Source organism: Brachionichthys hirsutus, chromosome 4, assembly GCF_040956055.1.
Source record: "Brachionichthys hirsutus isolate HB-005 chromosome 4, CSIRO-AGI_Bhir_v1, whole genome shotgun sequence".
NCBI classification, from domain to species: domain Eukaryota; kingdom Metazoa; phylum Chordata; class Actinopteri; order Lophiiformes; family Brachionichthyidae; genus Brachionichthys; species Brachionichthys hirsutus.
In genome coordinates this window covers 11,168,017-11,239,220 of record NC_090900.1, presented here as the reverse complement: position 1 = coordinate 11,239,220, position 71,204 = coordinate 11,168,017, and the positions used below count along the sequence as shown (strand labels likewise).

General features: G+C 42.1%; 5 protein-coding genes and 2 pseudogenes across 5 annotated transcripts; 5 read left to right on the top strand and 2 right to left on the bottom strand.

The window, feature by feature from the left end:
* Positions 1-2,197: 2,197 nt before the first annotated feature.
* Positions 2,198-4,568, top strand: LOC137918131 (natterin-3-like). Its single transcript, XM_068760881.1, has 4 exons — positions 2,198-2,245; positions 2,523-2,546; positions 2,956-3,049; positions 3,420-4,568. The coding sequence occupies exons 1-4, from the start codon at positions 2,198-2,200 to the stop codon at positions 4,502-4,504; spliced, it is 1,251 nt and encodes a 416-aa protein (XP_068616982.1). The 3' UTR covers positions 4,505-4,568.
* Positions 4,569-7,477: 2,909 nt separating this feature from the next.
* LOC137893295 (natterin-3-like) lies at positions 7,478-8,807 on the top strand. Its single transcript, XM_068738750.1, has 2 exons — positions 7,478-7,589; positions 7,717-8,807. The coding sequence occupies exons 1-2, from the start codon at positions 7,478-7,480 to the stop codon at positions 8,805-8,807; spliced, it is 1,203 nt and encodes a 400-aa protein (XP_068594851.1).
* Positions 8,808-9,842: 1,035 nt separating this feature from the next.
* ptrh1 (peptidyl-tRNA hydrolase 1 homolog) lies at positions 9,843-12,474 on the top strand. The gene is made up of 5 exons (XM_068738650.1): positions 9,843-10,103; positions 10,755-10,974; positions 11,308-11,407; positions 11,689-11,734; positions 12,040-12,474. Exons 1-5 carry the CDS (start codon positions 9,942-9,944, stop codon positions 12,328-12,330), a joined length of 819 nt encoding a protein of 272 aa, XP_068594751.1. The 5' UTR covers positions 9,843-9,941; the 3' UTR covers positions 12,331-12,474.
* Positions 12,475-28,202: 15,728 nt separating this feature from the next.
* On the bottom strand, positions 28,203-31,192 carry tor2a (torsin family 2, member A). Its single transcript, XM_068738868.1, has 5 exons — positions 31,072-31,192; positions 30,367-30,632; positions 29,871-30,046; positions 29,136-29,263; positions 28,203-28,447 (listed from the first exon to the last, which is right to left on the bottom strand). Exons 1-5 carry the CDS (start codon positions 31,190-31,192, stop codon positions 28,203-28,205), a joined length of 936 nt encoding a protein of 311 aa, XP_068594969.1.
* A 3,681-nt stretch (positions 31,193-34,873) lies between these two features.
* Positions 34,874-36,457, top strand: LOC137918129 (UDP-glucuronosyltransferase 2A2 pseudogene; annotated as a pseudogene).
* A 1,722-nt stretch (positions 36,458-38,179) lies between these two features.
* Positions 38,180-56,187, bottom strand: sh2d3cb (SH2 domain containing 3Cb). Its single transcript, XM_068738865.1, has 12 exons — positions 56,169-56,187; positions 53,628-54,330; positions 49,579-49,618; positions 48,296-48,424; positions 47,290-47,684; positions 45,685-45,788; positions 41,601-42,067; positions 40,676-40,791; positions 39,987-40,158; positions 38,903-39,014; positions 38,606-38,812; positions 38,180-38,349 (listed from the first exon to the last, which is right to left on the bottom strand). Exons 1-12 carry the CDS (start codon positions 56,185-56,187, stop codon positions 38,180-38,182), a joined length of 2,634 nt encoding a protein of 877 aa, XP_068594966.1.
* LOC137893405 (UDP-glucuronosyltransferase 2A2 pseudogene) lies at positions 43,814-45,394 on the top strand (annotated as a pseudogene).
* Positions 56,188-71,204: the final 15,017 nt, after the last annotated feature.

Here is a 71,204-nt window from a genome sequence, read left to right as displayed (position 1 = left end):
TTGCTGCCCCCTGCTGTACGTACATGCATCTAGCAACATAACACTCCAGCGAGGTCACATTAAAGTGCACAGATGTTGAAGAACGAGCTGCCCTTTGATGACCTGCTTTCAAACAGACGAGGATGTTTTTATCCTCTATACCCGTCTCCCCGGTTTCAAACCAGTTCCTCTGGTCACCCATTAAACAACTTTGTGACTTTTGTGTAATCTTGGTCGCTTTCAGGTCACGAATATTAACCGTTCCTTGATTCAGAGCTGCTGAATTAGGGACTCACAGACCAACGATCAACTCTTGCTCTCTCAGAAGAGAACCAGAGGAACTGGTTTGAACCCGGGGAGATGGCCCTTAACATCTCGTAAACTTTTAAAGAGTGCCGTCTGGAAAATACAGATCCAACTTAAACATTAACACATACAAAGCTCATCGTATTGATTTGTTTCCTTTAACCCCAGTGTCATTTGGTCAAAGTCAGATTAGTAAATATGCTCTTTGTGCTATTCAGCAGCTTCACAATGGATCAGATTCACAGCAAACACACTGAATCCATTAGCTCAGCCAGGTCAAATGCTAAATAACCCATCACACTATTTTTCAAATTAACCTTTCCCGCTGGTCCTGCTTGAAGCTAATCACACAGTGCAAGATGACTGATCCTGCCTTCATTAGTCTCCTAACAATTCAATTATTTATTTTTTTCTTTAGCGCCAGATCATAACAGAAAGTTATCTCAAGGAACTTTACAGGTGTAGCAGGCAAAGACCGGACTCTACTCGTCCCACAAGAGCAAGCACTTTGGCGACTGAGGCAAGGAAAAACAGGCAGAAACCTTGAGCAGAACCCAAGACTAATCGTAGACGGCCATCTGTCTGGATCTGTTGGGTTGAGGAAGAGAGAGACAGAAGTAGAAAGTAGTCAAAAGAGAGGAATCCTCCCACAGAGGTCATTCTACTTTTCAAACGACAATCTTCATCTGAAATATCTAATTCATCCAAGAGGTGGCGCTAAACAATTACACAATTGATCGATATTGAGGATGGCATGACCGACTCTCCCGAACACGCAGTCTCATTGTCACAACACAAAATACAAAAGCTATAATGTATCTCCCTTTAGTCAATAATTACATATTATGTATGCTACACATTTAATTAACTTTATTATTATACCCCTATTTGGTCCATTCTGTCTGTTAGTACTTAGTAGTGTTTTAGGGGTTTTGTGATCAGCCATGTTTATTTGTTTGTTTGTTTGTTTGCAAGGCATCTAATAATATTGTCAAGTGGATTACATTCTGATCAGGGTACGGGCATGCTTTTTTTTTTTTTTTTTTTGGACATTTCAGCGGTTTAAATGATGATTTTCCCTGAGTCTTCCTTTCAGATTTGGGACAATGTCTAAATTTTTACTATTAAAGGTTTAATCAATGTAAAGCATGCTGGTGGAAAGCACTCTCAACTTGATGTGATTATAATTTCTATGTTTATTGGATGTTGGTTAAAGAGTTCAGATGAGACTTGACAAGCCCTGTAATGATGTGATATACCGAAGGTCACTGATATAGAGCAGATAGGCAAAGTAAACAGATAAGATACTCTCTTATCAGACTGTTTTTTTACTTGTAAATTAAATTATCTTGGATTCCACTGCAGTCATTTCATGAAGGGTCAGACGAGCAGCACAAAAACAACAGTGAAGCTGTTGTAAATACAGTAACATGTAAAAATATGTATTAAAATCTCATCCTTGTTTTCTTTTAAATTACCGGTACTCATAATCTTTCAGCATAAAAGGTCAAATTAATTTAGTTTCTATTGCATCAAAGTAAATCAATTGCATGCAATTTTCATTTCATTTGGGATCTTTAATTTGCTTAAAAAGCAAATTAAATATATTGTTATACTTTTGAGGATACGGCAACATAATATTTAACACTGCTCTAAATTACTGTAAGACTTAAGATACATCATCTTTTATTTAAAATTTTAATTTAAAACTAAATCTTAGCCGATGAAACATACTAATGTCTGGAGTCTCTGGAGCACTTATACTGACAATATGTAACAATATGGAATAATACTGATCAGGTCCTGTCATTGCCCAATCTAGAGGATGCTAGATGAGACCTGTCTGTCACCATGCTGTGTTTCATTTTAATTTAACTCTCGCTTTTTCCTTCTTTTCCTGTGACAACCCATCATGACTGCCCACTCAAAGCTTTTCCCGGCCACTGGGGTCTTGTTCATGGTAGGGGGATCTTAAAGAACAGTCTGGACTGCCTCTTTAGCTTTAACCATCAGTTCAGATCTGTCTCATGTGCAACTATTGGCTGATGTTCCTTACTTGCACCAAACTTCAATGGAATACTGTAAGAAGAGCATGAAACAGGTGCAACACTTCTTAAAGAAAATGAACCCCTGCATCACTTTTTGTTTTCTGATTCGTGTCCGAGTGAAAGCACACAGTCTGATTTATGGCCCAGTCGTAAACCGCCACATATAATCCTCGAGGCCTCTGGCTGCAGACTCAGTGGGGAGCGACTGCAAGGGTGAGTGCTGCTTAGTCTCCTTTCACTGTCAGTCAGGCTCCTGTGAAAATCACTGGTGATCACGATCAGGCTGGAGCGTTAATCTCATATCATTTTAATATTTGTAATTTGTTTTGTGATTTTATCTAAGTAAGATTGGTAAGACTGCATTTAATGAGTAAAAAAATCTGAGGTGAAAAAATAATGGAATAAAATAAATAATATACTGTACACATTATTACTACGGTACTGTTGAATCTACAAATATATATGTTACAAAGTAAGGTAGAGCTATTCAGAAGCAAAGTTTTAAATACACAATAGCTCCTTTAAACTGTGTAAACAAAATGATCATTACGTAGTGACGTCTGAAATAAATGCCTTTTACATGTTGGGTTTAATGGTCTGAAGCGTTTTGTTTCATTTCCAGATGAAGCTGTCGGCGTTGCTGCTGCTGGCCCTGCTGGCTCTGTCCTCAGCCAGTCTGCAGGACACGTTGAAGAGGAGCGCTCAGCTCAGAAAGGGTAAACACAAAAAACAAAATGCATAACCTGTAACTTTGCCTTGCGCTTACAGTAGGAGTGGACGATGTTAAATCAACGCTACAATGATTTCGATCGTGTCTGGTCTTTCTGCTTGTGTCGTCTATAGTGAAGGACAGTTCGTGAGTGAAAAGTATTAATAAAATGAAATCGTATTAACAACATTAATTTGGTGATAATTTCTAAATGGTTTTCATTTAATTGCCCTAACCTGTTGACATCTTTGTTAAAAGTCTCGTAACTGGTGTCAGCTGAGCCTCACAATTCAGTTTGTTTTCTTGTTCCATCTAGAATATTGAAAACTGGTGGTGCTATTTATGAAGTAATTGTTCTAACCATTACTTTTATATAGTTTCCACACTGAATCCAGCGCTAGAAGACACGGTGCCTGAACCGACCGGTAACAACGTGGTGTCGGCCCCTCTGACCCCGCCTGACTTGGAACAGCTGGAGGAGCTACCAGCAAATATTTTCGGCGATAACGTTAACCTGGAGTGGTTGACCTGGAATGGCTCTCTGCCCAATGGCGCCACCGCAATCTACAATGGTTACACTGAGCGCACTGATTATGTGTGCAAGTTCAAGTGTGAGTCCGGCTTCTTCAACCCCAGTTTGGGCCCATACTGCCGCTACCCCTATGGAGACCGTGAGTACTACGCTCCTGAGTTTGAGATCCTGGCTAACAAAGACAACTTTGAGTTCCTGGAGTGGAAGGAGGGTTCTTATGGTTCTGTGCCCCAGTATTCAGTCAGGACCTGTCTGGGTGTCGGCATCTATGTTGGGAAGAATAAGTACGGTCTTGGAAAAGTTGTTCCTCAGTTTGAAGCTTTCTTCCTGCCTTGGGAAGGCGATGAGTATTGGTACAAAAAGTACCAAGTCCTGACCATCAACAGGGACGCCTACACCCAGCACATCAGTGATGTCAAGTATGCAATCGATGATGTCGCCATCTTCCAGTATCCGCCTGAGACCATGCAAATCTCTGGGCTCACCAACAACGAGTGTCAGACAGTGGTGAAGACCGTCACCATCTCAAAGTCCACAGAGGTGGAGACCACCTGGAACATTGGCCGAGCCACCATGTTGGGCATCACAGGCAGCATTACGGCTAAGATCCCTTTTATCGGCTCGGGGGGCATTGAGATGAGCGGCGAGAAAACGCTGCAGTTCTCCAGAGGAACCACGCTGGTGGAGGAACTCAGTCACAGCGTGTCCGTTGAGCTCACCGTTGCACCAAACTACTCCTGTAGAGTTCGTATGGAGGGACGCAAGATAAAAGCTGACATCCCCTACACAGCTCGCCTCAGCCGCACCTACCGCAACGGGGAGACCCAGTGGACATCCATCTCTGGGACGTACGACGGAGTCCAGATCGGAGAAGTGCGGGCTGTGGTGGACCGCTGCGAACCCGTAGCCGAAGCCAAGCCTTGCCCCTGAAAGACTGATGGAGGGCACGCCAAAATAAGTTTATGAACATCTGAGGCTTGTCAAAAGTAAATTGTTGCACAATAAAAATAAATAAAAATCATACCGTGAACATTTTTTGTGTGACAAAGAAAATATATTAAATAATATAATAAACTTTTAAACACTAACCAGTATGTGAAGCTCAGTGATGAGTGCACAGATGATTTTACATTTTCAACAAGGCACAATTCAGAGTAATTCAGTACATTTCATCTGGGCTGTTTCTGCTCATTAATTTTACATTTATTTTTTGTGGATAAAATTGAACTCCAAAAAATAATCCATGCTTCAGTTTAATAGTAACCTTGACCTCTTGAATGAGCTTAGTTTGACCTTGTCTTGACCTGCTTTCATAAATAGAGCTTTTAATGCAGGACTTTTACTTTTATTTAAATCCTTTTAGTTTAGTGCTTATTGATAACAAAATAAAAGTAAAAGTAAAATCATGTGCGCTCAGACCCTTATGCAAGAAAGTGAATTTTTTGCTGGTTTTCATCAAAAAGTAGGAGAGAAGAGTAAATATGAAATTCATAATGAAGACAAAGGTAACAAACCTCCAGTAGAAGGTAAAAATATTGACTAATTTGAAGCCTTTTTTAATTGCATATTTGAGATAATATTATTAAACATACCATAGTATCCACAAACTTTAACATCTCAGTCTGTATAGTGCTCAGTGTGAACAGTACAACCTCAAGAACCAATCAGATTTCATCTGGGTCATACATCCCCCTCATCCCACCTTTGGATCCAGCCACACAAAACCTGAAAACTAAATTTGGACAAGACATTGAAAAGTTCTCTTCAGGATAAAGTAGGATTTCTTCTCACATCAAATATTAGTTAGACCACTATGTATTACAAATACTTTAAAATCGCATTGAATTCCCATCAGCCATAGGCATAGCTGACAACATTCTGTGAGGCTTTACTTCATGCTTTTAGCTTTATCCTTACACCAAAATGCGAATTTGATCGCACTATAAATGCCACCAGACATTTATGCATTTAAAGATCTGCTTTGACATTGAATACTGATATTATAATTATTATTATTTTTTTGTTTAAGGAAAATCATACAGTAGACTTTATAATTTGGAACCCTGTCAAAAAAGACATCAACTGTGAATCTGACTGAATCACTTCTTGTTGCAGTCTACGCATCTAAATGATGCACTCAAGCAGAATGACAATACTGCATAAAGTTCATGAACTGTATGAATGAGAAGTATTCATGCTGAGTACTGAAGTGGATGGAGACACAGAGCAGTCCAGTAAATTGACCTTAGCAAAGATTTGCACAGAGTCCTGATTCAGACTGAAGTAACTTAATAATACCTTCCTGTCTCAAGGACGCACAGGGATGACCAAGACATCAATGATTAGCCATGATACGGCTTTGCGTGCAGAGCAATGTCCGGCTTCAGTTTTATCTTGGCAGCCAGTGACATTATGCAACAAGGACCTTCTTGATCAATGAGCCAGTATTGCATTTGGATCTAATCATTGTGTGGCACCCTGACCTTATCTGAACATACAGTATCTTAGCATCTATGAGGAAAGAGCACCACAGCCCTTTGGACATCTATCACTCGTTAAATATGGGACAAATTTATTTATGAAGCCCCATCAACGTGTAAATTTACAGAAAGTGGGGTAAAGGTTTGGAGGCAACGATCAATAAGAATCTTGTTATCACATTAGAAGCATGGATTGTCCATCTTTATACTCCTGCAGAGCTGTAGGAAGATCTTTTTATCACATGGAAAAAAGTGGGTCAAACCCTAACCCAGCCGTCAGTCGGGTCTGATTTAACAAGAAGACAAATACAAACACAATCATTCATTCATTTAAACACTTCTTTATTTTGAAAGGTTGCAAGAGGGTTGGAGCCTGTCCCAGCCGAATTTGGGAAGGAGACGGGGTTCACCCTAAAAAGCTCCTCGGTTCACCACAGGGGCGTGCATGGAAATACAAATACCCAATCACATTCACAACCGTGGCTATTGACAATTCAGAGTCATTAATTTACATTAATTGAACATTTTTGGTTGAGTGCTATTTGGTTTTTGATATGGAACTTTGATTGGAAAAGTTTGAAGAAGATTGGCACGTTTGTTAACTTACAAAGGCACAAATAATGCAAGGGGGGGGGGGGGGGGGGTATGCAAGTCATCTTGCATATCGGACCACTCACTTAATCCGAAGCATTTTAGAGGACTTCTTCAAATAAATCTTTGAGTCAATCTGCTGGCCCAACTCAAGGCGTTAACATGCAAAAATCAATGATGGAAAATACTGCAAAGTTCAGGCATTCAGGTGTCTAATGAAAATAAACACTTACAGAAAATAGGTGCAATTTCAATCCAGTTTTTTTAAGTGTTAATCATGAAGGCCGTGCTCAGTCGCCACCCTACGTCTCCTGTAGTTGTTATTTCATGTGTCATATTTTCTGCATTGAGTCTTTCCATTATCAGGAACACGTTGGATTCAAGCTAAAGAGAAGACGACCGTAAACACTGGGCCAATAGGCGGGAAGCTGCTGTTTATTGCCGTCATAATGTGCTGCGAGCTTTTAAAGATCAGCACATTGTGCAGGCGGTGTCACTGCAGGAGGAACCCGTCGAGGTAAAAACTGCTTCTCTATATATAAATGAGGTGTGAGTTCGTATTCCTCAATACCAACAATCAACACCATTAAACTGTTTGACTTGTTTCCTACAGTGTAAGAAAATTATTGCATGGACATTTTAGAATAGAAGTACAGCAGCTTCAAAATTATGATAAAATGTTTTTCTTCTCATGTGAGTATGTGAAACATGTATAGACAATCGTATGATGTTAATGATCACTTGCAGATATTTGGCGTGCATGTGTGTGTGTGTGTGTGTGTGCAAACATCATCTTCCTTCTTTAAAGTTTGAGTTTACACCCTTCGTCCAGATGAGGTGGAGTGTTGCCGTTGTCTTTGTGACGCTGCAGCTCTGCAGCCCAGCGCTGCAGGCTGACCAGCTGCTCGACATCCCACAGCTGCAGTACGGACAAGAAAAGCCCAGTGAGTTCCATCATGTTGCAACAGACTTCCTCAGGCAGGCCCTCTAAAAAGTAGTATCAGTAAAGGTATCAGTATTTAATACTAAAAGTTCCATTCCTGCCTGTTTCCTTTCTGACTTCTATTGTAGTGCCATGGCTTAACCCCTCAATGGAGAATGTCGTCCCTTCCCGGGAAGTCAAAAAACATCCCCAAATTAGAGAGCTCCCAGAAACTGAGACGACCTTCCACTCCTTCCCCATGTTTAGCGAGCATGTCAACCTCAAGTGGATCACGTGGAACGGTTCCCTCCCCAATGGTTCTGTCGCCATCTTCAATGGCTACACCGAACGCACCGACTACGTATGCAAGGTCAACTGCGAGGCAGGCTTCTACACTCCCAGCAAAGGGAACTTCTGCCAGTATCCATACGCCGACAAAGAGTATGCATCGTCCAAGTTTGAAGTGCTGGTCAACGTGGACCACTTTGAGTTCCTGGAGTGGGTTGAAGACTCGTATGGGTCAGTCCCTCCTTATGCTGTCAGAACTTGCCCCAACACAGACATCTACGTGGGCAAAAACAAGTACGGCCTTGGCAAAGTAGTGACCCAACACGAGGCCTTCTTCCTTCCATGGGAGGGTGATGAGTACTGGTACAAGAGCTACCAGGTTCTCTCTATAAACAGAGACACCTACAGCCAGCACATCTCCCACGTGGAATATAATGTCGACCAGATGGAGCTGTTCCACCATCCTCCAGAGGCTCTGAAGCTCGCCAAAGTCACCAATCTGGAGTGCAAAAATGTAGAGAAGACGGTTAATCTAGAGAAGATCAGCACGGTGGAGAAAACTTGGGACATTGGTAGAGACACCCGGAACGGCTCCGTCTCCACCGTGACGGCCAAAGTGCCCATCCTCGGGCCAGGGACTGTGGACTTCACCAAAGAACAGAAGATGAGTTTGTCTGAGGGAACTAAGCTGGTGGAATCTGTCAGTCACTCTGTCTCTGTGGAACTGGTGGTGCCACCCAACCACTCCTGTGCTGTGAGGATGGAAGGGAGGAAGATGTCCGCCGACATTCCTTTCACCGGGAGGCTGAGCAGGACCAATCACAGAGGAGACACCCACTGGACGTTCATCACTGGCACCTACGACGGTGTGAGTGTTGGAGAGATCAATGCTGTGGTGGAGCGATGTCAACCGGTGGCTGACGCTGTTCCCTGCTCCCAAGCTGAGAACTGATCATAGGTCTATCGATCTTACTGCTGAAGAGACAAACAATAATTACAATTAAACCTTTACAAATAAACTACAAGCACATTTCCAGTGAGTTTATTTGTTGTCTTCTTCTGACTGAAATACTCTATTGCTGTCACTGACTCAACACTTGAAAGTTAGTTTCAGATTAGATACTCAGTTAGTTCACTTAGTTCATCAGATTTATAGCATGCTGTTTGTTAAGTCTACATATAAAATGCATTAAATGCATTAGCTTTAAATAAGCAGCATCAGTATTTGATAAATACATTAAATGTAGCATTAACTTTGCTGCATGTCATCCCCTGTCCCTCCCCACTTCCTTTTAATAATAGCAATTAAGTAATAATTGATGAATCACTCTGCATGATGCATCACTTTACTTGAAAGGACACACAAATGTGAATTTGTTTTGATTAGTTGTGTTGTGGAATTGTCCACCATTCCATCATTTGAATTAAATTGATCCATATTTGATGATGTTCTGAGTCAAAACATGTGGTTGAGAACAACAGGGATCAATAAACGGTGTAGTGTGTGATCTGGAGCCTCCATGTGGTTTAATCCAGCACATGACCACATCATTAAAGTCTATCTTCTTATTTCGCTGACTGTACTTGTACTCTAACATTCTATCTAATAAATATATTCATCATCATCATTTTAAGTTTTATTGTTCCTAAAAATGTAACAACACCAATGTAGAGGTTGGTGAGATCCATCATCATGACCAGCTAAGGATATGTAAAGCATATAAAAATACTTATGAAAACTTCGACATGCAAAGCGCTTTTTAAACAAATTGATAATACAGTGAAATTAATTGAAATCATTCAATTGAATATTTCTAAAAAGAATCTTCAAATCTAAAGTACAAAAATCTGTTTCTCTGTCCTGACGCTAGATGGCGATATTTTCCAAGCGAGTCGGACAATACCAGTCTTGCAGATTGTCTTCTCTGCACTCGTTGACCAGTGCTAGCTTCTGTAACCCTGACGTAACCTCTGACGTCACGTCAGCCTCAGTTAGCCACATTAGCGTCTGGACCCTTTACTCGGGTGGCTCTGAGAGCGCCTCCACTGGCCTTGCGGGGTCCAGTAAGCTAAAGTTGTAGTTTTAATGAAACCGTATCGTTATTTTTCACTGTTTCTTAAGCAGCTGTTTAACTTGGTCACGATGCGACGCTTTTTAGCCAGAGCTGTGAACCGAGTTCTGCTGGGCGAGTTGTTGTTTACAACACGGATGGGAGCAGAAATAAACACACAAGCCTCCCGAAGGCTGGTGAGTGCCTAACACACCAAACATGTGTTTACTGCGCCTCACCAATCACTAGTCAAACTCCATTAAGAAAAAATCTGGCAACGTGATCAGAATACTAAATAATCCGCTCCATGATTTAAGTCTGTGCGCATTCCGGATCAGCCGAAGCCTCTCATCAGTCCATTCCACTTTGTGCTAAATTCCCAGAAGTTTGTAATTCCTTTCCCGTTATAGTCAGAGCTGAGCTCCACTTGTCTGTGGTCGATCATTCGGTCATAATCAGGAAGATAAAGCCTCTTTGTGGAGTAGAGTACAATGCGTTCCACATCGTTTCTATCAGAGCTGCTGCTGCTGCTTTGGATCGGTACCATCAGTACAAGGCACTGGTTCTGTCTGCGTTCTCTGAGCCGATGTGCTCTTTAAGATGAAGACAGCGTTGTATGAATAATGACGCATTTGTTATTCTCCTTTAGCGGTTTGCAACATGCATTCCATAGAACTGTATAGTACAGATAAAACCAGAATAAAACACAGACCAGGATATTCATGGGGACTAAAAAAATAAAGAAACTGATAATAAATGCAACAACCGGAGGACAGAGAAACTATCTTGATTTCACGCTGAAGAGTTTTTCCCTTCTTGCATCTTATTTTGTGTGTTTGTGTTTTCAGGTTGTTGGGCTGGGAAACCCGGGCATGGAGAATAGCAGGCACAGCGTCGGCATGGCGGTGCTTGGCGCGCTCGCCACCCGGCTCGGCGTGGCCGAGCGTTGGCGCGGGGACAAGTATGTGTCTGGTGAGGTCATAGTGTCGGCGGTGCAGGACACACAAGTGGTGCTGCTCCGTCCCAGGCTGCTGATGAACATCAATGGAGTGTCGGTGGCCAAGGCAGGCGAGTTCTCACCGTCGGTGTCAACTCACTGGTTTCTTTACTTTGTCTATTTTATACATTATATTTGTGGGACAGAAAAACAGCAACAGGGTTCCTCTGACATCATACGGCATCAGAGTGTATATATGAATATGTGTTTATGTTTACACCCAAACAATGAACTACAAATTAAATGTGTTCAAAATCACGCACTTTTATGTTCAGCTAAAGAAAGTATTTAGTTCTGGTCCAAGTTCTTGAACATGTGGTTTAGACCATTTTTGAAACCTGGTGATTCCACGTCTGATTTCACGTTGAACGTTTGGTCTAAAGTTCCCGCTTGTCCTCTTCTAGCTGGTAAATACGGCATCGAGCCTGAAGACATCCTGCTGGTGCACGATGAACTGGACAAACCTCTGGGGAAAATCGCCATCAAACATGGAGGAAGTGCCAGGTTGGTTCGGTCAACCCCTGTCAATGCTGTCTGGTGTATGGACAGGTGTCGTCTTACATCAGACAGAGAATGTTTTATACCGTCGTCATGTTGGAAGAAAGGATAACACTCCATTTTAGGTGACCATAAATTATTTGGTGACGTAATTCAAATGTTGGATTACAGATATCAGAACGACTGCGGAATGATTCACGTCATACTTTGTAGAAAGGAGTTTGATGCTTTCACCTCCCAAAGAACTCAGAATCGCTTCTTCTTCTTCTCCTCCTTCTTCTTCGCAGAGGTCATAATGGAGTCCGTTCTTGTGTCGACTGTCTTCAGACTGATGTGAGTTAACGGTGACATAGCACTTGTCAAGTTTTTGTCTCTTGGATGTGTTTTATAAGAATTATTTAATTTAAGAAACTACCCTGGACGAATAAGAAGCTAGGCAAAATGAAACAGCATGCATGCATGAAGCAAAAAAGGCATTGCAGAATAGCTATTAGCAAATGTTTTCTGAAGAAATTTTTTGTCGCTGCTCCAAACTCCAAATTCCAACACCAAAAATAAAAATCCTAGTTTCATAATTCAAGCACAAAACAACGCGACAGAACGTAAATCAGCAGAGTTGTCTCGTGTTTGTCCCGCAGGTGATGAAGAGACTTCGGGTTGGAATCGGTCGTCCGTCTGGTAAAGCGTCAGTGGAGCGTCACGTCTTGCAGCGGTTCTCCGCGGAGGAGCAGAAGGTTTTGGATGCTGTTCTGGTCCACAGTGTCGACCTCCTCCTTTCCCAGCTGTCCCGGCGAGAGTCCAGTCCAGTCTGCCAATCCCCCTCCTCTCCAGCAGGGGGCAGACACAAATCACAGAATATGAAGGCGACCTCTGACTCCCCTGCTGTCAGAGCCGAGGCTTCTGAACTCAAACAGAAAGAGAAATCCTGACCCGTACGGGAGCGCTGGTCCTTAGTGAGTTTATTTATCAAAGGCGATGCACAATCATGAAACACAATATATAACCACCAAAATAAGACGTGCATTCGTAACAAATGGATTCCAAATGTCTCTGAGAATGTATTAAAGAATTGTAAAAGATGCTTGTTGAAAGAGATTTAATTTGAAAGATGCATCAGTGTGAAGTTCTAGTAATACAGATTTAAAGTCATTCAAATGGATTTGTGTATCTGCAAGGGTAGGTGTTGCATCGAGATGAAAGATGTGGAAAGGAAGTGAAGAATCATGTGAGCGGGCGGGATGGAAAGGGTGGAGGAAAGTATCAGGTGTGCTCTGTGACAGGAGAGTGTCGGCGAGGATGAAGGGAAGGGAGGTCTAGAAGACAGTGGTGAGGACAGCCATGATGGACGGCTTAGAGACAGTGGCTCTGAGTAAAAGACAGGAGGCGGAGCTAGAAGTGGAGGAGATGAAGATGCTGAGGTTCTCCTTGGGAGTGACCAGGTTGGATAGGATTAGAAATGAGGCAATAAGAGGGACAGTGAAGGTTAGACGTTTAGGAGACAAGGTCAGAGAGACCAGACTCTGGTGGTGTGGACATGTCCAGAGGAGAGACGGGGACTATATCAGTAGAAGGATGCTGTGGATGGAACTGCCAGGGAACAGGACTAGAGGACGACCCAGGAGAAGATACAAACACCCATAATGCTAGTAACGCTGACTGCTAGGATGTGCTTGTGTTGAGCTGCTGCAGGAAACTACAGCCACAACATTGGACTGTAGAACAGCTGGTGATGAGTAGCCATGTCACAGGGAGCATCTGAACACCATATTTAATAGGTTTTTATTTAAAACAACCAATCCACATCGAGAGGAGTCAGCTGAGGCGTCCAGGGGGCATCTATTTCAGATGCCCCCTGGACGCCAAACATCTGAAGTTAAATGTTCTAATCAGCCTGGAGTCCAGAAGCGAGCGAGAACCTCTTTTGCTGAAGCTCGCTTTCTCTTTTTTTATCTGACAGTAAAGCAAACCTCCCGCTTTCGTCCTCCAAACATACGGTTCTCCTCACACGCTGCCCTCTTTCATCTTGGCCTTCCTGATGTGGCTCTTTTCTGCTAAAACATATTGATTTCCCCTTCCGATTGTCACCCTAATTACACTCTTCATCAATTAGGTGTCTTCAATGAGTTGCATCCAGTCTAAGAGGCGTACTGCATTCTCACACTATATAGAGAATGCCACACGAGGGAGGGGTTGTGTGGGTGATGGGGGGGGGGGGTGGACAAAAAAGCCAAAAAGAGCACATAAAACAGCGGAAAGAGGCTGACTAGTCGCTGAATGAGGGAAATCATTACAAAGGGGGCCAGTAGATTGCGATGGAGGGCTGAAGAAGAAAGGCAGGGGAGAAACAAAAGGGGCCGAACATTGTTTAGACCCGGCGTGTTTGAGGCCTTCTGTCCTGCTGTAGCTCAGTGTCACAATAGCTGCAGGGACACACTTGTGGACATGGGATGGGGGGGCGGGGGGGGACACCACACACACACACACACACACCCTCTTAAATCCCCCCCGTATTTCTTAGCTCTGACCCCATTGAGCCACCTTTTGCCCCCATCAGGCCACTTTCCCAGCCCCTCCTCACTGGTCAGCTTTAGGAGGCTTCACCACCGGCCTCTATAACGTCTCCTACAGGGGTCAGAGGGCAGCGGTGGGTCCGGACACCTGGGTCTTTAGAGGACAGTCTTAATATATTCAGGAATGGATATACCACCCCCCCCCCCCCCCCCCCCCATCCCATGCGCTACGGCCAGGGTAGCCAGGCTAACAGGGTCCTGGTGGGGGGTCTTCCCACAGAGGTGCTAACTTTGCAGAGACCCAGAACAAGCTCGAGTTGTAGCCGTGGTGCTAATGTCCACCTCTTCTTACTGCGTATCGACTGGGCGCTCGTGGACACTCCTCTCCTAAACTTCGTCAAGCGCCTTCATCCGGTCAAAATTATTATTATATTGTCTTATTAAATAGGATTCCCATCATCTCTGTGCTTCTTCATGGATGTTACAGCCTCCCAAAAGCTGAATCGAGCCAGCCAGGAGTCGAACCTAGAATCTTCTGATCCGTAGTCAGACACGTTATCCATTGCTCCACCGGCCCCTCGATGTTCTGCAGCTTTAAGAACAATATTACTGCATCAAAATATAAGCTACTGCTACTACTTTTGAGTGGCTGTTTGAATATTCCTTTTTATTTGTTAATTTTTTTAATAGATATATTTTATTCACCCTGTACTGAATAAAACAGTTCCACTGTCCCTTGAGTTTGTTTTTTTTAATTCATACAGTGAGATTATATTTTAAACTTCCTACAGTATAACTATAGGATTGGATCATAGTGTCCCAGAATTTGTCATTATTATTTCAGTCACATAGGTCTTAAGGTGAGCCTCACAATGTGCCTTTGATATTTCTGTCGGGACCGAACAGTAATTTATAGTGACCTTAACACATTTTACCTCTTATTATGCTCCAGTAATGTTCCAGCAGAGACCTGTAGAGCATGTTTCATTATCATTACTGTCTCCTTTTTTATGAGGCTTTTATTTCCTCCACCGTCACAGAATAAGCCGAAGCCATCCTAGTTTCCCATGGCAGAGCTGTGTGTTCCAGGGAATCCTTTTCCTATTCATCTCTTTCCGATGAGCGAGCATTAATAACGCGTCCTTTTCCCTTTTCATAGCCATAATCTCCAGTGATCCCGGGCCTCCTGCACTAAATTATTCTAACAGGGCCATGAAAAGGTAGTAGTGGGGCCCTTTAAGAGGCAAATAAGCATCCAGCATGCAAAGATGTTCCCAGTAACGGAAGTGTTAACTCATAGTACTGAACAGAGCTGAAGAGAAGGGAAGGATGGGTCGGCTGTAGCCCTGCATGGAGGCAAAGGCTGCTGGGTAATTTACCAGGCCGTCCACAGTACAGGAAATAGGTGTCCCTTCAGAAAGAAAGTAAAACCTGTGATCACATATACGTCTTTCCAAACCATAAACATTCTGCAGTGACCATCTTAATTTGTGTGTAAAAAAAAAAAGAAATTTGGCTTGGAATGAAAAATAATTCATTCAGGCTGTGCGGGATTTAGCTTAGCACAAACAATGGAAACAGGTGGAAGCTACTAGCCTAACAAAAAGCGCATTATGACTGATGAAGCATATATTTGGAATTTTTCACTGCTGTAATTTTTGAATTTGCACATTGGTGTGAGGCTTTAAACAGAGGAATCATTATTTAACATCAGTTTATACTTTCTGTCATTTTAATAAAAAGTGTAATGCAATGTAATTAATTTATTTATAAGAGATGCATTGAACAAAGTGAGGCAGGGGATAGAGGAACAGATTCATTCAGCCAATTCCTCATGTTTCATTTCCAGAGCAGAGCAAAAACTGTTTAGAGAATTTTTCTGAGTAAATGTGTACAAATATCAGTCAACTGGCTTTATTTGTGTATTTAGTGGGATTAGTCTCAGATAATAACAACATTTACAGGTGCTTTCTGAGGTTTGTGGGAATTAAATAGTCTATCTTTTTTTCTTGCAAATTTTAGCAGTTCTCAGAGTAGCAATTGAATTGGAATAATAAACATTTTATTTGAAACCACTTATTTTAAATATTGTACTTATTTAAAAAGTTAAATAACTTAATTTACACGTTGTTTTTATTTGTTTGTTTTGTTTTTTAGATTGCACAAATTAGATAAGCGTGGCTAAATAGGCTGTAACAATGTGTTAGCTTTTCACAAATGAAATAATTGCAATCAGTCTTCTTTTTTTATTTTTTGGTCGGCTGAACTGTGCATATATTATTATTATTATTTTGTTATTGTCATTATTGTTTTCCTACCTTCACATTATCACCCTCTGTGATCTCTGCCTGTTGCCCGAGGCAGTCAAAAGTGAAACGTCATAGTGCGTGTGTGCGGTGTGTGTGCGTGTGTGTGCGTGTGTGGTGTTTATATATTGTAGAACTAGAACAAATTAAAAAACGAGAGAGGGGGGAAAATCAGACCTTTGTATCTTTAAGAGGTTTGATGGTGGTTCATTTGCAGTTGCTCTCTCTCTCTCTCGCTCTCTCTCTCTCTCTCTCTCGCTCAGTGCAGATCCACTACTTCTTATTTTTTTTCCTTCTTCTTCTTCTCCACCTCCTCCTCGGGGTACAATGGGTATTTATCATCACCCCCGCGGTGTGTGTGAATGTGTGTGTGTGTTTTTTTTTTTTTTTTTCAAATCTCAGTACCAAGCGCGAACCGGCCCCACTCCCGAGCGCTCTCCCAGTGACACGGACGCACCGGGGCTTATTGTCGTAGGAGCACCAGAAAAAAAAACCTCCAATCGCCCAGTGGATGAGGAAGAGGAGGAGGAGGAGGAGGAGGAGGAGGAGGAGGAGGAGGAGAAGGAGGAGAGATCAGGAGCGACAGAATAAACCAGAGCCGGCGGCTGTGTCTGTGGATGTGGCGTCCTCCCTCTGTCCATCCTTGGGGAGCATCCAGCCTCCCTGTCCGCCTCCCTCCTTCCACCATCAGCCTCCTTCTGCCGCCTGCACAGCCTCCACTTCCTCCGTTGGAGCAATACGCGCGGAGGAGCAGGTGCGTCGTGCAAGCGGCATCACGCATCCCGACTTCTCCATGTTTCGTTGCAGGTTTTTGCGAGGAAAGGTGAAATGGTCTGTAAATGGAAAACAGCCGGCAGTTGTGTGTGCGTGTGTGCGTGTGCGTGTTTTTTTTTTTTTTTTTTTTTTTCATTTATGGAGATTTTGATGAAGGAATGAGGGATGAAGAGGAGAGATGCGTCTTAACAGGTGCAGATATGGCGGAGAGGAGTTTTGGGGGGAAACGTGACGCGGGATTCCCGCTCTTCTTCTTCTTCTTCCTCTTCTGCGGATGAAGTCCAATTTATCCTCTGCTTAATTAGAGAAGGGGAGTTGACGCGGTCTTTGCTGCTGGAGGTAAAGCGGGCCTCTAATTGGTGCCTGTAATGCGGCTGATGGGGCCTCTGGCGTGGAGTCAGCGTTTCCGATGCTCAGCCTAAACGCGGATCGTGATGAAGGAGATTCTCTAATTGTGGCCTTTCGGAATCCTTAATCCGACTACCGGTACTGTCAAATCGGATTCATTGAGCTCCAGCTGCTGATTGTCCAAACGCAATTCTTGTCAAAATTCAAATCCTACCCGAGAATTGTGCCTGGACATCTGTTGCTCGACGCTCGTGCACTTCTTCCGGAAAATAAATGTTATTGTTGTTTTTTGGTTGGTTTGTTTGTTTTTCTTGATATGTTGCCCATCTGATCCATTATTTTTAACACGTGATCATGTTTTCCATGTTTATTTTGGATTTGAGCGTTTTCTTTTTCTGATGACGCGGTTTGACTCCAATTTCCTTTAAAATGAACATCGACTCTTCTAAAACTGTTTTAACCGATTAACTCGAGTCCAAATACTCACTTTACACATTTTGGATTTAATTGCTATAATTATATATATTTTTTATGCTGGGATAATTTATTTTTAGGTTGCTGGATTGAAACTTTTATGCACAGGCCCAGATCCACAGCTTCCTTTTTTCATTTTTTGTTATTCCCATTTCCCACTTTTCCTGTTGAAACGCTCGCAGGGAAGGTTTATTGTCGCTCCACCAGTGAGCTTTTGTTGCCGCCTTTTGTTGGCGTTTTGGGGATTATAATTTGCATAATTCTTCAGGAATGTATCATTTTAATTTTGTTTAACAATCCGTGACCTTTTCCAAGCCCTTTATCCTTTTGATAAAGGATGCCATTACAAGCCAATAAAGACGGAATTCGTTTGTACTGATTCTATTGTTTATGAATAATAAAGAATTCATGATCTTTGGAAGCAGCGGATTTGATTTACAATGTCTTTATTTGTTTCCTTATTTATTTCATTCCATTTGCATCCATATGAATTCGACGATGGTTTATCCCTTTTCATTATAGTTTATTAATTAGTGCAAAAGTCGAGGATAAGTAGTTTCAAAGTGTGAAGAATAGTCTAATGCATTTTGTGTTATATAGAGCAGATCGGATATGTAAATTGGAAATGTTTTTTTTGTGTGATTTAACAGGCCTCATTTTTAGTTCCTTGGACGAAATGTCAGACCTGTGAGCCCTATCATCCTGACATTATTCATCAAAAATGAACACAAGATTAAACATGATATTTATGTTTTATTTTTTATTAATCGGGAGAATTTGGTTGGATAATAAAAATACAGAATTTCACTCAAAAATCTGCTTAGATACAATATATATATAGAGATATAAAAAATATCTTAGCAACTGTTCACCTTGTGAAAAACAAAAATCTTTTCCCTGAATGAGATTCAGATTTTTATAAGATTTTTTTACGTGAAACTTCCTGCTGAAAATATTTCTTTCTTTCCTTTTACTTATATTTTTGTTTCTTGCAGAAGTCTCACTGTACGTTACAGAAATCAGAGAAGCTGTCAGCATCAGAGTAAACCAACCATCAGTTTGACTTTGGCCTCCTCAGGGTTTTGTGACAGGGGTCTGTTTGATTTTCACACCATGGCATCACCTTGGCTAAAATGATCCGGCTCTCCCCAGACTAATTTGCGACTGTAATCCGCTCTCAGCATGTTGCCTGGGGAGCAGAGTGGTTCTGGCAAGAATCTCAGCCTCTGAACAGCGGATTAAAAGTTAGGGAGGTGTGTGTGCCGAGTCCAAACACCACCCAAGTTGGGGAGGAAAGCACACAGGTCGTCACAAATTGTCAATACTGACGGATCAGAGGGTTCAATTTGAGAGGAGATCAAAAAGTTTGCTTTGAGATGTATGATTTTCAATACCAAATTTTTGATACCTCACTTTGACATATTGGAACTTCAAAATCAAAGATGCTCACATTTTCTACAAAAACACAAATATAAACTTATCTTTGTTTCTGAATTTAGTATCAGCTCATCAAAAATGAGCCTCCTCGGCTCTGGTATGAAACTCCAATGACACGAATTGCCTGAAAGTAAAATGAATATTTAAACAAAATATTAATAGAAAGTCTTTGTTTTAGGATACTGACTATTTCAATATTGCATATAATATTACAACAGAGTTCTTGAAGTTTTTGTGCTATACTTGCCATTCCTCATCACATTTGCAACCAATTTGAAAAAGAAAAAAGTGGTTTCTAATGTAATCTGTGATTCCAAAATGGACGTGTGGAGGAAATCTGTGGTAGCCTCTCGGCCAACACTTTATTTCATGTTGAAAAGCAAGAGAGAGAAAACGAAATCTTCCAGTAGCTTGCTGCACAGGGATTCAAACATCATAATGATGTTTATTTCCCAATGGTTTGTAAAATAAATTAATAAACAAAACGTAAAAATTACACAACCTCCATAGCAGTAAAATACGTGAATATACTCAGGCGAAGAGGTTTACTTTCGACACCTCGATGAGCAACTGATCAGTATTGATGGTGATATTGATGTCCTGAGGAAACAATTAGCAGAGCAGGGTAATGATCAGCAGAATCATTACAGCCAATTAGCCTCTCTGACATCTGCTCATGAGGTCTGGACTGATCACCGGGACGTTTCACTCACTTTAGAGACTTACAAATCGAGAATATGCAACTTCTTGCTTTTGTGTTCAATTTAATTCAACTGACATTGTCTTTCACTTTGCCTTGTTCCATAATGTCGGCATTTTCTTTGAAATTCTTTATTCTCATGACATCACCTCCTGTCTGGGTCGGTCATTTCCTTCTTCGTTTCCCCTTCCTCCTTCTCACACTGGCAACTCCACGGTCATATGACCTGGGCTATGTCATCACCGTGACACACACCTACACCGCCACCAAGTAAAAGGCAGGGAGGAGGAAGAAGAAGGAGATGAAGGAAGGGGACCGGATGTGGGCGGAGGAGGAGGTGTGGGAGCATCGCAGGGGTGACGTCACATCACGTCCTCCTTCCCGGCATCCATCCCTCCCTCCTTCCCATCACACACACACACACACTGTTCTGCAGCACCGTCTCATAGACGTCTGACTCTGAGGAACACACGAGAATGTTGAAAGACCTGGAAATGACCTCCTGGGATGCCGGAAAGACTGAAAGACGCAAAGAGGTCTCCATGTTTGCGTACATCCCTCACCTGCAGTGCTGCCAAGGCTGCAATGAGTTCATTTTTAAGAGGCGGGGGTGTAAGAGGGAGTGTAAATGTCCATGTGATGTAGCACGCCCCCCATTCTACTGCCCATCCCCTCTCTCACCTATCCCGACACAACGTCGCCACCACTAGGGCGGCTCTCTCTGGGATTGGACAGGCAGCCATGTTTGATGCTCAGAACCCCAAGAACCGCTCCTTCATGATTTTCATTTTTTATAGATGACACGTGAGTTAGTCGGGGTCTGCTATTGCTCTACCCTTTTGACACCGTCTTGAGACGCCTCTGCTCAAGTCACCATCACCACCCCATCAAGTTCTTCAATTCCTGAAAGGTTGTTGTTGAGCAGCATAAATGCATCATTTGTGTGCGAGTTATTGGTTTTGATATACGACGAGAAGACATGAACAACGAGTGAAATCAACTACTGTGTATTCAGTGCTGCTGTAGCTGATTCTTATCCTTGTATTTTGTGAGTCCGTTTTTGTCCCCAGTAGTCGCTACTCGAGAATATGCAACTTCTGGAAACTGATTTTATTTTTTGTTTTTTTACGAGAGCTACAATCCCAATTGGAAGCGTTAGTGTGGAAGGAACAGTCTTTTTTTTCCTCCTTTTTACATTCAACTAAATCTAACGCTCCACTTGTTCTGTGAAATCACAGAGTTGTGCAGAGCAGCTGCAGAGTCGTGCTCCGCAGCTCTTTCAGCATTACCATAATTTGCGGTGGGAAAAGAATCGCTCATCAATCAGAGGCGTTGGGAAAGTGACCAAGCAGAAGACCCAGAGGGCCGCTGTTTTAGCAGCCGGCTCACAGGGGTCAGCCGGCGTGCTCTCTCTGTGTGTGTGATTGTGTGTGTGTCTTTTCATCAATCACTCCAGGTTTGAAGAGAGCGAGAGGCGTCAGAGCCTTTATCCTTCCCTACTCTTCATCTTCTTCCTTCAAGACCGGTGGCCCACGCACCCCATCTGACCACTGCACAGAGGCCAAGGTCAACCTGACCCCCCCCCCCCCCACCCCCTCATGTCCCATCAGCCCTCTCCAGGAGTCACCCTTCACTCCCACCTCCCCGCAGCCTCGCCTCACATTCCCCCCACCGTGTTCCCTTTATTCAACTGTTGTCCTGGAAACTCGATTGCCGCTGAGACCACCCTTCCACTGTGTGCTGTGGGCTGTGTGTGGGTATGTTGGGTGACTGGATGGCAGAGGTCACAGCAGGAGCTAAAATAATAGCTAATCCTGCAGAACACTGGTCAGGACAGTCACAATATCATTTTCTATACAAATCTACAAGTGCCTTTTAAAGTTAAAGTTAAAGTTTAAATAGTCAGTTTCAGCATCTTGATACCAAGATGCATGCACAGATGCTGAGAGGACAGGTTGGACAACCCTGCATTAACCTAAATGCTTGTTTCAGCTCACTAGTAACCATGGTGACTTGATGACGATATCAGAACTGCTTCTTCCAAACAGAAAATACTTAGATGTATGCAAATTATGTTTGGCGATCAAGTGGCATAAGAAATGCTATTAATTCAGGAAGTTAGCAAGCAAGATATGTGGTACCAAAAATAAAAAAATAAGGATGTTGGGTATATTAAATTAATGCTTCGCACGTTATGCAAGGGCGGCTCGGTGGCGCAGTGGTAAGCACTGTTGCCTCGCAGCGAGATGGTCGCAGGTTCGTCTCCGATTGCGTGTGTGTGTGAATGATTGTCTGTCTGTGTGTGGCCTTGTGATGAACTGGCAGCTTGTCCGGGGTGTACCTCGCCTCTCACCCGTGGACTGCTGGGATAGGCTCCAGCACGGCCCTTGACCCGGTAAAGGATAAAGTGGTTAAGAAGATGAGATTCAGGGATCGTACTGAAAGAAAACGTCCTTGTCCTGCCTTAGTTACTAGTTACTTTTCAAATTGCAGTTTTCCACACCTATACTCTTTCAATCCGAAAATGGGTTTTCAGTGGTGATGCTACAGCTGGATGTCTGAAGAGAGCAGTCTGCTCACATGTGTCATTTATATGACATCACACATTCAGCGTACATAAAGTACGACGGAGAATAAGTACCCATTCAGATGCGGGGAGAGCGTAGGGTGAGGGCGCCGCCATGATCGTCTGGTCTGTTGGTTCACTCTGTTGGTTCACTCCTTGTTAGTTAGTCAACTATGGGATGGATTGCCATCATTTATTCTTCGGTTCTTCCGGTACTCATTCGTACTGACTTTAATGGCTGTTCATTTAGGAGGAGGAGCAGCGGGAACCTTAACTGGATGCCCACTGCGCCTCCCGAGCTACAGTCGCCCTGCAGATTCATTCTGCTGAGGCGTAGTACAGAAGAAGCAGGAGGCCGCATTTCATATGAAACTCGAACACGTTGGTAGCACCTGCCATGCTGGGGCCTCGCTGGCGCCTGCTATGGATTACCATGTGCTTGGTCATGCTAAGCTCAGGGCCTCGGCACACACTGATTTGTTTAGAATATGACTCATCCTCATCCTGGGGTGTGTTCGTTACTCCTGACTGCTGAGCTCTGTCTCCGGCCGTCCCTCCATCTCAGTCCCGGGCTGTTCCCTCTATCCTGCTGGGGGACCGGGGGGCTGCAGGAATGCGAGGTGGGAGCTGGGCCCGTTCCAACCGTCCCGAGTGACTGCACCCACAAGAAAGGATTTCACTCATTGTCTCCTCACACTCTGGCCTGCAAGAAGAAGAAGAAGAAAAAAAAAACAGCACAAGAGTCCCTAAACCAACTGCACCCCTCCCCGTGCTACCCTCTGCCCCAACCCACCCTCCCCTCCTGCCCCTACCTTTCTCCTGACCCGGGCCGCGTGCATAAAAGACCCATCAGAAGTATCGCTGGCCACATTTACAAGTGAAAGAGGCCAAATAATGGAGCGGTTAGGGAGAAGAATGAAGAGACAGAGGGGCACTCACAGATGTGGCGGTGGGTGGGGAGGGAGGGGGAGAAGGAGCAGCGTCCCATTGTTGCCCTCCACCCCCCCACCTGCTCCCGATGGAGGGGAGGGAAGGGGTGAGGAGGTAAAGTAGGAGCTGAAAGTGCGATTTGTGATGGGGGAGGCGAGTAAGAAAGAGAGATGAGAGGGGGAGCAGTGAAAGTAAAGGTGTAGTGGATGAAAACAAATAAATTTAATAAAGCCGTTATGGTAGGCAGATGGACCTCCTTCTCTCTCCGCTGGCTTCGCTAAACTTTCCCCCTACTTTGAGATGTGCTCGCTCCGGCACTGCCCAGGAAGGGCGACTGGTCCAGCTGTTCCACCAGGGGGGGCCGTGTGAAAACCGGCTCAGAGGTCACCGGAGGTGTGTGTTGGTCAACATGCCATTGAATATGCATGCACGTCTCATTGTCCAGAAGCACGGAGATGTTGATGCAGCAGCTGGGCCGATGAAGCCGCTAAAATGACCTTCAAACTCTCCTCTTCCTCATCACCACCGCATGTGTGATGGTGGGTGGGTTGGTGTGTGTGTGTGTGTGTGTGTGTGTGTGTGGTGTTAATGGAGTCATCACGGCAGGATCACGGAGAGATGTGGCATAAATAGGAGGCGACCGGGTGCCTTCGGAGGATAAGGGGATGTTTTCCAAAATGTTGGTGGGTTGGCCGCATCCAGCAAGCGTGTTGGCGGAGAAGAAGACGTTGCCTACGTTGGAGACGGCTGTTTGCATGGCGACACCAGCGTGCCACTAGCACAGCGCTAGGCATTAACATATTGGCTCTGGAACACGTCATGTGACTGTGGCTGTTGAAGTCAAGTTCAGTTGTATATCTAGAAACCTTTGGAACTCTGTCACCAGATCAGACACTTCCTGCTCAGAGTCGAAACTCAAGGTCTGTCAGCAACAGGTGGAGAAAAGAAATCCTGCTACTGCACAAGTATCCACGTATAAAATATACAATTTGAGAACTGTTAAAGTACGAAGAAGCATTTTCTTAGTTGTACTGTAGACAGGAGTTTCCCAAACCCGGGTGCATGGACAAGTAAGGGGCCTCAGAACATTTTCTCTTTGGGGTATAAAGACTATACAAGCATGCAGAAATTAAACACTACCATTTCATCATTATTATTTAAATATTGTTTTGCTTCAGCACCTAAATTAACTTGAAATCAAACACCAGGTTTCTGAGTCTGGGCGCATTTGTATTTAATTTATTGCCATGAGTAATCACAATACAACTCTAATGCTGCATTGAGCCTCTAACTGGGGCTGAATCACCAAAGACGGCTTCCTGGGCTGCTGCAACAAATACTCCAACTAGTACCGGTACTTCTATGAGTTTGAGGGGATATGGCTCGTGATTAATTTTTATTACAGTCACCATTAACTGATGGATCATTGAATTTAAACTGAATTCCATGAGGAGTAATCACATCATTTAAGTGAGAGACAAGACAACCAATGTATGTAACCAATGACATTCTGGTTGAATTCGTTAAAAAATGACAACTTTAGTTGCTTAAAAAAAAAAAAGAAAAAAAAGAAACATTTACAAATAAATACACATGTGATTATATATAACTTGCTTAGCACATTATAGAAGTTGAATCTGGTTGCATAATTACTTTTAATCATCCCGCTACGAGTTCAGTATAGTATAGATGCCTAAAATTATAACATCCAGGCATTTCACAGGCCTAACCTGGAAGTTTTGGTTTTCTATGTCATTGTAATAATTATAATTACAACAGATAATAAAGTCAAAGCCTCTGAATACGGGAATGTTGTGGACAAAAGAAAAGACAGGAGGTATCAGGTGTAAACATTAAGTCTTTTATCATGTCACTCAGTCTGTGTTCCAGTGGGAAACAGCACCTCAATGTACTGAACAAGTGATGTCATCAAGCGTGATTTTTATGACATTTTAATTGTCTCAATGTCCTTGTTCTTTGAACATCCATCATTCAATACAACAAACAATTAACAGTTTAGAAATCATTGATTTAGTTGTAAACAATTCAAACTTGTGCCACGTAATTCATTTTGGCACATTCATAATAACTTCTCATCAAACTTTGCCTTCACAAAGAATAAGATGAACTTCTCTTCCCTCGTAAATACATTGTGTCCGTTTATTAGTCGTAAGAGTAAAGTGCACTTAAGAGTGTGTAAAAAGACACACAAGCAAACCAATTCATAGAAATGAACTAAAATAGCCTTTTTTTTTTTTTTTTTTTAACAAACCCAGTAAAGCTGCACCAAACTGGTGATAATTTGGCTTTGAGTGGAAGACGCGAAGCAGAGTTAAGTCTTTACTGCCCCCTGATGGCCGAACTGATAAAGCGCTCCGAAAAGCACATCAGCTCCGCTGAACAGTAAAGTGATTTTGTTCAGCTACACCCAACTTCTTCACAATTCTCGCACCAATTGTCCAAAGATTGTATTCAAGAAGAAAATGCTGAAAGGCATTCTGAATATTCAACAAATACTATTAGGAGTACTACAAGCAGTTTACTGGCAGATATAATTAAAAGAGGTCCGATGGGGTGAAGGCAATGAGGAGACAGAGCTTGATCATAATGTTTGTATTGAATATTTGGAGAGCCACAGGGTGAACAGATTAAGATGAGTTGAATTTGGGTGCAGAAGGGGTGTATGTGTCGATGTCTGATTGTGTGTGTCTGCGGTTTCTGAAATAAACATAAATAAATAACAATGACTACAATGTCCTATTTTACCACTAACAACTGAATAACATGAAATGTACAGACACTCGGATGTACTTATATACACTCATCACAATACTCAGTCATAATCAGGATTTGACATCAAGGCACATACACAATAACTACCAACTGCAAAGAAAGGAAAGTTAGCTTAGTGCTAAATAGACAGATAGAAGGCTAATAATATGAACATGTTATTAAACCACTAGAAACATATCTCCACACAGATGATATAGTTTCACATATAATAAGTGATAACACATAACACATAATAACTGAGAACACAACCCTGGGGCAGGTTCTGGACCTGATGCTGTGGTGCTCGAGGAACAGCCTTGTTCTGAACACCAGCAAGACCAAGGAGGTCATAGTGGACTACAGGAGGTCCAGGAAGACTGAACACGCCCCCCTGTGCATACGAGGGGAAGCAGTGGAACGTGTGGAGAACATTAAATTCCTGGGCATCCACATCTACTCTGACCTCTCCTGGACACTCAACTCCAGACACCTGGTGAAGAAGGCCCAGCAACGGCTCTTCTTCCTTAGGAAGCTGAAGCGGGCTGGACTCTCCTCTGTGCTGCTTGCTAACTTTTACCGGGCCACGATAGAGAGCATCCTGTGTCTCAGTGCGACCGTGTGGTACGGCAGCTGCACGGCGCAGGACAGGAAGGACCTATCCCGGGTGGTGAGGACAGCTCAGGGGATTGTGGGTCACGGTCTGCCTGATTTGGACTCTGCTTACAACTCCAGAGTCCAGAGGAGGGCCAGACGCGTCGGCACAGACCCCACCCACCCGGGGCCACAAACTGTTTGTACCGCTTCCATCAGGGAGGCGGTTCAGGATACTAAGAAGCAGCACTGCGAGGCTCAGGAACAGCTTTTTCCCCCGAGCTGTGAAAGCAGTCGTTCCCTCGTAGTGAGCTGGGACTCGGAATGGACGCTCTGTGCCTGTCTCACTGTGCTGCTGTTGCTGATTGGCACTATTGCTTGCTGATTCTCATTCTCTGTGTGTGTATATATCATTGCTTTAAAATAGATTTTGGTTTTTGTTAATGTTCCGATGAGTGCCTTAAGCCGTGGGCCTTCACACGATTTTATTATGTTCGCATCATGACAAATAAAGTATCTTGAATCTTGAATAATAAGATACACACACTTACTTTGTCATAAACGCACACGTCTTGGCAACAACACACAATCAGCCGGTAGCGTTAACTGGACACTAATGCTGCTTGTTTGTCCCTCATCGCTTGCCTAGCAACGGCAGCGCCCTCAAGTGGCAGGGAATTATAACAAACGGCCGGAGTCAACATCAACTGAACACAGGAACTGAGGGCGTTTTGTACAGATAGTTCTGCATGATTGCACTGACCAAAGATTTATTAACACAAAAAAATTCAGATAATATAAAATAAATTATAAATAAAACAATAAAAATGTAAACCAGACTTTAAATCCCTTTTAAGAAAAACTCCCAAATCTCAGGAAGTCACACTAAAAATGCGCACAAGTAAGAAAAGAGGCTGAACTCCATCCTTTTCCGGCCTAACTGTGAAGCATTCGGCAATCAACAGTATGATATGAATGACAGCCATGATGGTAAATAAATACTGGATAAATAGACTAAAATAAACAGAGACGATTTCAACAACCGTAACTGAAATCTAAAACCGCATTGCATCCTTTAAATTCATAAATTAAAGTCAGATTTGAGCTACAGGTAGGGGAGTGGCTCGACTCCTGGATTTTCATCGACCGCTCCAACAGCAATGATCTCTGAGGAACGCAAACACTGACAGCACAGAACTGCTTTGAATTTGGAGAGCTGCGAGTTCAGTTCCCCTTTGATTTGAGCAGGATGTGTCCTCACCTCCGAAACGCTGCTTTCTCCCGTGATGCTGTTCTGAATTCCGACGATGGAGATGAGTCTTTTCATCGACTCATCTCAGAGTCAAAAAGATTCCCTCCTGTTCTTTAATAGCAACAAACGGCTGCCCTCACCTCACAGGAAGAGGTTGATTTTAGCAGGGACGGCCTTACAGCCAGTCGACGAAAAGTACTGTCCCGGCTCCGGATTGTAGATCATATCGTCCACTACCGCCTCCACCACGTCGCTACGGTTGCAGCTGCCTCGCAGGCAGAGCTGTGATTGGACACAGCGTTCCACGTGGCGACGGCTCAGCGGCAGGAAAGGAACGTACCGAGTGATGAGCTCCTGTTGGATGATTCTGGAGTGGAAGAAGCCACCTGGAGACAGAAAGACCCTTCAGCCTCCTTCAAATGAGGGGAAAAGTAACAGCGGCTGTGCCCGCACAGAAATATCCTGAGAACTAAACCTGTTGAACTATTAAAACAAGCAGCTGCTTCTTACAGATGTTTGATTTGGTAATTTTTACGCCGGATGCCATTCCTGACGCAACTCTCTGCATTTGTGGCACAAGGGAGAAAATGGCAATGCTACATTAGCTCCAGCTAACCGGACTACCGGCACGACCATGACGCTTTATTAGGAGGAGGTGGTGGAGGCGGAGCTAGAAGTGGTTCTAGAAGATGCTGAGGTTCCTGCCAGAGAACGGGGCTAGAGGTCGACCCAGGAGAAGATACATGGACGTAGCGAGAGAGGACATGAGAGTGGCTGGTGTTGGGGAGGACGATGCAAAGGACAGGGTGAAGTGGAGAACATTGATTTGCTGTGAACACAGAGCAGCTCTTATCCTCACAGGGAGTCCTGAACTCCTTTGAAACTCATGAACATTTGAAAAAGGGCTTTGTTTGGTTTGAGATTCATTGCTACATTCTCAGTGTAACTGCATTGTTGTGCCTACGCTCTCCTTTTCGATTCTTCACGCAGCGGCTGAGTCCTACATGAAATAGACCTTTCATGGTTCCTGCAACAAGCGGAATAGAAAGCCTGTTGTCCTTTCACAACTCTTACTTGTGTTGCTGTTGTACGTGGTTTGAGCGATCGCTTCCTGTAAGTCAACCATCTTGATCTCCTCTCTGTCCCGTCCCGCCCGCCGGTTGTCCAGTGCTAGTTTGTTAATCACCTCCTCTCCTGTGGTGCTGCAGGAAAAGGACAAACACAAACATACAGTAATAACACCAATAAAAACATGGACTCGAACATCAAATCTATGTAGTAGTATCAGTAATTCCTTAAAAACACTGATACCATACGGCATGATGGCGGTAAGGCACATTGTGTGCTTGGCGTAGGGCATCCCGACGCTCACTGAACACTCACTGGACTCCCATTCTGAGGTCAAAGAGACACCTTGAAAGGGACTTAACTGAAAAAAGTGACTTAAAAGTATGTAGATAAAAAGATTTCCTTTCAGATCAACGCATTTCGCATGTAGCCGAGATGACTCGTAAAGTCTGGCTTCTGCAGACCAACATGTTATTAGATCAGCTGATTCACATATATTCTGTCTGACAGAAAATAAAATTACTGGCCTTTATAACATCTAGTGAGAGTTGGTGCTGCAGCACCTTTAAAACACTGCAAGGAAATGACTTAATTTTGTAATGTTGTATCACACATTTAATTCCATGAATATTTGTTACCAAAACATTTATTAGACTCCAAATTGAGTTTAGAATCATTTTGTATAATATAGTTAGTCTAGCACTGAATGCATCTGTTTTGTGCATGTGTGTGTTTATGTACCTAATAAAAATGTAGATGGCCTTCCGATAGTTGGTACGAAACACCACATGGGAGGAACCCAGGAAGGGCTCCAAAATATCCACGAGCCCCGGAGCCATCTTCTCCATCTCGTCAAACAAGAAAACAGAGCGAGCACATTGGGTCAGGTTACTCTGGATCCAGTTCTTCAGCTCTTCCTGTGAACCACCAAGGGAAATGAGTCCTGATAGCAGTGCCGGGGAGTAAACTGAATAAATAACACACTATTATTCTGTTAGCTTTTAGTGACAGCGAAATAACAATCTAGCATCGCATTTTAATCTCCAGATTTCTTTTTTTTTTTTAAACAAAGAAAGAAACAATTCAGTGTATAAAACATACACAAATGAGTGTTTATTATAAAATAAATAAAAACCTGGGACCTGCGACTTGATCCCTAACCAAACGCAGAATGTTTTTTCATTGAAATGATTGTGAATTTTTGATTTGACAACTGAAAATGCTGACAGTTTTATACCCTGTACTCCTCTACCCGGTCTGGCGAGGGGAAGTGCAACGTAGGAACAAACTGGTGGATGTATGGGCTGCTCATCCCGGAGCCGTACAGATGACTTCCCAGCATGGAGCTGACCAGCGTCTTTCCTGTTCCAGAGGAGCCGTGGAAGGACAGGACAAGGGGTCGCTCAGGACTTTTATTCTGAAGGAACTTTGCCACTTCCTCTGAAATGATGTCCTGGGCCAGATGCTGTCCATAAAGATTTTTATAGAGGTCCCACTCCAGGTCTTGTCAGGAAGATAAAGATAACTGATATTAATTTTTGATCAAACATCATTAACCCTACTTGGAAAATACGTCTTTAATCAATTGATTTCAGGAGCTATAAATATTGACTAATTGCCCCATTTCCTTTAACATCAAATGTATTTTCTCAAATATCAACACAACCCTCAAGAGCCTTAGTTTAGAGGATATAATTCGCAAACAATTACTTTTTCCAACCGCTTAAATACTTCCTCCCGTTTCCATCAGCAGGGAGGACTTCCTGTTTTGCTAGCTAGCATAACAGACACCCAATAATGCAGTCATTAATAGTAACATTAACTAGTCTTCACGTTAACCAGCTAAAACACTAACAAACGTATGTTAAAATGAACCTACTTTATGGTCTTGATAGCTTGTCGAGAAGCCAGTAAATGTCAGCTCGCTACATCATCATCTTACCTCGGAGATCCGGCTCAAAATCGCAGTCACAGCTATCAGAAATCGTGCAGTAAAGTTTCTGAAAAACGCCATAAACCGGGTTATAACAGTGTAGAAGCAGCACAAACAGCACTGCCAACATTTTGGACAGATACTTCTAACCCGAACAGTTTCTAGTTTCTCTAAATCAAGGAAGGGACAACATTTCCCAGAAAATAAGTCTTCTGTGGAGCATCTTTGTCAGAGACACGCTGCAGGATCACAGTCCACACAACGCCATACATCTGCTTCCTCTTCTTCTGTGCAGTAACAACAGCTCCTACGTGTCCATAGCGCCATCTGCCGTATGTGTGTACGTGGTACAACAAGATTACATTTTCTTATTGTACCACAAGAGTTCACTTTTAGCGACTGTGTTCAAATTGATGCAATTTATTGAATAAATGAAGGGCAAAATAATAATTTTCCTCCAAGAGTTGCACCTTGATTAAAAAAAAATGTATGTACTGTATTTACAAACTGCAGATTGATTTAAGAGTATAGGCAGCAGGCTCATTGAAAAGTATTTATAATGTGTTATATTAAACAACTATATACGAACTTAATCCAGTTTCAAAATTGTTATCAAAAAGATGATTGTAGAAGAGGTTGCTACCAGGTGGGAAGCTGTAACATGCTACCAAAATCTGAAATCGGTCTATACCCGCAACACTTACACTTAGATGTTGTGGTTCCGAGCATCCAGAGCAGTGAGAGAGCCGTGATTGGAGCAGACCTCAATGGGCATGTTGGTGAAGGAAATAGAGGAGATGAAGAACTGATGGGCAAGTTTGGTATTCAGGACAGGAACCTAGAAGGACAGATGGTGGTGGACTTTACCAAAAGGATGGAAATGGCAGTAGTTAACACTTATTTTCAGAAGAGACTAGATTAGAACATAGGGTGACTTAAAAGAGTGGAGGGAGGAGCTCACAGGTGGGCTACATCTAGTGTAGCCAAGTGCATCTAGCCAAGTGCTTGCTTGGAAAAGAGGTTAGCTAAGAAGAAGTAGTACATTGAGAGGACAGAAGAGAGTAAACAGTATACACGGAGATGAGACTCAAGGCAAAGGTTGAGGTGGCAAAGGCCAAACAGCGGGCATATGATGACCTGTATGTCAGGTCAGATCAGGCATGGGCAAACTACAGCCCAGGGGCCATATACGGCCGGAAGTACAGGAGTAGTAGTAGGAAATAGAAAATCAGGAACCGTTAACCTAGAGTTATAAAGATAAGGTCCCGTCATGACCCAGGGACATGGAGCTCTTTGCAGTTTCATACCACCCAATAAAGATGGGCCATGCTGAATGTTTATTAAATTATAACAGAACAAATTGTTTTATGTTCAGAGAGACAGGGGTTAGCGTGTTGGTTTTACTGCAGATTCATTCTGACTAATAATAATTAGCTCGATATCGCCCTCTGCTCTGTGATAGGAGAGTGTCAGTGAGGATGAAGGGAAAGATCTACAAGACAGTGGTGAGGCCAGCTATGATGTAGGGCTTAGAGACAGTGGCTCTGAGTAAAAGACAGGAGGCGGAGCTTGACGTGGAGGAGATGATTCTTAGGTTCTACTTGGGAGTGAACAGGTTGGACAGGATTAGAAACGAGGCAATAAGTCGAGGCCCGGGCCACGGGACGGTGCTGGAAATTTAATTACTGTGGGTCGAAGACAGAGACAAAGAGGAGGAAGATGGGTGTATCAGCAGCGAGAGAAGAGGGAATGGAAGAGGGACTTTGACTGTTGGGACAATGATGGCAAAAGTTAGAGAGCTGGTGGACATGATGATGAGGAGAAAGGTTGATGTGTTGTGTGTAGGAGAGAGTGTAGCCAGCCAGCATAGGCTGGTGGTGTGTAAGATGTCTCTAGTGGTGAAGATGAAGAGAGGACTAAGACAGATTAGATGACAAAGTGGTGGAGGCTAAAGAATGAAGAGTGTTTTGTGCCTTTCATGGAAGAAGTGAGACAGGCTCTGGGTGGTCTTCCTGAAGACTGGAATACAACAGCTAGGGCGATCAGGGAGACAGGTAGGAGAGTACTTGGTGTGTCTTCTGGAGGGAAAAGAGATAAGGAGACCTGGTGGTGGAACCAGGAAGTTAAGCTAAGAAGAAGTGGGACATTGAGAGGACAGAAGAGAGGAAACAGGAGTACAGGGAGATGAGACTCAAGGCAAAGGTTGAGGCGGTAAAGGCCAAACAGAGGTCAAATGATGACCTGTATGCAGGTTAGATAGTAAAGAGGGAGATAAGGATCTGTACAGGCTGGCCAGACAGAGAGACAGATGGGAAGGATGTTCAGTATCTTAGAGTGATTAAGGATAGAGATGGCAATGTGTTAACAGAGGCAAGTAGTGTGCTAGGAAGATGGAAGACGTTTTTAAGGAATTAATGAATGAGGAAAATGAGAGAGAACAAAGGGTAGGAGAGGCACTTGTTGGTAAGGTCAAAAAATCTATGAATGCTTTGAATACTTGCTCGGTTTGAAGCAAGAGACCGTTTCCAACACCGGTTTGTTTTAATAAGTAATGAATTTATCTCTTGAGGGGCATATTGATTGTATGAAAGTCTGTGGACCAGGTCATGTGGTCCATACACAGCTGGTATGAGCACTTTGCATGGATTTGCATTGTGATAACTTTCAAATAACACCCCACTTTGTGCAATTCCATTTTTGCATTAGTGTTATAGTGCTCTAGTATTCTCTTCTATTTAAAACAAATCATAATCAGGACATACTTACATACACATGAATAAACACCTGCTGATAAGCTTTATCTTATACTATAGTATACTTATACTTCTACTTGCAAATTCAAAGGTTCTACAGAGAGACTCTACGTTACATAAACAAACTGTTGCATGCAACGCCCACTCTGAACTTTCCTCCTGTTACTTCATTGCCAGTGTCCGCCCAGTGGCTTTGACCACTAGAACTGGATGAAGCTCAGTCACTCTGCTGTGAGGAAGGCTTGACGTACAAAACAACAACCTCGAGTTGACACGTGAAATCAGCTCACCAGAACGCTACCTGTGAGTATTTGGATGGCAGCTCATACTGGTGAAGAAGATTTAGACACTTAAGTTGAGTTAAGGTTCAAAGCTAAAAATCTTATTGCTGATGTTTTAGTGCTGTGATGCTGTGTTAATTGACCCTGCAGCATTTGCTTTCACAAAGTTCTCAATCTCTAACGGGACCAGATAGTGACTTCCAGATGTTTCCTGCTGACAGGCTCAACAGCAGGATTATGTGACTGAACTGAGCAAGGCAAATTCAAACCTATGCACATTCAAAGCCATGGTTTTCCTTAAGTTACTGTCACAATCGGTCAGAGTTTATAAATGTAAATATAAGATCGCAGCATCAGTAAACACAATGATGCACAGACCAAAAAAAAAAACCTAATCAGTGTAATTTAAGTAAGAATTGTATTAATTATCTTGGAAACATTTGCTTAAAAGCAACATATTAGCCTCATTCCTGAAATGTTAGAACTCTTTTATTCCACAGAGAAAGAATATGCACTTGCATTTATGACAGTTTGTCTCTTATATTGCCTTCAGTTCTCTGTTATAGAGTTATGTAAGACTCTGACGAAAGAAGCAGCAGCTGTAACGGTTTTTATAAATCTTATAGTTTTACTAACAGTTTTATTTTTTATCATAGCTGCTATAAAGTGCCATAAATGTAATGTATTGTAACTGGGATGCTCTTGAAGTGAAAAGCTGTAAACTTTTCCTTGAGAGATCTAAAACCATCTTGTCTCCCGTCAGAATCTCTTTCAGAGATGTACTGGCCAGCTTTGGTGGCGCTTGCATTGCTGCTCCTTCATTCATCCTTGGTAAATGGAGGGAACGTCTTGGTGTATCCTTTGGATGGAAGCCACTGGATCAACATGAAAGTCATCATCGAGGAGCTTTACTCCAGGGGCCATGAAATCACAGTTTTGCGACCAGCAGACAGCTGGTACATCAAGCCAGAGTCACCACACTACAAGTCCATTGCTCTCAATTCCTCTGCTGGTTTTGATGAGGAAAACTTTGAATTATTTGCAACTACAATGATAGAAATGCGGCGAAGCGATGCTTCAATTTGGTCCAAAATTGCTCTGGAGTATGAGATTGTTAAAACATTCTATGAGATGAATAAGCAAATTGTTAAATTGTTGGAAGAGATATTTGAGGATGCCAAATTTATGCAGGGCCTCCGTGACGCCAAATATGATTTGTTTCTGACGGACCCTGGGTTTGGGGCAGGAGTACTTCTGGCTCACCGTCTGGGTCTTCCACTTGTCCTAAATGTGAGATGGACTATTCAGGGGGAGGGCCATTATGCAATTGCGCCATCACCTTTCTCCTATGTCCCATTACCAGGGGCAGAAATGACTGATAAAATGACATTTTTGCAAAGGGTGAAGAATATTTTATGGTATTTCTTCACTCGTTTGCAAATTTGGTATGTAACAGATCCAGTCTACATACCTTTTGTCCATCGTTATTTTGGAAATGACGTACATTATATGGAGCTGTTTCAGGCGGCGGACATCTGGCTGATGAGGAATGATTTTATTTTTGAATTCCCACGACCCACAATGCCAAATATTGTCTACATGTCAGGATTTCAGTGCAAACCCTCCAAGCCCCTGTCTAAAGAACTAGAATATTTTGTCCAGAGCTCTGGTGAACATGGCGTCATTGTTATGACATTGGGAACCCTAGTGTCAAAACTCCCAGAGGAACTGACTGAGGACATTGCTGCCGCTTTTGCCGAACTTCCTCAGAAGGTGATCTGGAGGTACAAAGGCAAAAAACCATCCACCCTTGGCAACAACACACTACTCTTGGACTGGTTGCCTCAAAACGACCTTTTGGGTCACCCTAAGACCAAACTGTTTGTGGCCCATGGAGGCACCAATGGACTCCAGGAGGCTATTTACCATGGTGTCCCTCTTGTTGGCCTGCCTCTCATGTTTGACCAGGAGGACAACTTCTTTAGAATGAGCGTAAAAGGTGTGGCCAAAGTCCTGAACATTGCAACTGTGAACAAGGATAACTTCCTGAAGGCTGTGAAGGAGGTCCTCCATGAACCGACCTACAGGGAGAAGATGACTACACTTTCCAACCTGCACAGAGATCAGCCCATGAAACCACTGGACCGCGCCATGTTCTGGATTGAGTTTGTCATGAGGCACAAAGGAGCGAAGCATCTGAGGACGGAGTCTTACAAAATGTCAAGGATACAGTACCACTCGATCGATGTAGTTGCTTTTCTGATGGCAGTTATTTTGCTAGCCTTCATCATTTTTATTTGTACTGTAAGGTTTTTGTGGTGTAGAGTGTTTTCTCAAAACAAACACAAAAAGGAATCATAAAAGTGCTGCAAGAAATTCAAGTTCTGCATCTGGATTTTATGTAATGAACATTTGTATATAGCGTATAATATAGTGTCATAGTTGAGCTTCACAGCCATCGACAATCTACACATCATCCCATTGAATACGTTAGATTGTAGGGTGGATTTAAATTTAGGATCAGGTTTTCATGTTAAAATTCAAACAAAATATTATGCCAAGATAAACTTAGAAAGCACATACAATATTTTTTAGTCATCTATGTACATATTTTCTACTTACAACTTCAATCAGGCCCATTACTAGATTACTTGTCCCACTGCATTTTGTTAATTTTTCCGCAGGTCCGCTGGGCTGATATGTACATGTAGATACTGCTAGTAGTTGTGTATAAATGGGTGTGTACTGTGTTCCTGCTTAGGGTTTGTTCAAGCTGTAATATGTAATATTGTGCAAATCCTTATTGAAGAAAGGCTTATTGTTAAGTATGAGCGCTCCATCACCTGACTGCACACCAGGTAATTAAGGCTTGTGTGGATGTGTAGGTCAGGTTTTGGTAAAGGGTGGCTTGAATCCAACGCTGGAGTTTGTATTGTGACTGCCAGAGCCGAATATTGTGTAATTAATGCTTTCAGTTCAATTATTTCAATTCAAGTCACTGGAACACCCACAAGATGTCACCAAAATCACTTTGTCCCTTTAAAATCTTTCAGAAAATGATATAAGTGTATCGAATCGTATCACAAGATTATTGGATCGCTACAGCCCTACTCTTTACTTAACAGGTTGAAATATGACACCGACACTAAAACTGATTACATCACCTGTAATCTCATTAAATGCTGACTTTTAATGAGAAAAGTTCTAATAACGCATGAACAAGACAAAAAAAATAGGCATTTGGATAGACAGAGTTATTCTGTTATTGAGTTGTACAATATGACATACAGTTCATTGGGCTGCAGATTCATGGAAGGTCCAGCCTTTGCACAGACAAATATATTTCTGTTCATGAACAGATTTGACTGAAGCACCGCCTCATCTCAGGAACATAAACTGGCACAGTACTACATATTTACACTGACATATTCTCATTCTAGCAAATTAAAGGACTGATGAATTCATCTGATAAGATAATTCAACATGTTGCAGGAACTTTTCAGGCTAAATATTGTTTATTTGGACTGGCGTTGACACATTACAGTGGAGAAGTCCTCCGATAGAAATATATAAATGAGGCAGTGTTGGGGGAGGTAAACAAGAACACAGAAATGCAACTCCATTGGATGGTAAATTCTGCAGTTTCATGATCTATTACTTTCACCGTGTTTCTGCTTTAGCACCTCCAGAGCCTCTGCTATCCACCAGCCTTGAGTTCAATCAGTATTAGCATTAAAGGTAACCAACATTTTGGTGTGAGCAATAAACAACTTCACATGAGAACATACCCCAAGGTAACATCTAATTCATCTAACATCTCTTCAAAAAGAATTTGAATTCCCGAGACCACTTGAGAACCATGTGAGGAGTTCTTTATCTTTCCTGTCTCTTAGATATGGGCGGGTTTACATGTCTGAGTCTGGAATGCTCAGGACCTGCTTGGAGCTGCGGCATTCCTGCTTCAACATTGTGGTTTTCCTTTTGCTTATGGAACCCAATGCCTGGGGAACTTGCTCACCATCCGGCAGGCTGTGTTTCAGGTTTGAGAACATAAAAGCGAACTGTCAAATACAGGTCCTTGGGTCAGCGAAGTCTGACAGGCAACTCTAGCTTATTGGACAAGGCGGTCAGCACTTGGTCAAACTTGGCGTATCGCAGAGCCTGGCTTTCCTCGGCTCCCCTGCTCCCCCACAGCAGCCGCATTTGGAAGTCAGTCAGGAAAATCTCCAGGACCGCCGGCTGCTCCTGGAAACCTGCAGGATCAACATTACAACACCTTATCACAGAATTCACAGCGGCAATTTGGATTTGATTTCAACATGTCAGCCTCCACTGATTTATTTTCAGAGCTTTTCTTTCCTTACAATATTGCGCATTGCTTTAGACCACTTAACAACTTCCATCGCCTCATCTATCCATGATAAGTTGGGTACTACTTGAAGTTGTTATTAACTTCTTGCAAGCATTTTTAAAAGATATGAAACGACAGTTTTCTATCCACTGTCTTACTTTGGAGTTTGCTCTCAGTGTTGGAGCGGTAGATGCCCCCCAGCTGGGCAATGGTCCTTGCCGCCCCCAGGTGGAACATGACCATGTCTACCCCTGCTTCCACTGTCTCCCATGGTTCTGTCCCCTCACCCACTGCCACACTCTTCTCCAGCAGAGACAGGAGGGGTAGAACATGGGGGAATGTGGTGTTGGACAATGGGCAGCTTTCTGTAGGACAAGCCAGTGGTTTTATTGGACAATCAGGAATCTATGTTTTAACTTTAAAACATGTGCTGTACAGTGTGGCAGGATCTCTACCTCTACCGCCATTCAGAGCCTTCAGAAATGGCCTCAGAGTTTTCTCATAGAGAATGGCACCCTCAGTGTGTCGCTGCCGTAAAGCCGTCCAGGTCTGTTCTAGACGGGATACCTGAAAGGCGGAAAAAGCTTCCCGATTAAAACACATCTATAATGGTTTCCAGATGTAGGGTTGTTCTCTCAAAAACACATGTGTCTTTTAGTCTAGACAAATAGCATCTATGTGTAAATATTCTCTCACATTAGAATATTTCAACTAAAAATAAATGCAAGTAATAAACATGTACATTTATTTCTGCCAGGAAAGAAGAAGATATCGGTCTGTTACCTGTCCTTTCCCACTCGCTCTCATTATTTCGTGTCTGTCTGCAGTTTCAATAAAGCAAAGAATTACTGGAAAATCTTTAAAAGTATTTATCCAGTCAGATATCCAGTCTGTGATGCATGCTCCCCCTTGAACTGTCACCTTATATGGTGGGGGAGTTCTAGTACCCGGATGATCCTAGGCCTACACCCTGGCGTACTCCTACTGTGGAGCTGTCCGTGGTGCTGAAACGTGCCGCTTTTGTTTTGTTGTGTGGGGGGAAGCGTTGTTTCAGGCGGCCCTCCAAAACAAAGCGGCGCGTTTCAGCACCACGGACAGCTCCACAGTAGTAGTACGCCAGGGTACCTATGGGCTATGTTGTCGGAACCTTTAGGCTTCTAGTAGGATCTACCATGGCAAACAAGTCCTGGGTGACAGGTCAAAAGCCCCTATGAGGAAAAAAATAAATCAAGGACCGTGACGTCACCCAATATGGCACAACCAGGGACCCCACCCGTGAAGCCAGCCCTGGTGTCTGTGCTCGTATGCAAGCGCCTGGTGGCCGGGCCTCTCCCCACAGGGCTCAGCCAGGCTCAGCCGCCTACGGGCCGAACAGCAGTTCAGAGTACCAGACCTTCTTGGAGTCCCTGGGAGAGGTAATGGATAGTGTTCCGACTGGAGACTCCATTGCTCTTCTGGGGGGATTCCAACGTTCATGTGGGTAATGACAGCGAGACTTGGAGGGGGGGTGATCGGGATGAACGGCTTCGCCGATCTTACCTGAGGGAGCTCCAAGGCTCTCATGACAGCAGCAAAGCCAAACATGTTGCCCATTGTGCTCTTGAGCTCGGCAGCAATTTGAATGATTTTATGTAGCAATCCAGCCCTCTCTTCGGTTGTCCCCGTGCAGCCCAGAATGTCCAGAGCCAGCATGGTCGCCATAGTATGGAGCCTGTAGGAACGGTTACCTCTTAGCACAATCACATCACATCACCACTAATTCATATACTGTTTAGGTGGAAAGCTCATCCTACTCAGTTTTCAGTTTAACATCCTTAAGTGACTGTTAATATCTACGCATTAAAGATCATTAAAAGACCAGAATAGAGTCTTTCCAAACCATTAATAAGATCTCTCTTAAATTGTGATTCTGGTTGAACCAGTAAATTCAGCCTTTGAGATTGCAGCTACACCACCAATAAAATACCAGAGGACCAAACTGTTGAATGGATAAATATTGCTAATATGTCACCTAAACCAAAGGGTCTATTTTCTGTGCTTAGAAGCTAAACAGTTCATCTCTTATACGCGACACGAGTCGATCCTTCTGCACCAGCCCAAAGATAGTTTGTGACAAGAGGCATCACTCTTCAGGCTACTGAATCATCAGGTGGGAACTCCTGGTTGGGCATGTTTATCTTCATATTTACAGGATGGTAAGGTAAAAAAAAAAATGAATCCCTCCTCACCTCTCCAGCAGGTCCAGTCTGAACTGTTGGCCATGGGGCAACGTGAGCAACTCCATACCAGAACTTACTCCCATCATCCTTTGCATCTCTGGAGTCACCTCCAGAATTCTGGCCACCTAGGAAAAATGGATGTTAAAGATGATTACTGGGCTGCTGCCACTTGTTTTGTTATTTGGATGGTGATTTCATGTCTGTCTGGTGACAGCATGTGTAGATTTCAAAATAGACTGTACTTAAATGACTGTATCAGTCTAGTCTGAATGATCAAAGTGGTTATCATCATTTTGAAGATAATTTTTCCTTCAATATTTTGCTCAGACACTTTGTCCTGGTTCACATTTTGTTTTATTTATTTGTAAATTGCATTTTTATCCTTGATGTGGCACAAACGTGAAAACACAGAATTCAGATCTTATCAAGTCTGTTTTGATTTACTTATATATGCAGTCCTAGATCAGAAACACATTCGATCCATAACAAAGTGACGGATATAGTCAGATTGGAATTGGTATGCTTTTTTTATTTACACATGCATTGAGCACAGTCGTCAAAATATTATCCGAAATATCAGTTTTAGCATCTTACTATTCCACTTTATGCACCAGATATCTTTAACATTGTTTATCTGTCTTTTGGTGCGGATAAGGTTGTGTACAGAGGGTTTATCAGCAAGTGTGCCCAATCAAAACATCCATGTGGAAGTTGGGTAAAAGAAGAATCAACTGGACGTTTCACCTCTCACCGAAGAGGCTTCTTCAGTTCAAGTCAAGTTGATTCTTTTTTTTGCTATTCCTGGATGACTGAGAACCAACACAGACATGCGGAAGTCACAAACGCAGTGAAACAGAATGAAAGTGCAGGCCATTGGGTAGAGAACGTTGCCTTGGAAATACATCGATAACCCCGGCTTTAAACAGCATCCTACCATGCAGTCAGCCTTGGTGATATGTGTCGCTGCTGTTCTGGGGTCAACCTCAGCCAGCAGCTCCTTCACCCTCCGCAGGATGCCCACCTCTAAAGGCTTATTCTCCTGGGCCATCAGTGGTGATTGGTACTTGCTCGGTTTGAAGCAAGAGACCGTTTCCAACACCGGGGAGAAGTACACGTTGCTGTCCTCCATCTTCAGTGGATCTGTACCCACTGAATCCTCCTCTGCCTGCAGCCTCTCCACGTAGCTCTGAGGACAGGGGTACAGCTCCGTGTAGAAGCTTCCACCTGCATCAGATGATGGGCACTCCTTGTTCACATGAGTTTGGGGTCTGTCATTACACTGTCGGTGGAGGGTGCTGCTTGGGGAGGGCAGTGTTTGAGAGGTATCTGTGCAGATGGCAAGGGATGGGGATGGTGGATCGTTGGGTGCTCGGCTCATGCTCGGGCTTCTGGCCTGTGGAGCTGAAGAAAGGTAGAGTGTTACTTCTTCAAAACTAAAATAGAAAATGCCGGTACTCTTTTGCCTTAGTGTTTGCTCAAACTATTTGTTTTAATAAGTAATTAATTAATGTATCTCTTGACGGGCATATTGATTGTATGAAAGTCTGTGGCCAGGTCATGTGGTCCTTATACAGCTGGTATGAGCACTTTGCATGGATTTGCATTGTGATAACTTTCAAATAACACCCCACTTTGTGCAATTCCATTTTTGCATTAGTGTTCCAGTGTTCTAGTATTCTCTTCTTTTTAAAACAAATCATAATCAGGACATACTTACATACACAGGAATAAAAAAAAATCTTGATTAATGCCATGTGCTTGAGCCATCCAGGGTCAGAGAGAGGGAGGCACGGGGACCCAAGGACCCTCAATAACAACCCCACTAATCGGTCCAGAAGAAGAATGAATGAAATTACAAAATAAGTATCTTTCAATATATCTCTGCTCTGTATAACGCGACACCTGCTGATAAGCTTTATCTTATACTACTTGTAAATTCAAAGGTTCTCTAGAGAGACTCTACGTTACATAACCAAACTGTTGCATGCCACTCCCACTCTGAACTTTCCTCCTGTTACTTCATTGCCAGTGTCCGCCCAGTGGCTTTGACCACTAGAACTGGATGAAGCTCAGTCACTCTGCTGTGAGGAAGGCTTGACGTACAAAACAACGACCTCGAGTTGACACGTGAAATCAGCTCACCAGAACGCTACCTGTGAGTATTTGGATGGCAGCTCATACTGGTGAAGGAGATTTAGACACTTAAGTTGAGTTAAGGTTGAAAGCTAAAAATCTTATTGCTGATGTTATAGTGCTGTGATGCTGTGTAAACTGACCAGGCAGTATTTGCTTTCACAAAGTTCTCAATCTCTAACAGGACGAGATAGTGACTTCCAGATGTTTCCTGCTGACAGGCTCAACAGCAGGATTATGTGACTGAACTGAGCAAGGCAAATTCAAACCTATGCATGTTCAAAGCCATGGTTTTCCTTAAGTTACTGTCACAATCGAACAGAGTTTAAAGATGTAAATAAGATTGTGGCATCAGAAAACATAATGATGCACAGATGAATAAAATGAAAACAATCAGTGTAATTAAAGCATGTTGTAATTATCTTGGAAACATTTGCTTAAAAGCAACATATTAGCCTCATTCCTGAAATGTTAGAACTCTTTCATTCCACAGAGAAAGAATATGCACTTGCATTCATGACAGGTTGTCATAAATCACAGCTGCTACAAAATGCCATAAATGTATTGTTATAATACTTGATCGTAGTAGCAGCCAAATTAGATGTGGTCAATTATTAGCTTCTTCAAGCTGAAGTTTAACTTTCTTTATAATAATTATGGTCAATTATGTGAAGGTGCTGTGTTGCTTTTAAATCCCTTCAAAGTTCAACCCCTGCTTGTCATTTTGGAAGAGCACATTGGTGTCATATTTAGTAGCTGAAAACTGCCAGGCTGTGAGGTTGTGCAATCAGGAAACTGTTACTGAGATGTATTATGCAACTGTGTGGGAGAGAAGCCTCAGTTTCCATGAAGCAAAATCACAACACTGTGAAAAATCAGCATTAGATTTGTTTTGACAACTGAAACTTTAAATTTTCTTTTTGCTTAACTGGGATGCTCTTGAAGTGAAAAGCTGTAAACTTTTCCTTGAGAGATCTAAATCCATCTTGTCTTCCGTCAGAATCTCTTTCAGAGATGTACTGTCCAGCTTTGGTGGCGCTTGCAGTGCTGCTCCTTCATTCATCCTTGGTAAATGGAGGGAAAGTCTTGGTGTATCCTTTGGATGGAAGCCACTGGATCAACATGAAAGTCATTATCGAGGAGCTTTACTCCAGGGGCCATGACATCACAGTTTTGCGACCAGCAGACAGCTGGTACATCAAGCCAGAGTCACCACACTACAAGTCCATTGCTCTCAATTCCTCTGTTGGTCTTGATGAGGAAAACTTTGAATTATTTGCAACTACGATGATAGAAATGCGGCGAAGCGATGCTTCAATTTGGTCCAAAATTACTCTGGAGTATGAGATTGTTAAAACATTCTATGAGATGAATAAGCAAATTATTAAATTGTTGGAAGAGATATTTGAGGATGCCAAATTAATGCAGGGCCTCCGTGACGCCAAATATGATTTGGTTCTGACGGACCCTGCGGTTGGGGCAGGAGTAGTTCTGGCTCACCGTCTGGGTCTTCCACTTGTCCTAAATGTGAGATGGACTATTCAGGGGGAGGGCCATTATGCAATTGCGCCATCACCTTTCTCCTATGTCCCATTACCAGGGGCAGAAATGACTGATAAAATGACATTTTTGCAAAGGGTGAAGAATATTCTATGGTATTTCTTCACTCGTTTGCAAATTTGGTATGTAACCGATCCAGTCTACATACCTTTTGTCCATCGTTATTTTGGAAATGACGTACATTATATGGAGCTGTTTCAGGCAGCGGACATCTGGCTGATGAGGAATGATTTTATTTTTGAGTTCCCACGACCCACAATGCCAAATATTGTCTACATGTCAGGATTTCAGTGCAAACCCTCCAAGCCCCTGTCTAAAGAACTAGAAGATTTTGTCCAGAGCTCTGGTGAACATGGCATCATTGTTATGACATTGGGAACCCTAGTGTCAAAACTCCCAGAGGAATTGGCTGAGGACATTGCTGCCGCTTTTGCCGAACTTCCTCAGAAGGTGATCTGGAGGTACAAAGGCAAAAAACCATCCACCCTTGGCAACAACACACTACTCTTGGACTGGTTGCCTCAAAACGACCTTTTGGGTCACCCTAAGGTCAAACTGTTTGTGGCCCATGGAGGCGCCAATGGACTCCAGGAGGCTATTTACCATGGTGTCCCTCTTGTTGGCCTGCCTCTCATGTTTGACCAGGAGGACAACTTCTTTAGAATGAGCGTAAAAGGTGTGGCCAAAGTCCTGAACATTGCGACTGTGAACAAGGATAACTTCCTGAAGGCTGTGAAGGAGGTCCTCCATGAACCGACCTACAGGGAGAAGATGACTACACTTTCCAACCTGCACAGAGATCAGCCCATGAAACCACTGGACCGCGCCATGTTCTGGATTGAGTTTGTCATGAGGCACAAAGGAGCGAAGCATCTGAGGACGGAGTCTTACAAAATGTCAAGGATACAGTACCACTCGATCGATGTAGTGGCATTTCTGCTGGCAGTTATTTTGCTAGCCTTCATCATTTTTATTTGTACTGTAAGGTTTTTGTGGCATAGAGTGTTTTCTCAAAACAAACACAAAAAGGAATAATAAAAGTGCTGAAAGAAATTCAAGGTCTAAATCTGGATTTTATGTAATGAACATTTATAAATTGCTATCCTGAGCAGCATGCCAACAGTCTTAAACTCATCATTCTAACAGTGTTGAATTAATTTACAACTTGTTGACAAGTTAGACCGAGAGCCAAAGCATGGTTTGTTTTAACCCATATCTAGAAATATTATAAAGGATTCCTGCATTGCATGTGATACCAGTCTAAAATTGTCTGGATCCCAACAGTGTCAACACAAAAAGGAGAAAGAGTTCGGTGTTAAACTTACTGTGACTGTGAGGAGTAGAAAGGGAAGTTTCCTCTGCATTCAGCAGAAGCTGCTGCTCCTGCTCCTCCTGAGCACCTGCCTCCTCGTGGTGGAGCAAGGAAGGACTACATGAGACAAAGGCAGAGAGATCACACCAGGGGTTCTCAACTTCAGAGGCCAAGAGGGCCACATTTTAACCACAACATGTGCAAAGGGCCACAAATTATTAACATATTTATACTATTACGTTCGCTGTATTTACTACTGCTGTTTAATATGCTGTCTTGCTAGTCATTTTTTCATGCATTTCAAAACATCATGGAATATTTAACAAATATTCTCAATTTGAGTAACAAATATAGTGTAACTACTGCGTTTCCAAGGATGTGTTGGTCAAGCTCACATTTTATTAACACTGGAGTAAATAGCTATGCATTGATGACATTCATAACGTTTGCAATTGCTACTTCTTGCAAGTGAGAGCTCTGAATCTGCATTTCACAAATATTAAGGGCGAGAGAGCACAGTTTGAATGGGAAACGAAACTTTACACAAACTGAGTTTTCACATGATTTTGAAGAAAATGTGAAGGGAGAAATGAATACAATATGATAAGTATGCATTTATTGGATATATATTTATTTACTGCATTCATAACCAGGCATGTCGGGGGCCTCAAAATAAGCGTCCGGGGGCCGGATGTGGCCCGTGGGCCGCCTGAAGAGTAAGTAGGGATTACACATTATTTCTGTGTGTGTATCTGTAGCTTAAGGTCGTGTTTACCCTCTCAGACTAATAAACAATATAAACAGCAGTTTGTGTCTTTCTATAATGGTGCTATCAAAGGAAATTTAACCACCAAAGAACTTCAGTCTTGCAATGCAAATTGCAGGTTATTATTTGATTGTCTTTTTGTTTTCAGATGAAAGTGATTGAATGTGAATCATTATCCCATTCACAGGGTATTTTTCACTTTCATATCCTGATAAATGTTACTGTAATAATGTGAAATATTGTTGTCATATTTACATATATTTGACCCCTTAACAGGGAAATTCATAAGATTAACAAATGTAAAGATTAATAGAATATTTTCTTATGAAAAAGAGTTATGATGAAATAGTTTGTTTTCCTTAATATGAAAGTATCTTGTTATAACATGAAAAAACTAGAAAAGCACTCAGAGAGCACAGACCTCCACCGAGCAGCTCATTCCCCTCTTAATTAGATTTACACCATCCACGTGGTGATCTGGATCATCACCTAAAAGTTCTAAATTGTTCTTGGTATCTTTATACACCAACCATGAAAAGAAAAAGTGAATCAGAGTTGGTGTGTATTTTTAACAGAATTTTGAATCCGTAAATGGGGTTTTCAATGTTAAAATTTAATATTTTTTTCCTAACGTCAATCTGAATGTGATCCGGCTGAAATTGGGCGATGAGATAGACAGACAGAGACGGCAATTACATAACCTCCGCCTCGCCTCAGCGGAGGTAATCATGCTATAATAAACCTTTCACTTAATGGCATGATCTTGGTCCACATTTCTCGAACTGGTGTGCCAGCAATAAAAAGAATGAAATGTGTCCTCTGTGTTCGAGTATATTCTCAGTGAAACCTCACCTTATAGGACAGACCCTCTCCTCTCTGCTCATACTTCCATTCCTCAGCTCTCTGTGGACGGACGGCGGGCTGACCGCGGTACCGAAGGCCGTCTCCAGGTAGCTGAGGGGCAGCGTCCTGTTCACTGGCCGATGGATCTGAGCCCTGCTCCATAGGGTTAGAGCCGCCCTGCTTCCCACATAGAAGTGAACAAGAGCTGGTATAGAGCTGAAGAGCTCACCCTCCAGGCTATAGTGGACCCGAGTGTACGTTTCATTGGCCTGAACTGCCGTCTTCCTGATGAGGAAGTGAAGAGTTTTCTTCTCCCAGTGGCTTGTGAGGACAAAGTTGCCTTGACTGGACAGAGAGTCTCTGATGAGGAAGTCGCCATGTTTCACCACCAGGCTCTCAGACAGCTGAGGAGACATGTTTGGGTGATGAATTTGATATTTGACATTTTCTTTATCTTCATAAATTTGACATCACAAAACGACCAAGTAAAAGACAGATGCCTTTATTTATCCAGGAACCCTGAGCTTGTAAAGCTGGTATTAAAATGCTGAAAAAAAGTAGATTTCTTGTTGGTTTTGATACCTGAGACTTTCAGACAGAGACATTATTTTATAGGATGACTGAAGCCTTATTAAATTCTCCCTGCCGCATCTGTCTTCAACAGGCGCTGTGGTGTGTTAATATCTATGCATTAAAGGTCTTGATGGCTCTGTCCATGCCTGTTATACTGACTCTCTTCCATTATTCAGCAATTTATAGAACTCCTGACTGATTACGACATTAGTATTGTCATTTGGGCAACGCCTCTATTTGCACAGAGTTTGTGATCTAGATTTCCATTTTAAAATATGACTCATCTCAGATGTGTTTGAACTGAGCTCATTTGATTCAGATTCCTCAGATGGTTCAAATGACTATACATATATATATATATATATATATGAATATAGTCCAGGTATTGACAGTAAGAGACAAGCAAATGTTGTGCATGTGAATGATCGTGTTGGGGGCTGACCTCCCAAGGTATGAGCCCATGGTACCAGGCGTGGCTCTTCAGATTGGTGCCGCTCAACTTCAGCTCCTCCTCCAGCTCCTTCCTCATTTTCTCCGAAGGTGGCTCCAACCAGAACTTATCTTTGGAGAACTTAAAAGGCATCACAGACATACAAAATGAACAAACTGTTACAACATGATTATAGAAAATCCTGGAACAGCATCTGGGTTTAGGTTCAAATCCCAACAGAGGGGTTCAAAACAGAGGGGTTCACTGCCTGCTGCAGTTCTATTGCTGCCATCTGATTACTCTCTTAAAAAAAAAAAAAAAAAAAGCTGCTAACAGTATCTGTCCTCTGAGAGAAAAAGCATTGTGGGTAAATTGGGTCAAGCTGCAGCCTGCAGTTCTGTGTGTGTGTGTGTGTGTGTTAAGCACAGAGGAGGGTGAGAAAGGAGGACAACAGCTCTGGCATTCCCACACCGACAGCACCAGAGACACAGACCCACGCTGGAGTCTTGGCCTTGTTGTCTTGACAACGTTATTGTGTGTCAGGGGTCATCACTCAATGGTGTTGTGATGTCTTTGTATAAATACACACACACACCACAAAATGAAGATACTGTATATCAAGAGTTTGGGGAATGGGCTGGAATTCACACTCTCTCGCACACACACACACACACACACACACACACGCACACATGCACACACACACTCTACTGTTCTATTGGCGACATGTTGTTTTCCTCCCACCCCTCACTTTAACACAGAATTAAACCCTAACCCTAAGGCTTAGGCACAAGGCCAAGATCACGTCAAAGCAAAATACAAGAATGTGTGTGTGTGTGTGTGCGTGCACACATGCATGTGTGATCAGGGACTTTGAAAACCCTGATGAGTAGTTTTAATTTCATCACCATTTATCCCCTTCAGACTAGTGTGTTTGTCAAGTATCCTATTTAAATAAATGAAGTGAAAATCTTCTCCCTCTTTGTTTCATACAACTTTTATAAGCAGCGCCGCCGGCCCTGAGGAAGCTGCCGTGGTTACCAGTAGCAACCTTCAAAGGCTTTCCATGCAGAGGTTAACGTCCACCCGCACCCCCCCCCCCCCCCCCCCCAAGCCCTTTCTGCTACCCATCCTGAGTGAATTAGAGTGTGTTCCACACAGAGAATGAGCACAGCGGCCGCTCAGCTTCACGTTCGATAATGAAGAGAAAGCGTTTTGTCCAACAAAAGGAAGCGAGACAGTCACAAAAGCACGAGTTACACCGTTAAAGAAAAAGAGTCACGTAAAGAGTTTACCTTCACATATTCTCCGCCGCTGTCTGCAAAGTCCGGCAGACTAAAAAACAAACAAAAAAAACACTTTCAACTCAAATATATTCACACACTTTCATATGCAACTTTCTATTCTTGATCCAAATGCTTTTTTGTTATTGCATTACTATGAGTATTTACTGTACAGGTGTACATCATCTCAGTTCTTAAATACCTGGTACTTAGACACTGAATAATCACAGAGCACTGAGACGGGTTCAAATACTACTCTTCATTAATTTGTTATTCCTAACAAATTATATCACATCAAGCATCAAATAATTTCAAGTTATTTTGAACCACCAGTGTAACAATTGTGGAAGGAAGCTGCAGCCCCCAGAGGGAACCCGCACATGGAGAAGAACATCTAAACTCCACAAAGAAATTCTCCAAGGTCAGGATTTGAACCCAGAACCTTTTTGAACCTTTATCCTCACATCCTGATAATGTTAGTCTGATGAAATTGCATATAATTATTTTGTAATATAATGGCAGTACCTTATTAAACATACTTGGTGAGTAGAATTAAATAGCACATTAAAATATATTAAAATCAATGAGATTAAAATGTGAAATGTTTACAAATCAGTTTCTTTAGTGCAGGAACGTATATGATGTTATACTGAGGTACAGGAAGATCAAGTTAGAGACAGTAACATATCTGACCTGCAGGTGGTGCTAGAGGGTCAGAAGTCACAGGATTCATCCCACAGATTTTGAGCTATTTCAGTTTTAAACCCACAGATTTATGCTCATATTTCTATTAATCACTCCTAAATCCAGAACTAAAACCAGAATTAGTTTGTGAATTTAATAAAGGAGCTGTGATACTCATTGTGCTATTTCTGATTCTTAAAATTGCTTGCCTTATGAAGCTACGACTTATTACTTTTTCTTTTAATTTTGTTTTAGTCAGCTTTTGATGTTTAAACATGATATTTGGGTCATTGAAGAGCCAATGAGAAACATTGCATTGATGAGTTCTGTTTATGTTGTGGCCTGAATTTGAAGGAATTGATCACTGTCAGCGAATCAGGTCCAAGGAACTTAGACTTGTAAGTTTCATTCACAGAACTATTAAGTAAGTTTAATTCAGTTTGAGAAGCAGTCATGATTACACAAACTTCCTGTCTGTTGCACAACTCTTTTGGAGTAGAAAGGTGTTTCTCCACCAGCTCCCAACAGCTCTTTGGGGAGGATGATGGATATTATATAATACAGAGGAATAAACTGTAAAAAAAAAAAAAAAAGCTAACTAACATCTGCCATATAAAAAAAAAGTTGTTGTTTTGTTTAAGAATGAAGGAAAATAAGCTTGTTTTCTTCCTGATGTCCATCCATTGCTTGCACCAGCTGCCTGTATTCTGTTCACAGGTTATTACAGACAGCTGCACTGATGCTAGAAAACTGGAGCAACGCTCAGAAAGCTGCAGTCGGGTGGCGTCTCTCCGACAGCAGTGATGCGTCAGTAAAACGGCATGTTGGCAGGCAGCAGATTCTTTCTGCGCTTCCTCAGCATGCTGCATATTTCCATGAGAAATGACAAGGGAGGCGACCTTTTGTTCCCAAACACAAAGTGAACACACAGGCATGCATGAGAAACTGGCTCTGATCCGGCTGATTGGCTCAGGAAAAAAAATATTACTTTTTAACATTGAAAACTCCTTTTACGGATTCAAAAACCTTTTAGAAATACACATCGACTCAGATTCACTTTTACTTTTCATGGTTGGTGTATAAAGATACCAAGAACAATCTAAAACCTTTTGGCGGTGATCCAGATCACCATGTGGACGGTGTAAACACAATTACGAGGGGAATGAGCTGCTTGGTGGAGGTCTGTGCTCTCTGAGTGCTTTTCTAGTTAAATAATTGGTTCAACAACAACAACAACAGCCAAAAGGTGAACCGTTGTTGCCTTACATGAGGTAAGATTATTCCTGCAGCACATGCATGCGCACATTATGCACAAAACAAAGCCAAAACTATTAACGGGTGGATGCCTGCTGTTTGTAACAGCTGATGACATCATCTGGAGTTGCTGCAGGATTGAGTTCCCTTCACACGCCCGTTTTATAGCATCACATAATCAAAACCAGACTCATGAGAAGAACAAACACTTTAAATACATCAGCATAGTGAAAACGGACTCGAGCGACAGAAGGCAGCATTTGAAAGTGCTTTTTGGATTGTGTCTCATTTCATAACATGGGGGGGGGCACAGGGGTGTTCGAGATGTCTTTGCTTAATTTTTATGGAAGCTGCCATGTTGTGCAGCAACTGTTCTGTGTGTGTGTGTGTGTGTGTTCATGACAGATGGGGGAGAACAGAGAACACAGGCGGGAGCTTGGACACAGAAGTATTTCCTTGTCATCCCTGCACAATTTCTGTCACACGCACCAATGATGATCAAAGGCGTCAACTTTGGGTCCCGATTTGTCTTAAACACAATGAAATGAAAAGGAAATAATAAAACACAGCCAGATGTGCACGTTTGGTGATAGTTGCATCACAGCGACGGCGGATGTCTCTCCCCTCTGAGCGGAATCCAGAGGAACACGTGTGAGTGTGTCCATTATGTACGCATCCCACGGGGTCCCCCTCCGTATTCTGTAGGATGAGTATGTAGACTCATCCAACTTATATTTCTGTTATTTTTGAATGTATTTTTATTGAGGGGAAGGACGCCGGCACTAATCCCAACCCCAGAGAGCATGATGGGATCTACGCTGACCACCAGATCAGCAAAATGTTAAATACAAATGTTAAAGACAGAGAAGCTGATCTGGAATCTGCAGCTTCTCAACAACGTGTGTAATACTCTCCTGCTTGAGGGTAATTACTACTGTCCTCTAGTCAGGTGTGAGTCGGCTCAGAGTCAGACCGAGGCAGACAGAAAGTAAAAACAGGCTGACGGAGCTCTGACAAAAAAAAAAAAAAAAAGTCTTATCTCTATTCTGACTGAGACCAGAGCAGATCAAACAGCTCCTCTCACATTCAGCCCACGCAGACGGTTGGACGTGAGACCCAGAGAGGACCAGCCTGGTCTATAGCTGACTATAGTTGTTGTAAATATTCTACAGCTCAGGAACTTATTAAGGTTTCACGGAACCTCACTGGCTGAATCCATGTGTCCGTGTTCCTCTCTAAATCCACAGACGCCACGCAGGAAAACTCCTTCCCTGTTCGCTGAAGCGCGTGGAGCGGATGACAGATGGACATACCGCACATTCCTGCGTGACAGCGACGGGACCCACGCACGAACACGCTCCGGTCTTTGGATGGACAACTTCTGGGGCATTAATGGTGGGGCTTCCTCACCTCCTGTCTCCCTCCGTGGAACGGACTGGCCGGCAGTTTGCGTCCCCAACTTCACACATCTTGTCCCCGCACGGTCCGACACGCACGCACCGCCTGCCTGTCTGACCAGCTGAGTCCACTTCAGACAGGCGGGGAGCTACTGCGCATGTGCGGCTTCTCATCACCGAGACATTGTTATTCTTTTTTTTTTTCTTTTTTGTTTTAATTTGAATAGGCTGCTTGTATTAACGGCCGGCCGGACGGGGGGGGGGGCACAAAACTGAATGTAACTGCAAAAGTCTGCGTGGAAACGAAGCAGTAATTGTGTAAATGTGTTTCCCCTTGGAGTCAAACTGGATTTTAGAGAATATGTAAAATATAAATAAAATGATAGTAATATTTTCACTGGTGGATTTTTGCACCGTGAAAAGAAAAGGTTGAAACAAGATGGCCGTCCCTAAAAGCATCCTCTTTTCGGCCCAACTAGTTGAATATTATATTGAAAAAGCTGATGAAATATGATTGAAATAAGCAAAATTATAATAAAATTAGACAACTAGTGACAACATTACATCATTATAGCAGGTAAAGGTGGGGCTGATTTGACTGACTTAATGTAGCATGTGAAGTTGTACCCTTTGTCATCTTACTTTAAGATGCAACAATAGTCCGTAACATATTATATTCAAATATGTTTATCATATAATATTCTTCTTCTAGATCATCTGTCTCACCTGGTGGGGCTTTCCGCTTTCTGCCAGCTGTTCACCGTCTTTGTGTTTGTCCACTTTGTTTGGTCGTCCACGTTGTTGTGCGCTATAGGGTCCATTGGAACGTACACATCCTGCAACGGAGCCACTTTGGAGTCCCGAGTTGCCATGTTTGAACTCTTTCTTACAGGTACGGCCGTTTCTACAGCTTTCTTTCTCCATGATGGCGGTTCTTGGCTCATGATGAGGTCGGCTGAAGGATCATGGAAGCAGCTTTCAGGTGCTGAGGTCAAAGGTGAAGCCCAGCTGGGCACTGGGGTGGCAGGCAGCGGCCGGGATTGGGATGAACTCGGCAGAGGCTGGTTCAGACTTGTCAAACTGTGGCTTGAGAGGGCACCGAGCAAAGGGGAGGGCCGGACTTGTTCCCCCGCCTTCTGATTCTTGCCATTTACCACGTCCTCCTCCTCCCTGTGCATCTTCTTCTCGTTCAGCCCCTTGCAGCTCTTCTTCTGCCTCAGACTTCGGGGCACAGTGCCAACGTGTGTGTACATTTCTTTGGAGCTGGCATAGCCCGGGCTGTAGAGGCAGGGCTCCATGTCATCCACTGAACGCCCCGCCGTTTCTGACTTGGCTCTACCAAGGACCCTATTGTGGTCTGGGGCCACCCGGGTCTCCTCTGAGGGGCGGCGGTTGGAGAGGTTGGTGAGGCTCCCAAGCCATTTCAAACCTGGAGAACAAGAGTCAGTTTAATCAGCGTGGCTGGAAACATCTATTCACAAAACGTCATTAGACAAAGAAATTTGAGTTTCAGTATGCAAGAAAAGACGGGAGGACTTTAGGATTTAAAATCTGCTTCTGCTTCCACAGAAAAGGCAACTTTAAATCAAACAATCAAAGCAATGTATTTGACTATATTTAAACACAAGGCCTAATGTTGGATAAGTGGTAACTGAGTGGATTGTGGAGCTTGTAGATGCCAGATGATTCCAGATGATGCCCATGCAAAGATGTTGGAGGATGTTGTGTCTGTTAATCAATAGTTGTGACAGTTGTGTCTGTCACAACTATTGATTAATGCTCATTCATTTCTGCTTCTAGTCCAAACTAAAGAGCCTGAAGTTCTCAGCAATGACGATGAACGCCACTTCAGGGACCTATTTACAGACTGAAAATAATGATGGATACTTTCCTCGAATAAAGATAGATTAGACATTTTTAGAATGAGGAAGTGGGAGATTGTGGATGTACAGATTCCAAGAAGAAACATTGTCATTTCTTGTTGATGTTACTTCCATGTCCCAAGGAAAGTTCTGGGATAGAGGTTTCTAATAAATGAGACTGAAAACATGGCACAGAGGAAAGCCATGAGTGAAATTGAGTTGTAAATAGTGAAGTGCCGTCAAACCGCAGCCGCAGCAGCAGAAGAAGAGGAGCACAGTGAGCAGTTGTCCCTTCAGACTGTCACTAGTTACTCTTACTCAACGCTACGCATAAATCTTTATCCAGCCAGGCTGCCGTCCATTCATTGTGAACAAAGACGCGTCTATGCTTCAGTGACAATGGAGCAAAAACTGTTTGCAAGTGGAACAGTGAACAAAGAGCCCACACACACATGCACGCACACACTCACACACGGTGAGACAACGGTCAGTAGATGGCATCCTTTGATTAGATCACACAAACAAACCTCTTTTCCCTGACTCATCATGTTCTACTCCATTACCCATCAGAGGGAAATATCCTTCTTACTATTACATTTTATCTGACAGCTAAATGTAAAATGCCAATGGCTGCAAATTATTCTAACTCACGTGCACGTTTATCTCGCTTAAAGGTAAAGCGCTTCATCATCAGACTGATGAGCTTCATTCATTTTTGTTGTCACGTTTGGTGCTTCAAAGAGAGATGCGTGTTTTCAATGGGGTGGGGGGTGCAGGCCTGGATTATTAACATTGCTGTGGGATTGTTGGCTTAGCCTTTCCAGCACCCCCCCCCCCCCCCCCCCTTCGTACATGATCACGACACTGGTAACCAGTGAGCAGCGTTTCCTGTGGAATGATCCAAGTATGTGTGTTTAAGCGTTCGAGACATGATGCCATCATTGAATTCAGATTAAATTTACAAATGTCTATGAAGCTGTTGAAGTACCGTCTTTATACTGTTAGCATATGAACCGATTGTCAGTAAGGATTAGGGCATTGGGCCATTTATTAGTGTTTTACAGTGTCACAACTTGTTTGGAAGGAGAAAGTTAAAATGTTATAACAGTAAAAAAAAACACTTAAAAATACTCTGTTACATGTGAAACCATTAAAATGGTGATCTAATGAAAGGTATAGAAGTACTGATGGGTAAATGTACTAAAGATGTAAAAACATTTTTTTTTTAATTTCACACATAAACTGACCAGAAGTCATGGGGCTCACGAGGCTGATTGATGTTAGATGAAACATGAAATTAGGAAGACTTTGTGATTATTCTGTCCAAATGTTTCTTCTATTTGTGAAATATTGTAATAGTATTTTCTATGAAAGCCCATTCTGTGATGAATAAAAGGTAGCTTACTCAGTTTTCGTCTGTTCATGTCTTCCCCTGGTTGCAGCAACGCACCAATGAGCTGTGTCCTCTTTTACCCAACAGGGTGACTCTTCTTCCTGTCTTCTGAAAGCAGCAGAAGTGTTGAGGATTTTCAAAGCAATTTCACGTGAGGTTGATGCTCAGGTCAGGCGACATTTTTTCTGACTTCCGCCTGGAACACTTCAGTTTCACCAAGGATCTTCATTAGAATAGCTTGGTGCTGGATTTATTTTAAAGATTTCTACTTGAAATCTGCCATTCTAATTTTGTTTACTAATAATAATAGTACTAACAACAACAATAATAATACAACTTTTGAATACCAGACTGAGTAGTTTTTATTTATTCTTTTACACAGATGGAAGGTTTAGGGGATGAACAACTTAATCTCATCTGAAAACAAAAGAATCCCCCCAGGAAACTGAAGGTTTTGTTCTGACAGCAAAATGACGCACTGATATAACTGATAGTTAGGTGGTCAAACATCAAAACACTGATTAAAGCTATGCAATTTAGAAACTGGGATGAAAAACCACATTACTATAAAATAGTTAATAATTGCTATTTGAACATCATTTTATTTTAACACTTCAATAATTCATAATTGCCAACCCTTGCTAGTTTCTATAAGTACGCTCTGTTTGTAACAGTTGACCTAATAGCAAAAGCACCTATTTCTGTAATCATATTAGCTAATAAATCATTATTTTTCATTCACTGTTTTTTTTTCTTTACCATAATGAAAATTTGAGTGATTTATTTGCACAACAAATTAATTCTGTCTTGAGAGCCCAACCGAAAATGTGAAGAAGAAAAAAATAATTCTGAAACCGAGAAAGAACAAAATGTTTGAGCAACGTCCACTTCTCCTTTCAGTTCTTAAAATTGTTGGGTGGGGCTCAACGGCTGTGGCAATGCTGCGTTCAAACAAACAAAGCACAGGAGAAACATCTCTGAAGAAATAGTTTTGACTTTTTATTAGAGCTTCAATCAGACATTTTGAAGAGTGGACAATATTTCAGGTTTATATTTAAGTCATTTTCTGCTTAAACATATTTATTTGTCTTTGAGGAAATCATATGTTTTCTCTGACATCATAGAATGTGTCAAACTCACTGTTGGATAGTGATCAAGATTCAAATAAAAAAAAGATATATATTCTGAAATATATAAAATTGAAAAAAAGTCATTGCATTAGGTCAGTGTTGGATAACTTATGTAATGAAAATTGCTCACCACACACTGAAAGAATAGAAAATGGAACTGTAATTAATTGACATTTTGTCTCTGGTGAACAACTCTACATTTCTGCTGTCAGCATCCTCTCTGATAGCGCTCAGATTAGAGGATAAACCACGGCGGAGTGAAAACTGTGACCACAGCAGGAGGCCAAATGTCATCATGTGGGTGGAGGAACACAGCTGACAACATGTTACACTTCCTGCCAACGTTTCCTGAACAACCAGAATTCTTCACTTAAAACTCTATTTAGATTATTTTCTCTGAAAAGCTGTAGACAAACTGAATAATGAAGAAAGAAAAACACATTTAAAGAGCATTTCAGTCAGTTTTCATTAAAAAAAAAAACATTTGTTCATTTAATTTTTTATAAAGTCAAATACTTTCCACTCTGCAACCGTGAACTACTGTGAGATTCAGCTTTTATATTAATGTGTGTGTCAAATTAAATTCATTAGAAGTGTGTGACTTTTTTTTTTTTTTAAACATTCGGGGCACTTTTTCCTCATAATATTTATAAACTATTTAGACATTTCCCTGGGTAGTTGAGTGGCCTCTGTCATTGTATTGCTGATGTATCATAGCTAATTATTTATTACTACTATAAAGTAATAAAGCAGCAGCTTGTCGACACGGTTTCAGCTTCAGAAAAGTCCTTTGGCAGTAATGAAGTAGATGTACTTAGTTACCCTTCCCTAGCACCTGTTGCTGCTGTTGCACTGGGTTTCAGCTCAGCTGGCAGTGAAGACTGACTTTCTGTCAGCGACATATAAGAGTTGTTATGTCGTCGAAACAAGGACGGCTTAGAGTCCCGTCTGATGAATGACGACAGTAAGTACCAAGCAAGTCATGTTACTGTGTTCAAACTCAGTATTCACCCAAATCATAAAGCCACTGCTGTTCAATAATAATAATAATGCCTTTGGATATTAAGCAGCTGGGAGTTATCAGTAGAGAAAAGCAAAAAAAATTAAACATTCTCTCTTTTTTTTATTTATCTTCTTTTTTACGGTAAACACAACTTTTCTTTGGGCAATGATTACTTCCTGTCACTTTGATAATGAGTATTTCTGTTGCTCATTAAGTGTTAAAGGAACACTATTGCTAACCATTGTGTATTGTTATTGTAGGGCAAGTGCATCCATCAGTCTGAAAGTACAGTGCCTATAGTAAGTGGTTTTAAAGCTTGTTGGATGTTTTGCTTTGCTTTTGTTTGTGTTGAAATCTGCAGTAATGAAGGAAGTACTCAAATATTTCAAATGTGAAGTTACTAATTACAGAAATACTCAGTCAGGTAAATGTCAAGTTTGAATAAGTATCGGTGTCAAAATAGACTTAAAATATGCAAGTGATATGTTGATTTATGCACATGTAAATTCTATCTGTATATGCAATATATAAGCCACGCAGAATCACGTTGATGATCATTATTGGTGTCTTTATTTTCATTGACTTAATGTTGCAGCTAAAATGAAGGAGTGATTCAAATATTTCCTTTTAAATCTAACATAAGAAACAAAAACATTAATGCACATCTGTATTAAATACCTTTGATCAATTACTGATTTATTGTGTATTCTCTGTTGCAACTGCGTATCATTAGTGCAGTATTCGCTCTGACCAGTAGATGGCAGCAGAGGTCGGAACGGCAGAGTGAGTTGAGCGCTGGATTTTTAGATAGAGTGCACAAAGATGACATTTGACCCGAGTAGTCCCTTTTCATAAGCTGAGAAAAACGTTTAACTCCTAAAATGAAATAAAAATTGTTCATTTAATGTTTTATCAAAGTGCTTAATTTTGTTGTAAATCATGCACAGAGGATCTTATTGTAAAATGCAAATACCATTCAAAATCTCACTTTTAGTGTACTTAAAATATCAACAGTAAAACTACTCATTTTGGTGTATATTGTACATTTTTGCTAATGTTACTGATGCATTATTGGGGATCTTCTTGTGACCAATGAACAATTTCCACACAGGCTTCCTCTGCTTCAGCGCAGATATACCACAAAGAGAAGCACAGGACTCACAACAAATGTCTTCCAGTGTGGATGCTGATAGATTTTTCTTCACAGATTTCACATTTTGTCTCAATAAATCAGTATTTTAAAAACACAACTACCTAAAATAACAAAGTCCTGACTGGTTATTTTCTGAGCAGTTTTCATTTAAGACGATAAACATGTTGTATCTGTTCCAAAAATACACCTCTAGAGATTCTATTCCTAACGATAGTGAAACTGTGTCACCAGACATAACAGCCTGGGACCAGCTGAAGCTACAAATTTCAGCTCAGAGTAGCATCAAAAATCCAGCATTTACATGAACACATGGAATATTTACATTTAAATGTTAATAATAAGCGGTTTCTATTTCTTAGGTTTCAGTTCATGATGCAGGAGCAGCATTTAAAAAGAGCTGCAATTTAGAATCATAATCTCAAAAAAAAAAAAAAAAGAATTCCCCAAACTCAGATGTGGTATTAGTCTGTCCTACTTTCAGCGGCTGTGGCAGTGAATATAAACAGCAGCATTAATGTCTAAAATCCACTCTGAAAGGAAATCACCAGAGGGGCTCCTGAAAACTTGCAGGGGCTTTCATGACATCTGACACGAGGCTGTCAAGGTGTCTTTCACCACAAATAAACATGAAGAATACGAGGACATCTGGTTGATCAAATGAAAATGTGTCCCTCATCCATTGGCACCATCTGGCCTGCTGAGCTGTAAGCTTGTTAATTTATGATGTCTTTTTTTTTCTTCTTCTGCACCCTCAAGTGAATAAATGCTTCATCACTGCACATGAATTAGATACACATTGTAGCTTTCCTGTGACATTCGGCCGGAGCGATGCTGAATGACGTCTCGGATCTGATCCCGATCCAACACAGAGGATTATGAAGTCAAAAGAGCATCCGTGGCCGGATTGAGTCCTGATCTGTTTGCTCTACCAGGGAACACGGTTTCAGATCGATGCTGCTGAATATCAACTCGCTCGCCATCCACCTGTTTATACACAGAGCATTCAAAGTGCTTGGCTAAAGTGGAAAAGGTGCATAAAACAAATGAGAGGAGGAGCGACGGAAACAGAGCTGGCGAAGAAATGATGATGTTCATGAGGCTCATAAATCCAGACTGAAGAGACGACAACATCCAATCTGTGTAGGGAGACAGGAATGTTCTATTACCTGATACTTGAGACAAAAAGATCTGTCATTTCCATCAGGGTTCCTGCATGTTTTTATCCCGTTTGACTAGAACAGTTTCAGCTCCATCATCTTGCTTCTTCTTCAGTGGTGCAATGACAGCTAATGTGAGAAACAGCTCTGCTCATGTCGATCCACTAACTCCAGATGGCACATATAGTTGTTAGAAACAAAGAAAGTTATTTTGCAGATTAATGTGAAAATTCTTTTAATTTTTTTTGCACTTTGTTGTAATGACAGTAAAGACCGGTTCTATTTGGATGGAGATGACACAATAACTTTGCATGTCAAATGTTGAGTAGTCATGTTGGCCTATGAACCAGAGGTGTGTGTTCCAAAGAGAAAATAAAATAATTAGATGAGCACCAGGAAAGCTCAAACCTGCATAAAAATACCCTGTAGCCCCAACTTGATCCAGATCCGCCCTCAGAATCTCACCGTCCTCTTACGCTATTGGTCACCTCTGGACAGAATTCCATTAAAACCCCAACAGGAACTTTTTAAGATATTTTGAAAACTAACAAACAAACAAGAGTCGGAAAAACAGTGATGATTAACCTGCAGTTATGTCACTTTGTATGTTTCATGTAATTTAGACTGAAGCATAAGAGTCAGAGGAGAAAAAGGATTTTAGAGAATGTTAATGTTATCTTTCTCCAAATTGTAGGGCCCAGTGTTTTCTGAGCTGTTATAAAATGTCATGGCTTCACCACACTTGCAGGTTTAAGAGGTGCATTATCTGTCCAAATTCACCCAGTAAACAATGTGCCCAGTTCATTATTATTATTATTATTTATGTCAACTCCTGGACAGATTTCCACAAAACCTGGTGGAAGGATGGTGCAGGAAAAACCAGGATACAGACGTGGATCCAGGAATCCTTTGGTCTCAACACCCCAAAACGTTTCCTAAATACATGCAAACCACTAATCCCATCTCGCCACAGGATTGTGTACCAGAACCTACAGTGTGGTAACACGACGCTGAACTTCCCTTTCGCTTCCTGTCCAGTTTCACGTCAGCAAGTACACGTGGCTGCTGCCTTTCTTAACCGCCGTTACTCAAGCAGCTGCAGTCTCACACTTTCTGTGAATTATTTGTATTTCCTTTGTTCCGTTGTTTGAATCCAGTTGTACTTTTTATGTTTGTGATTTTTATTATTATTTTACCATCACGTGAACCTCAACCTGCCAGTCAAAACTCAGCCGGGTGCCTGTCAGCGTTATACGACACACACCTGAGGCGTTTAAATGAACAGCAGTGTGTCTTAACATGAGTAGTGGCACATGTAAGCCGCTCGCCTCCTTTTTATCTATCCCAATCAGTGAACTATAGATGACCCCTCTCTGTCCGCTGCCTCTGTCTCAGATGGACGCTGGTGACTTTTCCTGCCAAACCACCAGAGCTGTTTACATAGCAAAAGGCACGATGCAGCACTTATTGTTCAAATCCCCATGGAAGAGGACGGGCAGCCGTCCTGTGCTGCAAACGGTTTGTCACTACTTTCATCTCGCTGTGCGCCGTGCCCAGTTTGCTGCTTTTCTCCAGAGCTGTTTTCCATGCGGTCTTTGTTGTTACCTTCTGGAGCCCAGCAGAGACACATTCTGCTGCTAATTCCATCCCGTCTCCCTCTGTGCTTCGTTTTGCCGAGCACATCTCTGCGGCCGTGATTTGTCACATCTCTGCGGCTTCCAGGTAATTCCCCCGGTGAGGCTACCTGTCTTAGCGCCCGCCCAAAATAGAAGACTTATCACCCAGAAGTATGGCTATAGAGGGGATGTGTGAGTCTTCCCTTCAATCCTCCCCGAGTCAATATGTATGTCTGCTCTTAATTCCGCTGCCGGGCTGATTCACACCTCGGCAGAAGGTCTCAATGCTTGTGGAAAGAGAAATGAGGGTCCACGAGTCTGTGCTAGATTACAATTTCCTTCAGTGTGTAATCTCATTCGGTGTGATAAGAAGGAGCAAATACTGGCAATCACTCTATGAGGTGTGCATATACCATCCTAGAGACTCTGAAATAAGCATATTATTGTATTATATATTTTTGATTTTTAGGAAGACTGTCGGGGTTTGGTTTTTTGATTATTGTCTCACCACAAAGTGTGTAGATGTTATATCTTAATATTGAATCTCGGAGCAACAATTTTCAGTCCTTGAATTCCAACTTGTGCTGAATGTAAAGAGGACGAAGGACATGGATTCACATGAACACATCGTACGCTTCAACAGAAAGATTCAACTTGATCTCTTGTGCATTTAACTGGCTGCTACTGTCCAGAGACAGGCTCAGACACTTCTGTACTGAATTCAATCTAATAATATAACACAATACAATACAATGTGTTTTCACATTTATATCATATTACATTATTATACTGTATTATCACCAGTGGACTGGTGCAGATCTCGCGTGCATAAAGTGTCTTTTTCACTGTTTTCTGGTGCGATGCATCTTGTAAAGGTTGTGCTCTGACACGTTGAATAGCTGCATTCTGTCTTTGATGCCTCAGCCGTCTCACGCCTCAGAGGACGTGCAGCGGATGGATGGACGGATGGAGGACGTGTATCAATCAGCACAGATGGGTTGATGCCAGCAGCGAGACAGAGGTGTTTAGTGTGCTGCTCGTTCCTCTGTATTGAGTACGGCATTTACTCAGCTTTAAGGATGCATGAGAGCAGAATATGTATTGATTCATTGATCACTTATTTTTAAACTGATAAACTAAAAAGATGTAGTGTGTGTGTGTGTCATATGCTTGTGCTTATATCTTTGTGAGGACCAGCGTAATCTTAAGATTTTATTTTTAAGTATTGACATATTTAGAAAGTCAGGAGATGTATAGCTGGAGGGGCAAAAATATATTTTATATAAGTGACATAAAAGTTAAGTGGAGATTTTGGAAATAGGAAAAAGAGATCATATTTCAACATTTTTAAATCGTCAATATGATTGGAAAATGAGGCCAGTTTAGAGTAAGGACAGATTTTAATCAGAGGGAATTGAACCAAAAACCATCTTTCCCTGGAAAATAAAAAACAACTACAGCCTCATATTTTGGTGAATATTGAGGGAGGATTTTGAATCCCGGTATGTTTGTTTGTTTATTCTACTTTAGTGTGTGGTGTGTATGTTGATCTGCAGCTTCTTTTGACCTTGGATACCGTTAAGCTGCTAGAAATACACAGCAGCTCATCAAATATTTACAGCTCTATCTAATTCAGGACTTCATGCGGTCTTTCTTCCTCTGGCCTGGGGCTGTTGGCCGCAGGCTGCCAGAGAAGTCACGAAAACACATCAGCGCCCAGATCCAGCCTCACTACGCACACATATCAAGCATGAAATGCCCAGGCTGCACAGCCATGGGCACAGTTCACTGAGGAAACACAGCAAGTGTTAATTGAGTTGTTAACTTCTGCTAACTGAAAATGAGGGAAAGGTCCCATTTTCCCATACTGTCTAAAGACACCACTGCCTTTCACGTATGCATAAAAATGTAAGAAACAGACAGATAGCACCCACTGCTATATCCCCATTCTCAAATCAAAGCAATGGTCACACCTAATCCCATAATAATCAGGGTTAGCCCTTTGAACCCAAGACCAGTCTGTAATAGTTGATTAAGATCTGAAAATCGAATTGATTATTTTTTTCCTGAAAAATGACGTGTCTGTCTGAGGCAAGAAAATAATTATCAAATTTTTTATACTCAACATTTTTTTTTTCTTTAATCCATTAAATTCCCCTAAAAATAATGAAAAACTAAATCATTTTGTTCATCTTGGTCACAACAGTTTTGGAAGAATGAAGCAGAGAAATTAAGTATACTTAGTAATATAGTTTTTAACCTTTGAATGTGTCTGTGACATCAGACATGAACCATCCCTTGCAACATTTCCAAACATAAAGTGAGTGAAAGGTCTTCCTGTGCAGGATTAATGTTCAATTAAACCTCTTGCAGGTATTGAATCAATCCCTGCAGTTTGTTTTTCATCAAAGACTGTGTTCGTGGCACAATTTATTAATCAAGGATAATTATCACCTGCTATTTGAACAAGAATAAAATCCTAGTTCACATTAAAAATTGTGTGTCAGAATGTTTCCATGCACAATAGATTAAATACTCCGTATCCCAAATAAGCAAATTGTAGTAAATGATGTCTGATGCATGAGCAACTCTTAATTTACACATTACACTATATATTCATGTCAAATATAAACCCATTCAGCAACTTCTTTCAGAGACTGATGGCAGGAGTTTTCCTCAAAAAACCAAAGAGAAAATGTTAACTAGTTAAGATAAAACGTTCCACCGGCTGCATATGCTCCAGTGCAGCGGCATCGCTTTGTTCGTGCTCCACTTTCCTAATTAAAGTGTGAATAGAAGAAATGGGTCCACAAACTTTGTTGTTCTTTAACTCCCACACATCCCGTCTACTTCAAGAGTGTAATGTGTTCTGTCACCGTTTCCATCAAGGTGCTGTCACCCGCCTCAGTTTTAGAGTCATTCTGAGCTGGAGCTGGAGATAAAAGCTGCTTCACATGTTCCAAATTTGCAGCAGACAAAAAAAAAAGGTGAGGTGCTGTCTGTGTGTGGTGTTTCATAGCCAAAATAACTGAGGGGATGACAAAAGATCTAACACTGATGAGTTTCTGTCTCACTCACGGATACGAAAGAGACCGTTTGTACTTCAGTTAAAGTTGAAGAGTTTTAGCTACATGGCTCTTCATTTTCTCTTCGCCCAGAGTTGAACTAATACTATTAATAATGTCTGCCTCAGCTATAGTTTGAGATTCATACAAAGCAGCATGTCAGCCATTGCTATGCTATACAATACTAACATTTTCTAAAGATGCATCTGATGCAACAGGCATTGTTGCCGTGCCATTGTTATTACCCCAACAAATGTTGTTATTACAGAGGAGATAGACCAAATAATGACAAATCAGATGGTAAATCTTTCCAGATTTTTTTAAGCAGTGCAGAAATGAAAACAGCAAACAGCACCAAAGCAAAAACAGCATGAACAGGACAAAATAAAGAAAGAATTAATTAATAGCCATCCGTGAACAGACAGACAGACAGACAGGACTATCACTACATTTACATTTATGGGCCGCATCCTATAATGGAGTCAGTCTAAGGCGAGCTGTTTGCAACGAGTGTATTTTCATGTCTGAATTTAAAGCAGCCCTTCCTTTCTTCACACAGTAGAGGTTGTATTTGAGGTCAGAATGAGGCATGACATGACCGTTTTGAAGGCTCCTTCATTCCTGCCGCCTTCCTTAGAATATGTGGAACCTTAGCAGCCTGTCCAACACTGTGCCCAGTGCCACATAATGGACCGCACTCAACAGCTGAGACATGAAGAAAAGGCCATTACTCTAAGAATAGCTACACGCAAGATTAAAATGTAAATAAAGTGTCTGCTTGTTTATTTCTGTCCCTGTTTCTACTGCTTCCATCACAACACACTTTACTACACCGATGCAGCAGCTTTTACTGTGATCATATGCAGATTTTACTACATCCACTAATGTGAACTAAATAGAATCAGCAACTTATAAACCTTGTCAATGTTGCTCGGTGATAGATACAGCAATTTGTGACGCTAGAGTCAAAGATGATAAATAATAATGAACAAGCAATACAAATGAGGAGACAATGAGTTTTCAGGAAACGGAAAAAACAGAACAAAAAAAACCCCAAATGATTACTCTTGTGGGATTTAATATGTAGAGCAGTAGGAGAGCATAACAATGGGGAAATAACATTTGGGCACTTTGCAAATTAAAGTATGTTGAGATTCTTCATGCTTCATATCTAATGCTACATGTGTTAATTGCTAATTTGCATTCAAAATTCATTAGCTAGGTCTCTCTCTCTCTGTCCGTGTGTGTGTGTGTGTGTGTGCGTGTGTGTGTGCATGTGTGGCTTGTGGGTGAATTAGATTCTGACCATTTAATCTCTTCAATAAAGTCCTTCAGTATAAAGCTGGCTTCACTTGATGAGTCACAATTTTCTATGAAAGCTATTCTTTTGTTCTTGCGGCTCGTTTAGGGGCTGATGCAGAATGTCTGTATGGAGGGTTAAGGGGGGGGGGGCTTGTACAACTATTGAAGAGGTCCAAAAATATAAGCACCTTTATATTTCTTATGTACAAATGTGTCTCATCACGGAAGAGATTTTGTTGTTGAAAACGCGACAAATTCCATAGACACATATTATACTGCAGGAGTATAAATATCAATAATACATAATGTAATAAATCCCAGGGCTATACCTTATGTGCTGGTATCAGATGGCCTTTTTGCCAATTTTTCAATGTCAATTTCCAGTAGAACTCAAACATTGCACAAATAATCAGAGTGCATGGCTCTATGTGATTTCTTCTCCAAACATCCTCAGGGTGACTGAACTGACATCGAAGAAATGAGTGGCCAAAAGTAAGCATGAAGTGGCAACAGTCTGATGAGAGAGGAAGCAGCAGTGAGAACTGTGAACACATCAGTCTAACAGTTAACTGGATTAAAATAGGACAGCTTTCTACTAATTTATGATTAAATTAAAGTGAACAAGCGTTATTTGTTCAACGTGCACTATGCTGTACGTGAATGGAGGAGGAACAAATAGGCCGTTTGAGGAACATTACGAGGGCCAGGTTTATGTAATTGGGCCAAATGAACACCTGATTCACTCCCTGGGGAATCAACAACACAGTAGGCTTTGCAGTTCCTCCAGGAAGTGCTCAGAGTTCACTTACACGCAAGCACGTTTGCATGCATGCACACACACACATACAACGGCAAGAACAAGATGCACCGACTTATGCAAAGGGACGTGTTTAGCCACAGACGCACACAGACAGCTATAACCAGAGACCTGAAACAGACCGGAACACAGGTATCCCATAATGCATGATGCTATTGGTGATTTAGGCAAGAAGCATGATTTAGATGGAATTTGGAAACTTTGGGGCAGAGATACAATTGTTGATTAGAGTGTGTTATCGGGGCTTTAATTCCTTTGGAACCAGGACAATCGGTGATGGAGAAGTTGAACTGGCCAAATCAATTGTGTCCAGCAGGGTGGACGTGTCCCTCATCACGCTTTACAGTCTGCTACTATTTTTATATTTTCTGCACAACACTGGCGTCAGCCTTGTGCAGTATTGAACAGAAAAGGCAATCACCCTCATCATGATAAATACAATGCATCTCATATTTGCAAATAGTAATGTCTGTTTGACTTTATTTATCCAGCAGAAAAGCACACTATAAATCAAACTGTGTTCAGAGAGCGTGTGACATTTAGATAAATACTGTGTAATTCCATTATGCACTGACATGTAGTTATAAAATGTCTTCACTTTTGCAGCGTGAACCCCCTGTTTGGTGAAAGGCACTGATGCTGACAGGCATGATGTGTTTGATGAGGTGTGTATGACAGTACAGGCCTACACACTCTCAGCCGTAGGTCAGAGTCCCCTGTGATCTTTTTTGTTACTATATAATGTATATAACTCATCACAGATCTAGCATAATCTAGATACTATAGGAAATAAACACAGTGTATGGTATTAGCAGACAATTAGCTTACCTCTGCTACAGATGACTATTAAGTGCCGATGCCTAATGGCGATGTGCAGCATTATAACATCAATACATCGTGCCTGAATTAATTTGCTGTCAACAAATGAGACCCCGACTGACAACTCTGGGAGCCTGCCAGCACTAATCTGGTTTACAGCAAGAAATCACAAACAAGAATCAACATAAACCCATTTTATTTTTTAATATATTGCAGAAGTATCCCATAGGCAGGCTTCACATGGATTTGCGGAAGGCAGAGAGAGCAATAAACGGCAAGACTGACTTTAAGTGCATACATATGATTAAAAAACAACAACAACACAAGACCGCCTCTGAAAATCAGATTGAAGGCACAAAATGATTTAATTTGATAGTGGAACTTTGGCTCAGAATGGATTAATGGCTGTGATTGGGCCTGAAGATGGGAGCACCCGGGAGACATGTCTCTTCACTCCAGAGACACCTTTTGGATCGCAATGTTTTTCTGATCATCTCACATTTCAGACAAGGGATATGCTCAGTTGTTCTGCAGGCATCAACACTGTATGTGACTGCGGCTGCCCATTAACACTCGTACACGTGTGTGTGTGTGTGTGTGTGTGTGTGTGTGTGTGTGTGTGTGAGTGCATGGGTCCAGAAACATTGCATTTTTTTGTGTGTCACAAATATATATACATTTGCTAAAGTAAGTATGGTACTTCCTATCATATTAAGATATAGTGATGAATAATTCATCTCTCTGGGTAGTCAGAGTTGGAGAGTTAAGAGTTAAATGCTGTACATCTTGATAGTTAATCGCAGGTCCTATATATTGTCCCTGTGCTAACCGTGTGAGTCCGAGCGGTGGTAATGTTCATGTCCCAGTGGTGCAGTCTTACCGAACACAAAGCACGTTTTCAAGAGCCTTGCTTGTGTTAATGTCACTGTGGCATCATTGGAACGGCATCACTCACTGCTAGTGCAAATAAAGAATGACATTTACAGCTGGAATCAAGTCAAATATACATTTTCCAAACGTCAGACAGTCCGCCCCCCCTACTGACTTTTATCCAAGCATCTGTGAATCTCAACACGAACAGGCTTTCTAGACACAGTGTCATGCCCAGTTAAAAAAAAAAAAATCTATCTCAGGGTCTTTCTCACGAGTGAAGGGCGATGGGTGGTAAGATGGTTAACCCTCGCCTGATCATGAATTACAGGTAGTGAATGCGTGAAGGATAAAGGTGGATACAACAAGTGCTCATAATGCATTTGCTTCACGGAATGGCTGGGAGAGTTTGGACAGTTCGGAGAAGACGGTCCTGTCCCTTTGCTTTGAAAGGAGCCAGTTGTGGTGGTTGAAGATTTGGTTAAGATGCCAGCGTTTGGAGGTTTTTAACGCATCCTGGAGAAGATCCCAGAGTAGATCCAGAAGGTGCTGGAGCAAGCACAGATTACAACTGGCCTGGAAATTCCTTAGGAGGCTCCAGGAGTAGCTGGAAAGGGTTGCTGGTGAGTCTAACATTTGGAACAACCAACTTGGACTGCTGGTACTGCAACCCGATGCCGCATAAGCAGAAAACGAAGCATGCATTTTATTTTTTACTCCACCTGAGAATACAGGTAAACACTACTATTTTAAAATGTAGCCAGTCATCATTATTCTTTCATAGTATAAATTAATATAGCAAAATGAAATATATTTTATGTTAATTATGCAATACTGTCAAGGAGTTTAAACAACTGCTCAACAGCTTTGTCATGTCATAACCTTTTATAACCACAGGATTTGGAGTTAAGAAATGAGAAAAACACTGAAACGTGTTTGTAGGGAAATAGACTGGAGGGCTGCTGCAGAGGGGGGGGAGGGTCCCTCACCCTCCATTCCACCTGCTGCTCAGTGACGTAGATAAATCTGTCACACACACACACACACACACACACACACACACACACACACATACGGTCACCCCTGTAACCCAGCACTTTGCTGATGCAGCAGAACAACAGCCAGTACGTCTCTCCATCTGAACAGGGTTACTTGAGCATGCAGAGCTACAGAGTGCTGCAACATGACAAATAAGATGAGAGCTGCACTCCTTGCTGCCGGTGGGCCAAAGATGGCTCGTGATGCACGCCGTTATAGATAGATGAGAGGGAACTGACGTCTGTGGCGTCAAACATATACCAGATGGAGAGTGTCACTGGTATGGAAGCGTGTGTGAGTGTGTGAGATTGTGTGTGTGTGTGAAAGAAGAAACCGGTGTTCAGTTTTAATGTGAGAAAAAAAAGGGAGAGCAGACAGAGTGAGAGTGTATGGGTGTTTGCCCCCGTGTTCTAAAATAAACTACAAGGCAGATAAACCTTGATAGAGATCTTTCATGGTGTCCAACTGTGCACAGTGATGTCACAAAGCACCCTCGCCATCAGTAGAACGCCTGATGCAGTGCCATATAAGCCGGTGAGCTTTTTTTTAAAATTATTTCTGCCCTTGCCCCACTGAGTCCACCATGGAGAGTGAAGATGATAAGGATGCACAGACATAAACTCAAAACCACAGGAGTCTTAATGATCAGCTGTCCTCTTCTTCTCAGCGACTCTAGTCCAGCTAGAACTCTGTGTGAGATTATTCATCAGGGTGTTTAATTAACAAGAAGAGCCATGATGTAGAATATGATGTACTTCTTAATGCATGAATTGAGGAATGGGGTGACTCAGCGGCAGGCTCGGTGTTACCTGAGATGCCTCTCTGTCTGATGGAGGACAGCGTTAGTTTTTACACCTGAGAGGACCAAGGAAAAAACTAATAGGTTTCACTCTGCTGTTAATCCTTAGAACCATCCATCCATTCTCTGCAATGGCATAGGCTCGCAGGGTCATTGGGGTGGGGCCTATCCTAGTTAATACTGGGTGAGAGGACGCATGCACCTCGAGCAGTTCCTGCAACATATGGAAAAGGCTATTTAGAGCCTTATAGGTTCTTGGTGATGGGAGGAATGTGAAGG

Bases quoted from the DNA above. Each gene is read 5' to 3' on its own strand.
- LOC137918131 (XM_068760881.1), top strand. From the start codon at position 2,198: ATGACTGCCCACTCAAAGCTTTTCCCGGCCACTGGGGTCTTGTTCATG. The intron at 2,547-2,955 runs GTGAGTGCTGCT...TTTCATTTCCAG, and splicing joins AGTGGGGAGCGACTGCAAGG to ATGAAGCTGTCGGCGTTGCT. The intron at 3,050-3,419 runs GTAAACACAAAA...ACTTTTATATAG, and splicing joins GAGCGCTCAGCTCAGAAAGG to TTTCCACACTGAATCCAGCG.
- LOC137893295 (XM_068738750.1), top strand. From the start codon at position 7,478: ATGAGGTGGAGTGTTGCCGTTGTCTTTGTGACGCTGCAGCTCTGCAGC. The intron at 7,590-7,716 runs GTGAGTTCCATC...CTTCTATTGTAG, and splicing joins GTACGGACAAGAAAAGCCCA to TGCCATGGCTTAACCCCTCA.
- ptrh1 (XM_068738650.1), top strand. From the start codon at position 9,942: ATGAAACCGTATCGTTATTTTTCACTGTTTCTTAAGCAGCTGTTTAAC. The intron at 10,104-10,754 runs GTGAGTGCCTAA...TTGTGTTTTCAG, and splicing joins CACAAGCCTCCCGAAGGCTG to GTTGTTGGGCTGGGAAACCC. The intron at 11,735-12,039 runs GTGAGTTAACGG...TTTGTCCCGCAG, and splicing joins TCGACTGTCTTCAGACTGAT to GTGATGAAGAGACTTCGGGT.
- tor2a (XM_068738868.1), bottom strand. From the start codon at position 31,192: ATGTTGGCAGTGCTGTTTGTGCTGCTTCTACACTGTTATAACCCGGTT. The intron at 30,633-31,071 runs GTAAGATGATGA...CTTCCTGACAAG, and splicing joins TTTTGAGCCGGATCTCCGAG to ACCTGGAGTGGGACCTCTAT. The intron at 29,264-29,870 runs GTACATAAACAC...CTTTTCCTGCAG, and splicing joins GCCATCTACATTTTTATTAG to CACCACAGGAGAGGAGGTGA.
- sh2d3cb (XM_068738865.1), bottom strand. The intron at 49,619-53,627 runs GTGAGACAGATG...TTTGTTTTTTAG, and splicing joins AAAGCGGAAAGCCCCACCAG to TCTGCCGGACTTTGCAGACA. The intron at 40,159-40,675 runs GTGAGGAGGGAT...CCGTTCCTACAG, and splicing joins AGACTGGACCTGCTGGAGAG to GCTCCATACTATGGCGACCA.